Consider the following 64,576-nt stretch of genomic DNA (forward strand, 5'->3'; position numbering starts at 1 on the left):
ATATCATAAGAAATCTAGAATGAAACATGCAAGTATTGTTATAAATCAGCTACAAAGATGAGCACCCATAGGCACTTGAAAAGACCCATCTATCTGACAAAAACAATGTATTTCTTTCACTTGTTTCACTATACAATTACTCATTTTCTTTCATACAGAATAGTTTGACTAACATCTTTTATTTACACAACACTTTTCATAGGCGGCCATGACTCCGGATTCTGTGAAAATTTCTGTTCTAATGAATTTCACGGTACTTGAACCACAACTGAAGTTCATGCTTAAACATTTTCAAATTAAACTGTCAGCAAATCATGTGCGTCTCATTCATGTGAAATAGAGAAAACAAAAATTTGCTACATGTACAAATGCTACAAACAAAAAAGTTTGAAAAAAAGAGGAAACCTACAAAACTGGAATCAATTCTTTGCAAATTCTCCTTTTTTCTATACAAATGCGTTTCCTGTTATGATACAGGTAGGCCCCTATATACTAATTTCCTTTACGTTTTTACTTAGATCAGTTTTAAAGCTGTCACTATTTTTCATACATGTATTTGGGATCCTAAACTTATACTCATTCCCACACTATGCATGAAGCCATTTATGAAAAAAAAAATTGCCAGTGTACATACATGTATATATTGCACACTGTTTAAAAGCAAGGAGGTGGGAGTTAAGATTCCCTGTTAAAAGTTTGTTGACTGAATAAATCTTTGTTATACAAGTGGCACTAGAATGACTTGTGGCTATGCTGAGGGGGATGACACAGCACTTTTGAATTCTTTGTTTGTTAGCCCTTTTCAATGCATGTACACTGTACATGTGTAAACACCCGAGTAGCTAATATCTGGCCATGTGTTTTGAACTCACCCCATTTGTGTTATACCACCTAATTCTATTGAAAGCACACCAGTCAGAATAAAAATTGTCATAATTTCAAAATATTCATTCTATCCATACAAAAGTATGCATTTTCAGAAAAGGAATCTCCTACGCAGCATTCCATAAATGGCATTAAAACTGCGCTCACATCTTGAGTGAAAAATGTTTGACTTTTAGGACACCCAATCCTAATATACTTTTTTGTAACAGGACATTCACGTTTTATTTCTATTTGCCTAAACCATAAACTTCTGATCATATTTGTATTTCTCATCAATTTCTCTTTAAGAGTTCATTCCATCAAGAATATTTTGATATTTGCAAATTTCACGTATGAAACATGACTCTCCAATAGACATTTGTGTTTACTGACCCCCCCCCTCCCTCACAACTTATTTGTTTATGCAGTGTCGCAAATTCATGTGCTAATGCACTCATATCAAAACACATATAGTATATTCAGCTTTGACGTGAGCTTTCAAATGACATCAATTTCATGGCAATACCTAGAGCTCTGTTCAATTGAAATATTGTATGTTGAGCCAAATTAAATTTTTAAGTGTATTAAAGAGAAATTCCAGTACTTGCAGTAAACACCGATTTCATGAGAAAGTCTGTAAAACAAGGCTTAATTGTCTGTATATCAACGAGGATCTCGATCTGGTACAGTTACATAAACTGAACTTTGTGAAATCTTGAAATCTACGCTGAAAACGTTCATGCTGAAGATCACCAACATAGATAGGCGCACGTGGGACAGTGTATCATTATTGTTGGAATAAAGACCCGACGGAAGTGACCGAATCCGCGCTTATTTTGCTTATTTCTCAGCAATTACACAATTTGTCCCAGAATCCTTTGGCACATATTTTTTTATTCATACAGACACTTGGGTGGTCATTATATTAGATTCTGTAAAAAGTCATTTTGAGATCGTTACCAAAAGTGGAATTTATCTTTAAACAAAACCACCCTATCACCAGGCGAGTTCAAAATGCATGGTCATCTGTATCTTAGCATGTCATTTGGATACTTCAATAATGCTTGAATTTCTTAATTCTATTTTTTGCTGTCTCATTATTGAATGTGCTTCATCATCATAGTGTAATAATTTGTTCAACTACGACAAGTCATTAATTCTCTTATTTGCACAAAGGATATAACCATGAAACATTGAACATATACTGTATGTCCTTCCAGAGTTTCAAAGAATATATCATTGGTGTCTAGATATACTTGTAGAAGTGATTAAAGAGGAGTAATTGTAGTTACTTAGAAGTTAAAATAGATAACTAACAACCTACAAGCAAAGCAGTATATTGTTCAATTCATGAATTGTTTGCTTAATGATAATAAATTGCTTCGAAGGATGACAAAGCTTTTTTATTTTGATAAACAAAGAGCAGAAGTATGATCTGACACAAATTTAAAGACCATGTCCAAAGAAAGACAAAGAATGATAAATTTAACAAATTGTATTGGAGAGTTAAATAATAAATTTCATCCATTTTCAGAATAGTAATTGCTTTAGAGTCATGAAACTTGGCATCATTTTTCTCACTCTTTCTGGCCTGACATCTACATAAGTAAAAAAAAAAAAATTAACACCGCACAAATCCCCAATTTAAGAAAGAAATATGTCATAAATGATATTGATAATCATTATAAATGGCCGGAAAGAGTATCTTCTCCCAAATAATTTGATACAATATGTATGCCTTCACACTTGGATAATCAGTACGTATTCTTTGAAGTGATGTAAATTTTCATTTGCGTACACGTATGTAAGGCATGACTGCAATGAATGAACCCCAGATGCCAATGATGTCACAATCCTACAATGTACATGAGTTAGTAAACATACTGTACATTTGCAAATTATCCCTTTTCAATGAAATTGAAAATGAAATTGAGAATTGATACTTAAAAGTGTTCATTAAGCAATTATAATGTAAATTACTAAAAATTGTTTTGAAATGGATTTTAATGCAACCCTTGTAGGATTTTGACATCACTGACATCTGGATTCATTCATTGCAGCCATGCCTTACTTTGGCGCAAATCAAAATTTACATCACTGCAAAGATTACCTCCTGATCATTCAAGCATTAACATACATACCACATAAATATGGTATCAATTTATTTGGGAGAACATACTCTTTCAGGCCATATAATAATTATGTGTAGTGTAGATGACAATTTTCTTCTTTAAATTGGGGATTCGTGAGGTGTCAAGTTTTTTTTTTACCGGTACTCACACACTGATTTTCATGATACTATGTAGTCAATGCAATCAATAGAAAAAAAATGTTCTATGATGATTGCAAAGCTTTGTGTTTCAGACCCCTCAGCTCTGTAGACTCAACGCCGGCCTTGTCCTTGTACTCTGGGAATTGTTTATGTACAGTACAAGTTTTATGATTTGCATGTGTACTGTAAAAAACCTATCTGGAAGAAATTTTTGTGTGGCTCAGAACTCCCGGCTGAAACTTCATTCCTGGACATCACACCATGTGATGCTGCTGATGCACTTGTTGTTTTGCTGGAACAAATTTTTATGATTTGATTCAAAATTACAAGCTTGGCAAATCAATTTTTTCTGTAAATAATGACTTGAAGTGCATGATATAATAACTTGAAAGCGTTGTGAGCTTTGAGAGGTAAAACTTGCAGCATGAGACCACAATTTTGTCTGTCTGTGCATCTTATATAGCATTTTGTTTTAGCAACGAGAGGCAGAACTACACAATCAACAACAGTTATTCTTTAAAACATGTTTGCTTGTAAATTTGGAGGGGCAAATCAGTACTGTATTATCACTCTTAATTTAACATTTGTTATTTTTTAATGCCCTTTATCATCTAGATTGGCAATATATATTGTAGGCCCTATGACAGGGTCTTTAATCAAGAAAAAATCTTTTCAGCAGGCATTTGCCAAAATAAATATGCACAATTTGCATTCATGGTAGATAAATGATGGGCATGTGACTCCCTGCTTTTTTAATTTTTGCACTTTTTTTTCAATTTTTGTTTGTTTGGTTATACTATATCTTGCAAGCAAACATCAAATTTGACCCTTGGAACAATCAAAGTTTATAAGTTTAAAGATAAACTTTGATAAGTCATACTGTCATAAGTTCATAAACCCAAATTGTAGAAAATATAAATGTATACTGAAATCATGACAATGGCATTATTATACAACAGCTTCTATAAAAATGCCCATAAACATTGAAGAGAGAGAGAAAAAAAATGGTTGATTCAGTTTTGGGAAAAAACTTCATACTGAAAATAAAATTACCCCGGTCATACTTTGGTGTTCACTACTATTGTTTTAAAAAATACTGAAAGTGAAAATAAAGTTTTTCATGAAATATATAATTACCCAGGTCAGGCTGATATTTCACTTTTTACTGAATTCCGCTGAATAACATTTCAATAATTTATTCATATATATATATATTGGTTGCACATGCACATGTACATTATATCAACCATGAATGAAATATCCTTTTATAAAGCTCTAAAACAGGTCAACCATTTCATGAATATTCATGAATTCTGATACATGTATTTTTATTTTTGTTCATGGTCTTTCAAAGTGAGGATTGTTAAGAACTGACATTGATGTGTTGCACATAATGATATAAAAATTGTTTAATGAAACATGCATGTAACATGCATACATGACATGTACATACACAAATATTCAACTTTGTCAGATTTATCATCCAACTTTCATCAGAAAATTATGTATGATGAACATATATCTATATTTTTTCTGATTCTACAAATCAATGGGTAATTCACTTTTTTAAATCAGGAGTGTTGAAGGCAAAATATTATTATATACCATAAAATCCCAATCATCTCAATATACTTTGAGGTGAATTATATTTAAAAGAAAAAAACATATTTAAATTTTCAAATTTAGCCATTCAAAGCAGTCAACACAACATTTGCTCAGATCTTAATACGTCAGAGGGCATAGGGTAGAGTTGTAATAAAGTTTTTAGTTCGAAATAATGTAAAGATAAGGGTTAGGGTTTATTTTTTTTTGGAAGTTATGTTCTATGTTTGGCTTAAAGTGCAGATTTTCCATTGGAGCAGTTGTCACCGGAGCAAATTTCATGGAACCTTCAAAGCATTTTGTACCAATGGCAATCATTTTTCATGAGGAAATCAATAATGTATCATTCAAAATTGGAATAAGACACCAGCTATACACATGACTGAAAGCATGAAATGATATATTAATAAAGCAACATGTGCATGATTGGATAAAGATTAATCAAGAAGGAAAAAGAGAGAGCCTGTTGGCAAGAATTGTATGATATATTTTCCAAAGCATGGGAAAGCTTGAAGATGGATTTTTATTCACCTGGATACCGCTAAATAGAAACCTCCAAGTGACATGAGTGAAATGCAGACATGGAACACAACAACAGTAGAGCCATAATCACGCACAGCCATCTTTAGTCTTTGTCTCTGACTAACCTGGCCTTGGTCTGGCTGAGGTTCAGTCTTGTCCTGGCTACTCTCTGTTGAGTATTGGGCCATGGCAAGTGGGCTCTGTGAAGAAGTTGCCTTTCTTGAATGGGCTGAGGGGGACCACAATTGCAGTTTAGCAGCAGAGGATGTGTGGTAGTGGCGTTTTCCATCAGGAAAGCTGTTCACCGTTGTTGCCTGCATGATGTCCTTCAGGTCCATCTTGGTGAACATGGAGAGAGTTCTGCAGTAGCGTGTGCTACCGGGAAGACAACTCCCTTGAAGGATGCAAGCCATGTCGTCCGACCAAGGTTCGTACGCTTCCCCGAAGCGGGACCCGCCTGAAGAATGGCTTTTCCAGCCCGTGTGGATTTGACGCTGGACGCCTTGTGCGACATCGTTGCGGTGGTTATGAATCCGTGTGGTATTGCCTACTGCTGCAGCTGCTGCAGCCCTCTTTTCAGTAAGTTCTTTAAGCGCCTGGATGAGAGATTTCTGTAGGTCATTTTGTTTGAGTTCCAGGATAACTCTCTGATGTCCTTGAATAAAGTGTGTTACACGCTGCATGTTGCTTCAGGTTTCGTCCAACTGCAATGAGCAGATCCTAGATCCTCAATTCTTAATCTGGATTAAGAACAAATAGTAAGAAAAATGTCATTGAAAAAAATGTATAACATTAACAAAAAGAAAATTCAATATGCACATAAAAAAATATCAACAATTCTTCAACAACCCATGCCTTAAATCAATTCCTAAAAGAGGATACTCCAGGCTGAAAATAATTATATTTACATAAATAGAGTAAAATTCACTTTTAAAATGCTGAAAATATTTTCAAAATCCATTGACCAATAAAGTTACTGAATTTTAAAGTTGCGCAATATTTTGTGGAAACAGTTAGGCCTATATGAACATCTTCATGAATACTAATTAGGTGTGCTGATGATGTCACATCCTCACTTTCCCTTTTCTTATGTTATTACATGAAATTGTAATTGTTTCATATCTTAAACAAGTGTGAAAGATATGGCTCCCTATTAATATGTATGCTGCAATGAGTATCTAATGCATATACATGTAGACCAATGCAGTTCTTGGAGGAAAAAATTGAATAAACATAATTTCATGTAAATAAAATCCAAAATAACAAGTGGGGATATATATCATCATCAATTTGCTCATAGATCTAGACCTAGATGAGTGCATTGTATCTCAGTTGTAGGCCTACATGGAAATCATAGACACAAGTTCACACAATGCTCTCACATCGATGGTGGTCAAACTTGATTTAGACCCATCCTAAAGGGGTAAAAAAACATAAAATTATCATATGAATTTGGTCAACACTTAGCGAATACATAATTCAGAGAGATTGTGGGAAGGATTGAAAAAAAATTATTTAAAAAACAACAAAATTTAAAACTTAATTATAAATAATCATTATTGCAATGATAATTATTTATAATATTTATAATCAAGTTTTAAATTTTATTATTTGTTAAATAATAATTTTTATCTATAAATTGTTCTTCAAAACGGCATTCACTGCTTATCGAAGCTACGTACATGTACATAACGAAGCGGTTCAAAGGTCAAGCCTATTGTATGTGCGGTGTATACGAATGGATCGAGAGATCTACACGAGATCATTCTGGTAAAAAACTTCTAATTTTTAACCTTTTCTTTAATATATCTTTTGCACCTCCATACGCATAGGCGTATGAAGGTGTATAAATACAATGATAAAAATTTACGTAATTTCTATCTTCAAAAATGGATTTCCCAGCCTCCTAGAGAAACCCATCTTGGTTTACATTACATGTGTCGCTTTTATATGGGAGGAGGTTCAAGGCTCCGTGATCAAATGACAATATCAAAATCAGAAAAAAATATGATCACGGAGTCCGCAAGGCTAATGGTGAGCGGGGTTTATAGTATAGCATACTAACCTTGCAATCGCGTGAGTGGATCTAAATCTAAGAAGTCCTGTTTCACTAAAATGGAAATGCTTATCTTGTCTATAAGTATAACTTTGTAGCCTACAAATGTAATGTTAGACTTAGGATGTCCTTGTATAGACTATAGTCATGATAGTACATGTATAGTGAGTGATAGACCAAAAGCTTCAGTACGCATCAGAAAGTAATTTCATACACTCAAAACTTTGCAACATCCTTCCAAAGGGAACATGAATAGAAAGATGATGAAAAGTGCTCAAAAACACATTTTCAAAGTCTTAATATTCCAAAAATAATAAAATATGGTCAAAATAGCTCATTAGTGATTTTGTTGATTTCTCAACTTTTCCCATTGAAAACACACATTCGGTAATACAATACCTTTTTCAAGTGACCAAAAATTTTCACATGCGAAGAGGGGTCCGATTGGAAGCTGATATCGTAAAAAAGAAAAACGATTTCTGCAAAATTGTTACATACCGGTATCTTTATTTTGTAGGCAAATGAATATTCATGGTGAAAGTTTGGTGTATTTTTTGAGAATTATGTGTTTGATATGATTGAATTCATGAAGAGTGTTCAGTAATTTATACCAACAGATTCTATACGATCCAAGTGGCACTACCACCAGGCATTAGTTGTAAATTTAGTAGTAGTTTAGTTTAGTTTAGTTTACTCCAACGATGTTGTAGGACGAAGCCTGTTCATCGATCAAAGTAGAAATGTCTATTGCTGCTCTCCTTCAGAAGAAATTAGATGCGCTACTTATGTTGGCATGGAGGGGTGGCAGGGGTATCGTAGACAGTGAAAAATTCCATGGAAACACACTAGAAACGAAAATTACTCAAAGTCATAGATAGGCAATCTTCTCCCAATGCTTATCCAGTCTATTCTTAAGAGCAATCACTGAACAAGCAGTTAACTACATCTTCTGGGAGACTGTTCCACACATCTATCACTCGGTTAGCAAAGAAAAACTTACGCACATCAAGACGCGAATATCTTTTCTCTAGCTTTAAGGAATGACCACATGTTTACTTTTACCACCACGTCTCAGATAGAAAAGCTCAGAACTTGAATCATAGTAACCATGCAGATATTTGTACACTTCAATCATGTCACCTCTTTTACGTCGGTGACTGAGTGATGGCAATTTCAGGAGGCGAAGACGTTCAGAGTATGATAGGTGCTTAATACCTGGGATCAATTTAGTAGCTCTACGTTGGACACTCTCTATTCTCTAACCGCCTCTGCTCACCCAGCTTATAAATAATATAAGGTGACCACGCAGCCTGGCACATGTGCCTGGCCATACTCTAAGATAGGGCGAATAATACCCTTAAACAAAAGCTTAATAGAGGTCTTATCCAAATGTACAATAGTTCTTCTTATAATTAATACCAAGCAGTCTATTAGACTTTGACACCACTTTAGAAATGTGCTCCTTCCTGAACTCCTAAATCTCTCTCACTCTCACCATGCTCACATTCACATAGAACAACCTATTGTGAACCTATACTATAGTACCAGTGCCCTTAGTCGGCCTAATTTGATTTTAAAATATCAGTGTTTGCTTGTCTGATTTTCTCTATCTGATAATACTACTTTCAGCCTGGAGTACGGTACCCATTTAATTTTATTTCAAAAGAGAATCCATCGGATCAAATGTCATCATAGAGATGGAGAACCATTCTGTTCACTCACCCTTGCCTTTGCTTTCCCTCGTCGACTCGGCCCTCGCCCTCGGGCTTGGCTGGCTTGCTGAGCTGTATAAATGCCGCTCTCACTTTCCTATCTAAAGTGAAGGCGAAGCCGTACCCGCCGGGTTCAATCAAGACCTAGTTTCGTTTTTTGTTTTTTTTTTGGCTCTCCCGGCTCTTTATATCGATCTAATTCTAAACTGCTAGTTGCCTGTATTCTGATCTGAAGACTGAATTCTGATTAGGAATGAAGACGTTTTCCGACCACTCTGACGAAAACCGTCCTGATGTAATCCGAACCGGTCGAAGTTCAATGTTCATTTACCGTTCAACGGCCTTATCACCAATAGTTAATACTGGTTTCACGGGATCGCGCGATTGTCACGATCGTCCTAGATCTAAAATAGCGGCTCACATTTTCAGGCACGCACAGCGCGACTTTAGTGAAAGAAATCCGAAGTACTTGTCTTGTGAAAAAAGGTCCAATGCAGAGAGTAGTAACTAGTATGCATGCAGGAGGGACGTGCTCACCATTCCGACTCCCCATACCCCGGGTATATTATACCCGGTCGTTTCGAGAAGTTTGAGGACTCCTGTTTCTGTGATATGCAATAATTGGCAGCCCAAAAATTAGTTGTAAATATTGGGGGCTTTTTTTCATGATTGCTTTTCAATTCAAACAAAATAGTATTTTAAACAAGAAAATTCATCAAATCAACACGATGATCATTATATCATGCCGCGCTAATTTGATGAAGATTTGAGCTTTCAAGGAATAAAATAATTCAATCGAGGAATGAAAACTACATGTATCATAATGAAAACGTTTACTATTTACCTATCTTAATTTTGTTTACTTTTAGGCTTAGGGCATCTTGTTTTTTCATCATTTTGATATTTTCCCTGCTCAGTATTTTTTATCCGAAAGTTGGCATCAGAAAAAAAATCAGATGATTCATGCCTCAATTACCTCATGCAACTTCATCTGGCCATTCCCTTCGATAATAATTAAAAAAATGTCAAAAACGTTATTTTATTCAAGCCTTGAGAATACTTATTATTCTTGATTCTCGATACTTACCGGGGAAGCCTTGCTAGGTCCATGATCCCCTACACTATGATTATATAGTGAACACAAAAAATGACTTAATGTTTCTGTTTTATTTTCTTTTGCATTAATTGATGAATGATACAAAACTTTTCGATTATAGTGAAACAAATCTTCATTCAAAAATTTATACAAATTTATTGCGGTTATAAAGGGAGGAACAAAGGTAAAATCGAATGGAGATGCATATGCATATAAATATTTTTTTTTATAAGAAGGAGAATGATACTGAGGAATGGCGGATCGATGTACTCGGTGGTGGTGATTTAGACCAGTCCATGCATGTAAAATAATAGCTTACTTTATAGGCCGTTCAATCTAGACACATCTGCCAGAGATCAGTGTAGTTTTGCAGATCATGACATGTAGACCTGAGCGTCACCTGAGCTATAGGCCGTGGGGATTAAAAAAAAATATATATATATGTTTTAAGAACCACATTGAACACCGTCTCATCAAGCTCCCATAAGGCCTACATAAAACAATCAAATATGACAAAACTGTAAATTTTCGGTGCTCTTCACGTGCAAAATACTGCAATATGTTACTATGGACATTTTTTCACCCCCATCCGAAATATGGCACCCCTTCATGGCTCGAAAGTATACCTTTTTTAAACAACTTTAGCCTCGCGGTGAGTCATTTTCTCATTTCTCAACAACCAAAAAGATCATCTTAAAGGGGAATGAAACCTTTGGAACAAATAGGCTTGTGTAGAAACAGAAAAATCAAAGAATAAGAATAAAGAAAGTTTGAGAAAAATCGGACAATAAATGAGAAAGTTATGAGCATTTAAATATTGCAATCACTAATTCAATGGAGATCCTCCCATTGGCAATGCGACAAGAATGTGTGATGTCACTGATGAACAACTTTCCTATTGGTGGACTATAAAATACCCCCAAAATGTCTCTTTTTGCTTTTTCTTATGATGATACAAACTCTTTATCCATGATGTATTTAAAAAAAATATGTATTACATGCCCTCATGTAGAAAGAACACATGATCTATCGATAGATGTGATAAAAGAGGCAATTCAAGTGAAATATATACTAAAGTAATGGGGAGAGTTGTTCATCAGTGACATCACACATCCTTCTCGCATTGCCAATGGGAGGATCTCCATAGCATTAGTGATTGCAATATTTAAATGCTCATAACTTTCTCATTTATTGTCCGATTTTTCTCAAACTTTTGTTGATCTGTTTCTCTGATTTTTCTGTTTTCACACAAGCTATCTTGTTCCAATGATTTCATTCTCCTTTAACTAATGCTACAATTAAGAGCGCGCGCTTTTGAAAAAAATAGACAAAAATTAATGTAGAGTTAAAACTTAAATTTTACTGCATAAGTATTAGGGCCTATATATTTCCGCAGTCGGTGACGACACCAAGATTTTGAAAACACAAAAAAATGTATAACAAATGCTATCATAATTAAGTATCCTACTCAAGCTGTAAATTGCTCCAAATCAGCATTTTCACTTTTCAAACTTTGAAAAAATTTTCATCCAGCTTCGCTCTCGCAGTGGCTGTTGATTGAGATAAATAAATTGCCTTGTTTAATAGGATAACTTGGGCTCATGGCCCCAGGGAAGCGGGGGTGCTGCAGTGCTTCAGCACCCCCAACTTTTTGCTATGAGGGTGATGCGTTTATCTCAATAGGCAGCACCCCTTTGGAATTTTTATAGGTGTTAAAAGATAGAGAAATGTCGCCAGAAAACGACCTACATTTTTAGTGAAACACTTTTTTTTGCTTGTCTAATTTCTCAGGGGAACTAGAATAACTTTCATTTTGTAGTGACCCCCCCCCCTCTAGTTTTGCCTTGTCAAATTTACTTCAGCACCCCCAGTATATATATGCAGGGCCCTGTGGGGGCTTAAAATTCATTGTTCAAAGTCAATATGCACAAATAATTCTTTTAGTGAGTTTCGAGTTTTCATTATTTGTTTTACCGAGATCCACATCATGCAAGTTCATAATTTGAATAAAAATGCTGAGTTGTTCAATTTCAATTAATTTTCAGCTCGCGCTACGCGATCGCCTTATAGTATCCTATTCATGGCATGCTTAATAACGTCCTGTTATCATATCAGGATATTAAAAATTTTGTGAGATATCATCTTTACGGGTCACAGCAAATTGTCCCTAATAGGTCCCTTTTTTTGCAGGAGTTTCTGCATTTTATTCAGAAATCAATGATAAATTAACATGTTCACATAATTGAATGAATACAAATTAAATGTGACAATTTAAAAGATACAATGTAAATAATACATACAAGACTGATAATTAAATCATACCTAAGCATGTGATATAGTTCGGTAAAAGTAGTGTCTTTTCGAGACACTAGCTCGCGCTTCGCGCTCGATTTTGTGAAACAGGCAAGAAAAATCGTGTGCGCCTTTGCCCCTCAAAATGTTCTGTTGTCCCCCATTTCAACCCCTATATTCTTGTGCTGCCACTGGAGTAGAGACTTTTACCACCACGAAGCTTATATTATTATTTATTTAGAGCTGACATTGGGGGAACGTTTGAAAGAGACATTGAAATAACCAAATACTTGAAAAAAAAGACATGCATGGACCAAGAAAAATATCAAACTTAGAAAGAAAAATAATTAATCATCTCACTCCAAAGAAATCATCGGGTGAACTGAATCAATTGAAAGCTATTCACATCGAGCCGTTTGGTGGCGTGAATCCATTTTATTAGCCAGCAACTTTGATTTGTATGAATTGTGATTGCAAACTTATTGATTTGAAAGAGGAAAAAAAAAATGAAATATCAAAAAAATGTTGGCAAAATAATCTATCTCTATTCAACCTTTAAAATTCTTTTATCCATTTAAAAATTTTCTTCTTTTACAATTATGTGCAAAGGAGATTATTCATATTCTGTTAAAGAAAAAAGGTCATCTTTAACAAGGTCTGTTTTTATTTGTCGATTGATATATCTCTGTTTTGCACATTGTTAAGTAAGAGAAATTGGGCATTTTTATTTAATTTGTAATAATTCTGAAAATTCGTTTGTAATCTCATTGTTTTATTTACATCTTGCTCTATATGAATTGTGATAGTAAATTTATTGGTTTGTAAGACTCGTGAAGACACACCACATATGGTATCAAATTATTTGGGAGAAAATACTCTTTCTAGCCATATATGATCATGCGTTCATGTCATTTTTTTTCTTAAAGATGGGGATTTGTGAGGTGTCAAGTTATCTTGACTCACATTATGCACCTCTATTATATTCCTACTTCTACACTTTGTTTTGTTTTTTTTCTACATATTTTTAAAATACATCTTATTTTCTATTCCTTCATAGACTACTAGCCTCAGAATCTGAAATGGATATTATATCATGAATATAAGGAGAAGGGTGCGGGAAAAGGGCACTTATACCAGCGATAAAATAAATTATAGGAAGTGACTGAGTGCGGCATACCCTCCCTCGATATACATTTAATTTTTTTTTATATTTATCAAAAATGAAAGAAATATGCATGGCCATACTCATATATTTTCCCAGGGGGGGAGGGTGAAGGGGGGGGGGGGGGCGAGATGCGTACAAATTACTCAAAAGTGAAGGAGCGAAGGCATCCCTGCATGCCCCACCCTGATACCGTTATATATTCGGACATGAGTATATGCACACTAAATTTCACATCATTTTATTGCATGTTGTACACTTCATTATTTTGGTGATTTTAATTCAGATTTAGTGTATGCCATCTTAAAAGAAATATACACCTTTTCTCAAGGTCCCCCATAAGTTGAGAAAATATAAACTTACCCTAAAGTATGTTATATCGCTATTATTTCAGCAATCAACATCTGTTCTTTCCCTATTTCAGATTTCTCCTCCCATTATTTACTGCACACCCTTTCCCATTAACTAATTCTTCTCTTTTCCCGTTATTTTCCTTTTTTTTGTTCTTCTGCCTTCGTTCATCAAAATTATCTCTTCTTCTCTCCTATATCTTTGTTTCGTTCCATTTATCTACTCCTTTAATAATCATCATCTACTAGTATATTAAGCAATCCTCCACCTTTCCTGTATGTTATATCTTTCTTTCTTTCTTTTCCTTCCTTCCTTCCTTCCTTCTCCAACATACCACCCCCTTCCCCAGGTCCCATCCTGGTATAATACACCACTTTTTTACATTCAATCCCCACCTGTCATTGCCCTCTTCACACACACAAAGAAATACAAAGAAAACATAACCAGAATATCAGAAGTATAAAATTAGTTTTTATACATCATGCAAGGAAAATAAATTGAGTTAATTCATTTATAACAACAATCTATGCAGGACACATCACAAAGCATTAGCACAACTTTAATACTAATACATGACTGCTATTTTCAAATCTAGATTTTAAAATCTGGGTCATGTTTCATAAAACTTGTTACAAGAACAAATTTACAATAACAGTTTAAAGCTACTGAAATTACTCAATTTGATTGGCTGACAGTAAAATTGTTATCGAAATTGTGCATTTGCTATAATTACTAGTTTTCATTAAACAGGAATTAGAAGAGGATAAAAACCCCTACTCTCAGTAGATACATGCATATCTAGATAATACATGCTCTTAGACATTTTAAATATCTTGGATGAACAGTGATTTTATTCAATGAACAAGGTATTGAAGGCGAAGAGTACTTAACAATTGATAAAACAAAAGTACCTGCTAGGTCATTTGCAGCCCCCTTCCCTTTTACAAATCTTGCTATTTGTTTGGATAGAATATTCAAAATTATACAGAGGTACTGAAAACCTCAAATAAACTGAAAACATAACACATTAACACTGTCCTTTATCACAATGCGTATAAACATATTACAGATGCGAAGAATGTCACAGCACATAAAAATCATAACTAGGGGAGGGGACTGCTCATTTTCACAGCATCCAAATAAAAGTCAATCGCTTTCTATAAGCGACATCAAATAAGGATCACCAAAAGCTCTAAGAACATCAAACATCCTTGATTTTATTATCAATAATGACCATGTATGGCCATGTCTCCTCTGGACTTTGAAACTTTTACATCCCTTCTCTTTAGTTCATCAAGTTTTGATACCGCTATCCGGATTATCTGCCCAATACTGCAAAATAATCACTTTCATGATTTTCATCCATTTACATGTATGTGGATACTGATGTATCAGTAGGGGAAGGAGGGGTAAGTTGTGACAGTTTTTGCTTTTTGCATGTTAGAATTGATATGATTAATAATCTTGTCGAAATAAGTACCTTGCTTTGAAATTTCATTCTTCTGAAATTTATTCCACCTATATATAAATTTCTACCCCAACACTGAAAGTCATCGTGACCTTTGAAAAAAATGATGTCAAATGGCTCAACTTGCCCCATATATGGGGTAAGTTTGAGCCACCTTCTGGGGTAAGTTGAGCCACAAAAACTATGTACAAAATGTATGGGGGAGAACCAGCATGTCAATTTTTTGTTTAAAGTCTTTTCACTTGCTAATTCTCTATAAATACTAACATCCTGTAAAAGGAAAAGAGCAGTCATGTAAATTTGCTCCTTTCAGCCTGCATTTCAATCGATTTTTATGGTTTGTTTTTTAAGATACATTACCATATGAATTACCATGGCTCAACTTGCCCCATGCTGTTTGGCTCAACTTACCCCAGTCCGAACTTAGTGCGATAATTTTGTATCCACACATTTATTATGCATCCATCATATAAAAGACTATGACAAGAATGAAGATCCATACCTGGACTAATAATGTTGTTATCATGTCGTTATTATATTTAAAGACGTGTGTGTTTATAAAGCACTTATCTATTTCACACTCTTTTTTACTTTTTTGGCTGAAATTCATATTTTTCCCTCTAAAAAACTACTTTTTGTTTCGTTTCAAAGTTGGAAACAATGTGGTGAAGTTAGGGGTTATGCTATGGGTCATCAATACATGACACCACCACAATGTCTGACTCATTCATTATTGGCCTGCGGCTGGTGGCTCAACTTGCCCCTATGCTCAACTTACCCCGCCTTCCCCTACATGTATATTATATTACCATAAGAAAATGGTTATTTTTTTAGCCATGAAATATTATGTTCAATAAAGTGTGTGGAAGAAAAATAAATGAACCCAAGACTTGTTAATGTTGAATCATAACTTAATAACAAATGTTATCATTAAATGACAAATCATTACATGTAGGGTCCCTTTTCCATGTGACAATGGGTCCATGATGTGATGCAATTCAATTGATGCCTATAGTTTATGCATGACCAGGCGAAATCAAATTGCAGTGTAAAAAAAGTTATTTGATAGACGGGTTTCTTTATTCAAAATAAGAAATTGGAAGAAAGAAGTCAACAGAGTAATAGAGACCCTAAGCTTTACAATGATACTAAAACACCACCAATTTGCAAGTATTATTTTTCATTTCTGGTATACACTCATGCACTGCCTACAATGAATCCAGTATCAAGGTAAAATAGTCAGTATTTCTCATAATAATTGACAATATTCAATCTCATACCGATTTAGGATCAAGCAACATCTTATAGGAGTAATAGTATAATGTGTCAGTCACTGGAGATGGAGCTAAAATAACATATTTCAGATACTAAACACTCCCATCAATTTTGTGTAGGTTTCTTTCAGCAATAAATAAGAAAACAGTACCATCATCTCTAAAATCAACTGCATATTTTTTTTTCATGTTAATTATCCACAACCCTACGACATTATATGTAACAAAATCTTGTCACACCATACATTAGTCTACATTTCTTTTACATAGTACAACATTGGCAAATGTGTTAATTTTAATTTAATACATACTTTCTATAGCCATTAAGGAACAAAGTTTACTCTCTACACTCTCTTAGATTACAATTTGCGTAAGTCTATTTTCTATTTGTTTTTAGTGGGGTTCGGGTATTTTCTATATTCCTTATACTAAGTTAAAAACCAAATTAATACATTGTACCATAAATTCATATTTTTTTATTAAAATAATTAGACAAGCTATTGGCTCTCAAACCTGAATAACATAAACATCAATATTTAATTTCCTTTAAATACACATGCCTTGCTTATACACAAAGTTCATGATCAGCCTCATTATACTGAATCTAATCCAACTGATATTTAAAAATATATACACCATATAAGTAAACATCTAATCACAATTGTTGGGGGGGGAGGAGAGGGACAAATATGAATGATTAAATAATCTAGAAAAGGGTAAAGTTGAAAACTAAATGGTTTGAATTTCAAAAGGAACGACTCAAAAGAAGCATCACAACTTCATTTTGATCGATAACTCTGTTGTATGATTTAGACTGTAAAAACTTGACAGACATATTTCCGTTTCATGTGCAACTTGCAACACTGCAACCTACAAAAGATTTGAAATAAAGTACATTTCAGACATCGCCATCTTGTAAGGAATTTGAATATACAATTTTTGAAAAAATATGTGACATGAAGTAATGTATCTTGTAATATATTTCATGATATGAAAAAAATAAACAAAAGAATCCACTGATTTCAGAATATGTTGTGACATATATATATGCATAATAGATCCTAAATACATTTTTAAGTGTATAGTACTGTGAGAGAGTATGACAAATATCTACAGAAATAGTGAAAGATATATTATAGACAGAGGGGAGAGGGGCAGTCGGGTAGAAAACAAATAAAAAAATAAAATAAAACACTTAGTCCAAAGCAAAATAACAAAATAAATGCAGACTACAAACTAATAATCTAAAAGCTATTTCTATAAGAACTGCAAACAAATGCATGCAATGTAAAAACATAATCTCGACTGCAAATTGAATCACAAAATAAATGTAAATGCTTATATATCTATGACAAATTCTTGATTCTTGAGCCTGTATTTCATTACATGACGAAGCTCCTCAGAATACATGCATACAATATATCAACTTGTCAATCACTTGTGTCTTAATGGCATGAACCATCTCAAGTACTTGTTTCTAAAATAATATGATTGCGACCATAACAAATCTGTTCCCGCACAATGACAAGATTACTCTGCAAATGTAACCCTTGGTTACACCAATGTTAATTTCCCATTTTTTTCATAAACATTTAGATGGCAAAGGGTTTAAAGGGGGAGCGAACCAAGCAACGCTCGAGTGTGGTCCCTCATTAACTGTGTGCTATAAATAGCTAGTCTTAAAATATACCTTTTGAGATGACATTTAGCAATGCAGAAAATATATTAGCAGATGATTTAATTTGTGAAGAAAAACTGTGTTTCTGAGAAGGAAATTACCTGTTTTGCTACTATTGCGATATGAATGTATCGAGTAGTGAATTAATGTTTTATCATTCAAATTGGCCTGTATTACAAGACTACACAGCTTGGAATGTTGCATTATTGGTAATAATGCAACACCTAGTCAGATATGAGTAGTTAATCGCTTGAGGTGGCGCTATAAAGGCTGATGGTTCGTAAGCCCTTTAAATAGAGTACACCAATACAACTTCTATGATTTAAAAATCGCCCAATATTTTCGCTACTGTACTGAAATAGACAGTCTGTGGAATATCTGAAGTGAATCCACCAAAGTTCTTTGGCACGAACATCATTTAACATTTGCCTCTCTCTACCCAAGAGAGAAATTAGAATCTGTAGGTTAAGAAAAATCAAATGGTTTGCAATGATCTTTGGTTTTGAAGAAAACATCCCGTAATTTTCCACTTGATACCAAGGAGAAAGTGTGTTCTTTGGATTTGGAATGCATAAAGCCTATGAATTTCATCGTCCCATCTGGTATGAATATGACTAAGATATCATTGTTATTGTCTTTAAAATTGTATGGTGCATAAAGGGAATCAAAAGTGAAACTATTTGGCTTATCAATAATCCCAACATTGGTTTCAGATATCTATCAGTAATCGTATACCATGCTACACTTTGAAGTCTTTAGAACAAATGATTTCACATGAACGATTGGATACCAACACAATCCATGAGAGCTTTCACCACTGAACATATAATAAAATCAGTATAGAGTGTTGGCATCGTTCATTTTGCTTGCGATTGCTGTAAAATCTATGTATGTAACTGCCACATATTAGAATAAAAATGGATTGTATCTACCATTGACCTCTACCTTGCCCCATAAAAGAAAGGTTTGTGATGGATTGCTAATAAGAAGGGACAATTCTGATTGGTTCTGAGTCAGCATTTGAACAAAATGTGCAACTAACAGCGATATTGATTGGACATTGCCATTGAGTGATTGATTGCAAGCATTTGTGATATGGAGCCCCAATCTGAAATGATCTGGGCCCTTTGACACAAAGATTAGAAATCAATCACTAAACTGTAATAGCCAATCAACATCACCGTGGAATGTGAACATAAGACAACCACACCCACTGTCGCCCAACCCAAATGGTACTTTCAAATTTGCAATTAATCACAAAAAATAACACAAATCTCTGTGTTATGGACCCCAAGACATTGAAAGAACTTTCTTTTAATGCAAGTATTTTCAAGGAATCATGAATCTCTTTCCATGTTATTGAATTGTGAATGAGCTTTTGTGTGATTTTTAAATCTCTGTACTCTTTTATGAATTTTATGATAATACAGTGGTAGTATAACAGATAGAGGGGGAAGGGCCCAAATACATTGAAAGAACTTTCTTTTTAATACAAGTATTTTCAATGAACCATAAATCACTTTCTTTGTCATTATTTAAGCAGACAAGGACACCAGCCCATTATTAGTTCTGATAAATATTCCAAACTCATCACAGCACTTCATATTTATTGCTATTCAAAACAAAATACTTACATACTCATTATTGAATTGCGAATGAGCTTTTGTGTGATTTTTAAATCTCTGTACTCTTTATGAATTTTATGATAATACAGTAAAAGGGCCTTAAAAACATTGAAAGAACTTTCTTTTGATACAAGTATTTTCAATGAACAATAAATTTCTTTTAACTTGTCACTATTCAAGCAAACCGGACACCAACCATTTATTAGTTCTGATAAATATTCTAAACTCATCACAGCACTTCATATTATTGCTATTCAAAACAAAAGTTCTTACATATTCATTATTGAATTACAAATGAGCTATTGAGTGACTTTTAGATCTCTGTACTCTATTATAAATTTTATGAAAATACAATAGTAGAATATTTAGAGGGGAAGGGGAATTAGGGTAGTTTACTTGGCAATAAAATGTGAAATTGTGAATATATAAAATAAAGCATACATCATCTAATATAAAGCAAAGCAAAGCAAAAAAAAAAAACATTCACAACTAAATATATGTCTATAGTCTAAAGCATACAGATCAAGCCTAGTATCAAAATATTCACCTTAAAGCCAAATGTGATATTGAATAAAGAACAATCGTCATTTTGCAATGTCTTTTTTTTTGCTATAACATGTCCTTCAAATATGTTCATCACAATTGTGTCATATTGAGGAAGAGGAAACACAATGAGTATTCCCCATTGCTTTTAACATGTGATCATATTACCATGATTCCCCTCTTCAATAGAAATTTAGAAATAGCAGGTACTTAGTTATTAAGAGCATATGCCATGAAACTCGGCATGACAAAAACTGAGCTCATACAGAACAAGTTTGATATAATGATACTTGATGATTTAGATCCTGTAAGATGATTGGGTACTCAGCAGGATCCTTGGATGTTCAATGGAAACATAACAAGCCTAGGGCCAAAGCTGCAGTAATATTCAGTGTGCCGCTAAATAGGCAGCATGTAGTCAACACAATCTAAATGCTCTATATTATTATATATATTACATGATTCTCTTCTACTCCGAAAAAATTTAATTGCAATGTACATATTACCAGAAGTAAAAACTTTGGTATAAAATCGAATTTGAGTACTTGATACAACTCACCGTCAACAACTGGAGATTTAAATCTGGTGATGTCAATTTCAATTCATGTCACTCTATAAGAGCAGAACATTTTTTTTAACACACTGTACAATAAATGATACCCCCCCCGAATAATCCTGTTGACGAACACCACTTTCATAAAGCCACATGTGATGTGATGTAGACATATATTATGTTTGGAATAGATTTCAGGAACACTACATAACTTCAGGCGCGTAGCCAGGGGGGGGGCGGTGGGGGCGGTCGCCCCCCCCCAAAACGTCCCCAAAAAGAAAAAAAGAAGGGAAAAAAGAGAGGAGAAAAGAAAAAGGGAAGGGAGGAAAGGGAAGAAAGGTAGCTTTGTGTTTTTTTCTTTTTATTCTTTTTTTTCTTAAAAGAGAAACTCCATCACTCTTGCTCTAAATTTATATATAAATTTTTCTTCCGCGCTGCGCACGGTTAAATGACAATATTGCAATTCTCCATTGTTTCCCCCACCCTTTCTCTAACCCTGTTTTTCCACCTCAGGTATATGTGTTTCTTACCGGTTAAAGTTCAAATGTATCCATTAGGGCATGGAATTAGAGTAAGGCTACGCCAAAGTATATGAAGTTATCTTTTTTTAAAATTGATCGCGCAACTTCTGGTCGGGTCGGCTCCGGGCGGGTAAAATTTTATATCAATTTCTGCCGCCACCTCCATAAAGTCAACTTCTCCTGCTTTTCAGCTCATTACTAAACAACCATAATTCTGGGGCAAACAGGTTCCTAAAATTCGCGTCGTATTAAATAAAGAAGTACAATATTTTTTTTATCAAATTCTATTAAACTTCATGTCATTTCCCTTCACATTCATCTCCTGCCCTGTTTTGCGCCCTCAGTTTGAAATTTTGAATGACACTTAAGTTTCTTTATTATTCAAAATGAAGCACTTCAGGATAAGTCAAAGAAATTAGGAATCCTCTTTTTTTAAATTTAATTTCAATAAATCACAGAAGTTTCAACTTTTTGCGCACTATTTCCTCATAAAGAAGTTCAATAATCTTAGAAAATCATTTTAATTAGAGCCGATGGTGGTATAAGACGTATCTGCATTATTTTGATGAAACGTCCGCCCTTTGAAATTTCAGAGTTTCATTGCTCTGCGCGGGGCTGAATATCTTTCTCCCGGCATATATACACTTCTCCTCTGTTTTGCGAATTAAAGATATGCACTGTCGCTAAATTGTTTGTAATCAAATCTGATCTTTCCAAGGGAAGTATTCAATATATCTTTGAGAAGACCCTTTAGTCGGGACCCTTTTCATGGCAAAAAAATAATAAAACGCTTTAGCTTCCGCGCTTAGCGCGAGGGTATTATTTTAATTTCCTCCAATGTATTCCTTTTTTTGTGCGTTCACAATCACTTTTTGAAAACAAATTAAGGTTCATGAAAACAATGTTCAAAATCACAATGAGTCAACTGAATTGGAGCTGAAATAGGCACTAGAGACAAGAGAGACGGCTCCTTTTCATTTTAATTTATGAAACACCAAAAGCTTCGCGCGGGAGGGGGAAACTCCCCCTCCCTGCACCCACCCCCTAGGGAGCGCGCTTCGCGCGCTCTGTAAGTGTTGGCACGCTTCGCGTGCATTTACCGCCCCCTCCAAAATGAAATTCTGGCTACGCGGTTGCATAACTTTAGATCTTTGCTATGTCTGGACCGTTTCAAGAAAAACCATCAAACAGTGGCTTCCAACTCGGAATCAAAGTGAGCCACACGGCAGAATGCATGTCTTTATCCTTTAAAGGGGAAGTTCACCCTGACAAAAAGTTTATTGCAAAAATAGCAGAAAAAATAATAAAAAATATTGCCGAAGGTTTGAGAAAAATTTGTCAAATAATTAAAAAGTTATTAGAATTTCAATTATTTGATTTGTGACATCATATGCGAGCAGCATTCCTACATAGCGAATGGTAAAAAATCAATGAAATGTCATTTTCTCAGAAAATTTATAATGGTTTTCACTGTAATTTTTGTATATCAATAGACAAATTATTTCACACCCGATCATGAATAGAAAACAAAATTAAGTCGTCAGGAACCATACAAAATTTAAACTTCATGCATTTTATATTACATAACACATGGGGCAACTGCTCGTTTATGACGTCACAAATCCAAAATTTTGAACTCTAATAACCTTCTTACTCTTCAATGGATTTTCCTCAAACCTGCACCAATATTTTTTACTATTTTTACAACAAAGTTTTCTTCAGGGTGAACTTCCCCTTTAAGTGGTGCTCTCTTTATTTTCTCATGAGTGATTTCTTTTCATAATACTACCACAACACAGTTAACAAAGGTGACCCTCACATATCCTAGTCTATTCACAAAAAAGGTATGTACATAGATAGTACTTAGGCAATAACAAATGCATGCACCACAAGTCCACAAGGCCAGATGAGTTTTTTTTTTTGCATCCTGATATTTTGAAAAGACATTTACCTATGCTGTTGGTACAATCAAGTATGTGTACGCCAATCATTTCAATTTCTGTTGGATTTACAACATATTTTTACACCTCAAGGGCTTTCAGTACACACACTAGAGAAGATCTAATTTGATCATCAAGTCTTGTTATATGGGAGGAAAATAATGCCATGTACTTTTTTAAAGGTGAGGAAAAAACATTTTAACTGCCCAAATGTAAATCCCATATTTTATCTGAGTAGAGCACATAATTTCAAACATTTTACCTTTTACCAGTCTTTACTCTTACTTTACCTCATTATTTCATCTTAAGATGTCTTTTTATTAATGTGTTAAATTTTAGGATTTGTAATTTTTAATAAATATATGCAATTTGATTAATGAATTAATTTGATTTTTAGAATTTATAATGAAATTTATTTTCCTCATAATGTTTGTATTTATATAATGGTATCATGCTATAATTATTATCTGTATACTGTCTTTTAACTAGAAATGTAATATGTTGGACAATTATTGTATTTGTAAGCATGCTAAAATTTCAGCATTTTTGCTGCCATGTATGCAATTAAACTTGTCAAATAAATACCATTATTGAGTTGAATTGAATTGAATAATATACGCCTAGTAGAAATCCAATCCTTTGATTCCCTCCTCATACCTGGGGAGCGTTTCATCAATATTTCATCCGACAAGTTGTCAGAGCTGACATCTTTCCTTTATTTTGAATGGCTGAGAGGCACTGTTCCTATGGTAACTGTCGGATAAAACGTCAGAGAAGTCCTTTCATGAAACGCCCCCCTGGAGGATGTTTCATGAAAGGACTTGTCGGACGTTTTATCCGGCAAGTCCCATTTTATCCGACAGTTACCATAGGAACAGTGCCTCTCAGCCAATCAAAATCATGGAAAGATGTTAGATCTGACAACTTGTCAGATGAAAATATTGATGAAACGCTCCCCAGAACATGATATCATCATGCTTTATAAATATAAACTTGATAGAACTTGATTTGATGAGAATCAATATATATCATTCTACAGTATTTCATGGAATCTACAGGAAAATATATATATACACATTTCCAACATGTCACCTGACACCAGAAAGTCCGAAAACCCTGAAATACAGGTAATAATAGCAAAGATAAATGACACAGTGAGGGATTTCAAGTTTGGTGTTGCAGACAAAAGCTGGTGTCAGGATAACACCTTAAAAACTGAAATGAAACTAGTCACTGACACCATTCAGTGCTAACTATCAACAACATGACATCAAAAGCATTTTAACCCAGGATCAAATTTGGTGCCTGTTTTACAGCACCTTGATCAACGGCCTCTTCACTAACACCAACACCTTCATTAACACCAAAACCATATTGTAGGATCTTTTGTACACCCTCAAAACATTTTTATCTTCGTGCCATTCACAACGCCAAAAACATTTTTGCCATCAACTTACAAAAGGAACCAACTCTGAGGAATTGAGTTTTTTTAGTATATGAGAAAAAATGTGGCACTGTTTAATGTGGAAATATATAGTTACTTGCTTTTAAAATGTCTATATAAATAGAGACTTCAATTCCTTTAGCATCATGAAGAGAAAACAGAACATACCCCCCCCCACAAAAAAAAAGAATCAATTTTGAATAAAAAATCAGTTGCTTTCCTTAGTGGACGGCAGATCGCCTGATTACCATGAATAATACAAGCATAAAAATCGTAGCCCATATCAACCTACAAGGCCCCCTGAATTGAAAGAAAAATCGTAGCCCAATCGACCATATGTTGACTGTAGTAAACATAAACTGTGGCAAAGTGGTCTAAACCATCCTCTCAAAACCCAAACCAAAACAATTCTTGATGATTATTTAATATCAATCTTTGATTGAACTTCAACAAATTTGATTTTTTTTATAGCTTTCAAAAAGATTACTTTTGTGCATGATTTACCATTACAATGTCTTTTCACTTGAATATATCACATACATACAACATTTCCCTGACCTTCAACTAGTTGACTACCAAATTCTTTGCTTCCCATAGGTTTTGTGCAGGGATCACCCAGTTCCAGTAGGAAATGGGTTAACACAGTACCGCTGAATTCTGCATTACTATGCAATGAACAGCTGCATTGGTGAGCCTTCACAATGGCAATATGACTAAATTAAATTCACCTTATCACCCCCCCTCCCCTCCCCAAATGACCACTTCTGCTTCTCCACAGATGATGTGACAGTTGTACATCTAGAATGGGCCCCCGGGGTACGGGGGAGGGTCCTGGACCTTCTCGTCTGCAGGTTCAGTGCTTTGTTGTTGAACCACAGTGGTTGTGGTGGTCGTGGTAGTGGCCATGGTGGTCTGCTGGCCAGGGAAACGCAGGCTGCTTGTTCCACCCATGGCTTGGAAGTCACGGAAGTTGAAGAATGTACTGAGGCCATAGAGGACGACAAGGGTCCATCCACAAAGCTTGAAATGGTAACAAGAGAAAAGCAAGGAGTTATATTACAATAATCAATAATAATCATAAAGATGATGTTAGTAATAAAGTGTGATTTAATGACCAAAACAGCAATAATATTAGTAATGATAAATATATTTGAAAACTTAAAGAGGTACTCCGGCCTGAAAATATTTATATTTAATAAATAAAAGTAAAATTCACAGAACAAAATGTTGAAAATGTCATCAAAATAGGATGAACAATGTTATTTAATTTTAAAGTTTAGCAATATTTTGTGAAAAAAGTATGAACATCATCATGAATATTCATTGGGTGGGCTGGTGATGTCACATCCCCAATTTTATTTTTCTAATGTTATTATAAGAAATAATATTAATAATTGTTTAATTTTTTCATACAGGTGTGAATAATTTGCCTCCTTTATAATTGAATAAGTTGCAGCAATGAATATCTAATGCACTACATGTATAATCAGTTGTCAATGCAATTTTTTCAGTTCTTGGTAGTAAAAATTTGAAATTCAAACCTAATTTCATACGATGAAATACAAAAGAACAAGTGGGGACATGATAATCTATTTACATCATACTATTTTCAGCCCGGAGCATCACTTTAATGTACCATACAACTACGACCCTACTTCTTCTACTGCTGCTGAACTACTCCCTACAAGACTAATAACTTGATGGATTCTCAATTGCATTCCTTTCAAATTGCTTATCTATCTGAAATATTTTTTTTTATAATTATTATCATTTGTTTGGTTTCACCTGAGCCTGGAATGGAACAAGTAAAATGAATCAATGTGATCTGCCAGTCCATCCTCCCAATATAACTGATTGGCAGTATGCAGGAGGACCACTACATCAGAGTTTTCCACTACTCTTATGTAGTATGAATATAACTTACTGTTCTCCTTTCAGTCATTCACCCTCACTTGTTTACAAACTCCCCAAATGTCATCTAAGAATTCCCAAACCCCCAATACCATTTAACTGAGCTAAGCCTTGACCATAAAAAGACCAACCCTCAGTGACGTCAGCTAACTTCATGGAAGAAGTATGACTCACATTCCAGCCCCAGTCACTTGCACAGAGCATCACCACACCCCTTATACTAGAGAAAGTTTGATAGACAGTTATTTGTAGACCAATCAGAACAAGTTTAGATCACTCCCATCTTAAAATAGTTACACCCCAAAACAAATGATATAAATAAGACTTCTTGATTATTAGAGAATAGAGAATACCAATCATAGAATACTAGACCCACACTCAACCAGATAGACTAATTGACTTCAAGACTTAGACGTTCATTCAGAATTAATTTAACTTTACTTCGAAGCTCAATCTGATACGTCTAAATTATTTTATATTCATTGTCTCCTGATACATGTATACTCTGAATCTTCATGTACTTCAACTGTAGCTGAATATTGATGATTAAATACCTAGTGATTTGAACTGTATAACTTTCTGCAAAGTTTCCTTATTACGCTTCCCTCCAATAATCACCGATCCCATCCCCAACACAACAAAACAATGCAATTGGTTCTTAATAGGCAAAGGTGGTGACTTTCCTTTAAATGGTGCCTCCATATAAAATCTTATCCCAGAGACAGTGTTTTAAATGGCTTTCTTCTATAAAACTGGGTAGGGGCAAGTCAATATACAACACAGGCTTCATTCATTCACCTGAGATGGACTTGAACCTACGATTTTGAGTTGACAGGCAGACGCTTATAAACCAACTCACTCCCTTTAAAATATACAAAAAAAAATCATCATCTATTGCAAATCTATTGGAAAAAGAAAAAGAAAGGACCCTGGCTGGATGGAGGACATGGACAGAACTTCACAGAAGCTAGAGCTGTGCCCTCTGATAGGCAAAGGTGGAGACATTCAGTGGAGGCCCTATGTGCCACTACCGCGGTAGGCATCTGGAAGATAGGTAACAGGTATTGCAAATACCAACTTCCTCCATGTAGAGTATCTATCATCTCAGAGGCTCAGCCCCAGAAAAAATATCAAATTATTTCAAGATCTCTTTGATTATATTATCTGAATTATGCAGGCATGATGCATGATGTACACAGACCATGAGTTAGACCACAAATTCAAAACCACCTTTGTAAAATTCAGGCCAGTGACTCTTGGCCCGTATTCTATAAACGAGACAAGCATGCTTAAGTAAAAAATCAAAGCATTTTGTCTGATTTTCTATCTCAGACAAAATTCATATTCCATAAAAGATTGGCTAAGAATTTTGTCTTAGAATTTGCCTAAGAGTTTTTGCGCTACTAAGAAAGATATAGGATGAATGGCTAAGTAACTTTTCTTAAAACTGTAGTCTGTATGACTTCCATAGATACAACATGGCTAAGAATTTTACCCTAACTTGAAGAAAATTTTGAGTTGGTCTTAATTGTTTGAGTTTCAAGGCAATTTCCACCCGTACTTTTCCTTTATCCTGAAACGTGATACATGAAATAAGCTTTGGTCTCAAGATCTCTTCCTTCTTCTTATTTCTGCTATTAGCATAATTTATCATTATTAATTATTTTGCTATTAGCGTAGAGGATGAACATTCTGAATGGGTCAGTGTAGATTCTAGTGTGTCACAGGATACAGTATCAGGCCCGTTAGACTTTCTGCTTTATATCAACGACCTCCCTGAAGGCTTAGAATCTCGCTGTCGTCTGTTCGCAGATGATTGTATATTATACAAAACAGTAACCTGCCCAAAAGATTCTGAGAGGTTACAGAGTGACCTTGATAAACTAACATCTTGGCAAAACAAGTGGCAGATGGACTTTAATGCTCAAAAATGCTATGTCATGTGAATCTCTCATGCTAGAACCCCTCTGAAGTATAATTACACCTTGAATAACACTGCACTAGAAGAAACCAAAACCCATAAGTACCTGGGTGTAGATATAAGTAATGATCTTTCATGGAATTCTCATGTAGACAGAGTCTGCTCCAAGGCAAACAGAATACTTGGTTTCCTGAGAAGGAACTTGCATTCGTGTCCATCACATGTCAAGGAAATGTCGTACAAGACAATGGTCAGACCAATACTTGACTATTGTTCATCAGTATGGGATCCACATACTCAAACACTCATCAATAAATTAGAGCAAATCCAGAATAGGGCAGTTCGTTTTATCACCGGAAAGTATGAAAGAAAGTGTAGTGTAACTGATATGAAGAAGACACTCAAAATAGAGTCCCTTCAACAGAGATGGAAAACAAACCGAATGTCAATCTTCCAGCAGGCATTGTCGGGCCAGCTTGCTGTGCCGGTGCGATTCACCCTGCGCCCAGCCCAAAGGAACCTGCGTAATACCTAAACAACAAATAGCTTTCTTCCGATTGCAACTAACAAGTGGAATGCCTCTGGCCGTCTCACCTGCATCGCGCGATTCAACATAGCAGCAGTGCTTACTTTGAAAACTACTATAACTCGCACAAGATGTTCAGTGATACTTGGTTACTCTTACTTCCACGTTTTATGAACTAGACCAATACACTTCCAGAGATAGGATGGTAATTCAACAAATACCCCCAATGTGGCCAAAATTCATTGACCTTTGACCTTAATCATGTGACCTGAAACTTGCACAGGATATTCAGTGATACTTGATTACTCTTATGTCCAAGTTTCAAAAGTCAGATCAATAAACTTGCAAAGTTATGATGGTAATTCAACAGATACCCCCACTATGGCCAAAGTTCATTGACCTTGGTCACATGACCTAAAATGCACACAGGATGTTCAGTGATACTTGAATACTCTTACGTCCCAGTTTTATGAACTAGACCATCATACTTTCAAAGTTATGATGGTAATTCAACAAATACCCCCAATTCGGCCAAAGTTCATTGACCCTAAATGACCTTTGACCTTGATCATGTGACCTGAAACTTGCACAGGATGTTCAGTGATACTTGATTACTATTATGTCCAAGTTTCATGAATCAGATCCAAAAACTTTTTAAGTTTTGATTGTAATTCAACAGATATCCCCAAATTGGCCAAAGTTCATTGACCCTAAATGACCTTTGACCTTGGTCATGTGACGTGAAACTCATGCAGGATGTTTGGTGATACTAAATTAACCTTATGTCCAAGTTTAATGAACTATGTCCATATATTTTCTAAGTTATGATGACATTTCAAACCTCAGGTTAAGATTTTGATGTTGATTCCCCCAACATGGCCTAAGTTCATTGACCCTAAATGACCTTTGACCTTGGTGATGTGACATGAAACTCTCATAGGATGTTCAGTAATACTTGATTAACCTTATGGCCAAGTTTCATGAACTGGGTCCATATGCTTTCCAAGTTCTGATGTCATTTCAAAAACTTAACCTTAGGTAAGATTTGATGTTGATGCCGCCGCCGTCGGAAAAGCGGCGCCTATAGTCTCACTCTGCTATGCAGGTGAGACAAAAACTGCTATAAGTTTTCGTTTATACCACGTTCTGTTGTTGACTGGAACAACTTGCCAAACTCAATCAAATCAATTCTCAACAAAGACAAATTCAAAGTAACAATCCAGACGTACTTAAACAAAAATCAATACTAAGCATCGCCTCTCACCTCCGCGTAACGACCATCAGCGCACCCTAACCCTGCCCGTTTGACCCCTTTTCGGGAAGTTGGGCAGTATCCTGGAAGTAAGTAACTTTCTCTCCTTTCATAAAATTGGCATTCCTTTTTTTCTCAGTCTCAATCTTGATATTTGTTATGATGCGATTATTGCTTTAACACATAAAACACATAGACTTTACCGCAGAGCGGCTGTTACATTTGCGACAATAGTTGCGTGACATTACAATTTTCTTATGACGTCATAGAATTTGAGACTTTGGCTTAGCCATATCGTCTGACTTGTGACAAATGTCTTAAAGTTTATAGAATACTGTTAGGGAAGATTTCTTAGACAAACAAAATGCTAAGACAAATTGCTCAAACTTAAGCAAATAGCTTATCTTGCTTACGGAATACGGGCCCTGGTGACCACCTTTGGTGAGCAGAAATATGAATAAAATTAGCAGCAATCACATAACCATTAATTAAACTAGGGCAACAGAAATAACTCAAGCTGATACTTACACAGCCCCATACTAGCTTCCCATGTTCAACTAATATATTCAGCTGACCAGCACGTACACTGATAATTATAGCAGCTATAAAATGTAGCAAGCAATCTGCGGCATTGTTGATCAGCTCCTATAACATTTGAAGAAAAAAAGATTTGCATCAAATTTATTTTATTATTCAGAATAAAAAAATGTGTAAAAAGACCCAAAATAAGAAGACTTTGATAAAGGCCAGATTAAAGGAAATCAAAACCCAAGAAGAGAAGTAATCTTATTGGAAAGAGTAAAATGAGAGGAACAATTAAAAAAAAGTTTCATCAAAATCGGTTATGAAATAAGCAAGTTATGGGAGTTTGAAAACTCTTGTTGTACTTTCTATGGGCATCCTCGAATTGGCAAACATGCTTCAAAATGGCTGATTTTGTGGACAACTCTCCTTTTGTTTTGTACACAAATTTTCAGATTTTGCTCATTATCTTTCAAATTGCATCTTGCCTCCTTCTGAGCACAACATATGTCATTGGAAAATATAATCCACACCATATTGTCAAGGTCAGGAGGAGATAATGTGAAATACGTAAAATAAAACTTTCTCAAGCCAATTGATCAGTCACAATGTTTGCTGCCTTTGGCAGTCTGTACCTCCGTGTTTCTTGATCACTGGACCAAAGATTGGCGACAATATATATCCAAAGTCTCTATTCAGTACAGGATTAATCCTTTTTTCCACAAAAGCTCACCCCAAATAATCATCAAGGTTGGTTGAAGGCTTGAAGCTTAAAAATCATTGAATTTATCATCCCCAACTGATGAAAGTTTACTGTATTATTCAAAATAGCTGTTTGAGCGTTATTTTGTACATACAAATTCTATGAGAGATACACATATTTCATGCATGAGCATAGGGAAAAAGATTGATGCTGGTATCATTTTTACAACATGATATGACAGGTATGGTAATCCAAATCAAAACATTTTCCAACTTATTCATCATCATTCATAATTCATTAAAATGTATAAAATTTGTATCGTCATGCCTAAAGAGAGAGGTATTGTCATAAAATTGGTTTTATTTAAAGCTGAATGTAAAGATTTGTCTTGTCTGAAAGTATGATTTCAAAACGCAGTTGAGGCCAGAAGTTTTCATACACCCAGGAAATGCAAAAAAGTTGACATTTGCCAAAAAGCATAAAATTTCCTGTATCTTATAACGTGTTTGTGCAATCATAACAAATTTGATATCAAACAAATGAATATATTATACCCCTTCATTACATTGCTTTGTCATCAGGAGCTGAAAAATATTTAGGTGTCATTTTCCCCAAATCTTCATATTTTAGACAAATTAAAAATAAAAACTTGACAAAAACATTTCATATCTGTGCTAATTACTTCTCAACACAAACATGTCAGATTTTGTGTTCAGTGGTGACATATGATATGAAATGTAATACAAAATCATAGATTTGACATTAATGTATTTCTATAAAATGATGTTTGAAAATATAATATCAAACAATAGAATACATTTGGCATGAATACTACTTAATGTCTTCAAAAAAATTCCACCTGAAACATACTTTAATCCCAATAGCATCCCAATCAAGTGAAAGAGCTTAATACACTCTTTCATTTCATATCAAATTCGTCACATTTGTGGTATTTCTGATGATATAGTAAATTTTACGATGTTTGGCAAGTGAACAAATTTCACTGGATTCCATGGTTGTACATGTACATGTATGTAAACTTTTGGCCTCAAATGTATATGCATTACAACTTGGTAACACTTGGCGTGATAGTCGATTCAATGAAAATAACAAGGATGCTCCACTCATTCAAATCAACTTACCGTGAGCACCCAGTTGATAATGGTCACACGTTGGGCAAGTTTAAAGAGGAATAAGAGAAATAGTATGAGTGTGAAGACCCAGGCAGTCACTGCAACAAAGATTATCCAGCTAAAGCCACTGAAGTAGTAAGCATACGTGTAACTGGCCACAACTGTCCAGTAGAGGAATCCAACAATCTGCAAAAATAAATACAATAAATCTTTATGGAATGCTGAATACTATCATCTACAGATTATTCATTTTATCTAATTTTGGTGTCAATTTTGTAAAGGAAATTCCACCATGACATGAACGGAGAGAAAGGGGCGGGCATATTTCAATAAAAGTTATTTTTGTAGACGATCTGATGCATATGGCAAAAGCTGGTGAATTATCATCACCTTTCCTTGTAACTTTAAATTCTTATGAATTGTATTTTCCCCTTCGTTTGCAAAAAAATGAGCTTTTATAAATTGGAAGAAAATGCATTTAAGTTTACCATTCTTATACTACTACCCCAATAGATTTAAAAAAATAGTATTAAAGGGGTACTCCAGGCTGAAAATAATATGGTTTGAACAAATAAAGAAAAATCAGACAAAAAATCACTGAAAATTCAATAAAAAACTGACAAGGAATAAAAGAGATGAGACATTTTTGACAAGACTTGCACTATTTGCGGTAAAATGTACTTCATGAATATTCAATTTGGAAATTGATGAGGTCATATCCTAACTAATTGTTCTTCAATTTTTATATAAAATTATGCTCATTCAATTTTTTTCCTCCAAGAATTAAAAATATTGGATTGACTGCAGATCTAATGAATCAAGATTTTTATTGCTGCAAGCTACTTTATTACAAGAGAGACATAACGTACACACATGTGTGAAAATATGTAATAATTATGATTTCTTGTAAAATCATAAGAAAAAAGAAAGTGGAGATCTATGTGACATTATCAACTAACCTAATAAATATTCATGACTATGTGCATATTACTGTTTTCACAAAATATTGCTAAATTCTAAAATTCAATAGCATTTTGTTCAGTGAGTTTTTAGTATATAATTTTCAGCCCTGTGTATATCCCTTTAAGTAAGCAAATAAACAAGACATAAATTAGAATAAGAATGAGTTAATTGATCAACGTGTAAGTAAATGATTACCTCTGTAACATTTTTTCTTACCTTGATACCCCCCCCCCACAAAATCAAGGCAAAAGCGATTTTGTGTCTCTCCCACTTATGAAAATAACCAGAAATATTGTGATTTGCGAGGGCACGCAACAGAATTGTATTGAAACTTCATTGTGGAATAACTGGGATGGAATAACACTTGTCATAAGAGCCTTGCACGTAAACTTTTATGTTGACCTAATGACCTTTGACCTTACCATGTGACCTCTGACTGCAGCATAACATGCAGGTCCCCTAAGAACATCTACCATCCAAGTTTGGTTGAAAAGTGACTTACGGTTGCGGAGTTAGGTGTCATAAGAGAGTCTTGCATGTAAACTTTAACGTTGACCTGAAAATGACCTTTGACCTTACCATGTGACCTCCGACTGCAGCATAACATGCAGGTCCCCCAAGTCCATCTACCACCTAAGTTTGGTTGAAAAGCAACATACGGTTGTGGAGTTATGTGTCATTAGATTTGTGACGGATGGACGACAGACGACGGACGACATTTGGATCCCCAAGTCTCGCCTTCACCTCTGGAGGGCGAGACAAAAAATCAGATCATCATCATTCCTAGAGTCCTACATGAATAAATACTTTGATCAAGTTTGAAGCTGATCTGAAGTTATTGCAAGAACTAAAGATCTATAGACAACCCAAAAATCACATTAATGCTATTGGCAATGTGACACCTATGGTGGCATTTCTACTTATTTAACTCAAGATAATTCCAGACCAGAGTCTCCCTGTAATGAATCAAACTATTACCCATCATCATTACATTCTGTGAAATATTATTATAAAAAGTAAAACTCATTTGGACAAATGGATGTCATGCTCATGTACATATATGTTTCTGTCACGTGGTCATACATTTGAACTTGTATGTGACTGATACATACATGTATACTCCACAAAAAATCTCAAACTTCGATATTCCTAGAATACTTGGTTTTATTCTGCTTCATCAGTTGAAACCAACTTATTTTCAGGTTAGTGTCATCCCTTTAATTTACGTACTTGGGCAATGTGAGAGATAGTCCTACATTGCTCCTAAACAAACATAGGCCCTAACATAACAATAGTTATGAACAAGAGGAAATACCACTTTGCTTTCTTTTCCTCTAAAAAAAGGTCATGGGATCAATGGACCGGACCAGCAATGCCAACTTACAGTGTATTCATACAAGTGTTAATTTATATTTAATTTGATTGCAAATGATAAAAATTTCAGAACTTAAAAAAAAAATCTACCAGCAGGGGCAGATCCAAGATTTTCCAAAAAGGGGGGCAAACTTTCCATAGGAAAAAACTGACAAGCAAGCAAAAAAATAGAAGAAACAAGGTTTTAACCAAAAATTAATTACATTTCGTCCACAAAAAAATTTGACAAGCAAAAATATAAATAAAAAAAGGTCTTCACTTTCAAAGAGCGGGGGGGGGGGGGGGTTAACTTCTGATTTAACAGCATTGTTATGTTACAAATTTTAATTGTAACTCTCAAAACGGGGGGGGGGGGGGGGGGGGCAGCTTTAAACCACCCTGGATCCGTCAGTGTCTACCATTATCATGATTGGAGAGCTATAAATCGATTTAATAATAATATATTTGACATTCATATAGCGCCATCTATCTAGAAATCATCTATTCTGAGGCAAATTGTTATTATCGTTACATTATTACCCCAGCTTTAGCTCGAGCTGCCTTCTACCACTCAGTGCAGCATCCTGCTGGGTACCCATTCACTTCACATTGTTTGAGTGCAGCACTTTCTTACTGAAGAAAAACATGCCACGGCTGTGAATCGAACCCAAATTCCTCTAATTAAAATAAAAGAGTAGTAAGTCCACTGTACCACAGCACCCCCTACAATTTGATTTGTTTCATACTGATCAAATATTTGAGATGAACTCAGATTGTCTTGCTTGCTGTTATGTCAAATATCCTGAAATCTATGAAAAGTGTCTTCAAATCTGCCCTGCCCTAGTTAGATACATGTACATTGTATGTCACCGATACATTGCTTAATGACATGAATGAAACTGAAAGAAAAGAAAATAAACCTTTTTTTTGGTGTAAATTGATTTCATCTCCAACTTTTTGCGAAACTCATGTTTATTTCAAATCCTTGAATAAAAAAAAAACAATTCTGACAACAATGTCCAAAGACTTTTTCCTTTTCTGAAAGCTAGCTGTAAGCCATTTCAGTTTTTATTGGCTAAGTATATGTACAACCTGAAATAGGATGCCAAAGAAAAAATATGGCTACTGGACATGACCAATGACAGGATATCCTGGACTCTATTAAGCAAAACTGAAAATGACTATAAATCATCAAAAATGAATGTTTGTAAAATAACATAAGTGCTCTTTATACCGATCAATGTGTATTTTTGTCAGTGATGCAGTAAAACTAAGAAAATTTTCTACAAGCACATGCACATGTACCAAAGTATTATAATTGAATAAATGTCTTATGATTTTTTTCAAGAATTGGTCTTATATAAAAGGTTTGCTATGGCTACATAATATTTTATGGATAGGTTAGTTACAGCCTGTTTCAGGTTTGAGTAAAGTATCCCATATTTGTGTCTATGACAGTTCCAGTTCATGTCATGTACTGTACATGTATGCGATATGAACACGAATATTAGATGTTCTATAACCTAAATTACAAAATCACTACTAAACTATGGAATTGGACTGGTCTGAAAATTTCAGGATATGATCTTTATATGTACTGTAGCTTTCTGAAATCACAATTTACTTTGCAATTTTTTGCAGTAATAATAATGATGCTCCTTGGGACAGATTTCTTGATAGATGGCACTATCTAAATGCCTACATTATTATCAATTATTATTATAACTGTTTTCCCGTCTAATTTCATCACAGTTGCATTTAAATTAATGAATGGACGTTCAAATTAAAAAAATATTTATTCATCATCTGCACACATGGTTCAGTTTCATTTATCCAGCACTCAATTCCATTCTATATCATTCCTTAAAATTTTGTAAAAATTCAATTTTGAAATTCATTGAAGCTAATGGCCAAAAGTCATATAATTTTGTGACGATGGACTGACCATTCAATTTCTCTTTAAATACATTTTTCAATGTAATTTATCGGCACACACATTTGCACTATGAACATCAAAATTCGGATGAAATGTTTCTGTTTCAGCATCGGGAATGTGACATCGAACACAATTTAAAAAAAAATTTGCTCTCGTAGTGGAAGCCTAGATGGTCAAACAGCAAAGTGCACACTACATATAAACCTCGCTAACGAAAGCGGTAAATTTACAGAAGAACAACGAATATTCAGCTTTATATTTTCAAAACTGCAAACAGTACACCACTAATCGTGTTTGTGTTCTGTGTTGTTTTCAATCATGACTCATGTTGCTATTTAAATTTGAAAATCAACATTGAACACACAGCCTTTTTGAGATGAAAGTAGTGTTCAACCCAACATAAAACAAAATGTTAAGGCTCATCATTACACAACTGAAAAGACAGCATGAAAAACAATGTTCATGATCCATCAAATTCAACAAACACCCTGTAACTTCAGGGCATATAGCAATCAGAAAACATTAGAATCTTAAACCCCCACAGAGTCAACTTTCAATAGCATCACTTGTTCAAAGTTCAATCCATGTGCTTGAAATGATGCATGGGATTGATAAATGTATCCCAATGCAAACAAAAGAAAAGGGTGGTGGTGGTGGGGATGGTGGCACGTTCAAGCAACAAAATTCTCTTGACGAAAAGAAGCATCAAAGCCTCTGCCAGACCATTGTTTGAAATAAACATTAACATGATACTCAACACTACCTGCCTTCATTTTCTAATTCATTTGTTGATTTTGGTTTTAAAAAATAGCAATATCAAAATCAAGTACGGTGTTTTGCATGCTGAATCAAAATACTGTAGGCAAACAAGATCAGAGATTTACTTCAGGGTGCATATAATAGGATTCTCAAACTTCTTTATTTCGTATGAGCCAGGTTGTAAAGCATCCTTGTACAGTATATAATTATGAGCTCATCTGCAATTCAAAGACTGTTTCACAGAAACATATTCCTGTTGAATATTCTAAGTTTCATTAATTGCAGAACATGATTTCGAAGAGCATGTGCTTTTTCCTATTCTCTCTCCAAACCGTTTGCTTCAGGACATTCACAAGAGAAATACTTCGTTGTTTGAATACTTCATATATGAAGGTGTATGAGGGAATGTAGAGTTTTGTAGTTGTTTAGTACTGAATTCACAAAAATAACATCAAGACATGATATTCAACCCGCTCTAGCCTGCCAAATGCCAATTATTTAGGACTAAACAGGAGGCCTGCTAATGGAATTCTAATTATAAGATTCTAAACAAGCAGAGAGTGAATTATGGCTCTCTGTATGGGGCTACATGTATATCGTGTCACACTATTGAATACATGTACACAGCCTAACACGAATATTGTAATAAATACAGGCAATTAAACATGAAAACGTAGAGTTTTCTTCAGAAATACCAGGGCCCAGCAGTGCCCCATCTTACAAAGAGTTACAATTGATCAGATCAATCCATGGAAATCCATCAGCATCATAATTTTTTCCTAAGAAAATTTGCACAATGTCCTTTGTATGCAAAGAGAAGCGCAGTGAATTTTCAAGAAAACAATGAATGCATGATCATGGCTAGAAAATATTTTGAACAAACATGCAACATAGATGTTGACGTTGCTGGTCTTCCATAGTTGCGATTGATCAGATCACTCTTTGTAAGACGGGGCCCAAATCTGTAGGCCGATATTTTCCAATCTATCAAGTTCTCTGCTTTCCCTCTTATTAAAAGTTCTTTATTGCAACCAAGATATGGTTTGGGGTTCTCCTCTATCACTCTGTCTATAATAATCTTTTGTTTCTAAATGTTTCTAGATTTTGTAGGTCTACGTCATACATGTAGACCTGTACATTTGCAATCTTATGGTATTTATGATTGCATATCATTGTTCTATTTTGTCATATATTTCATGAATTGCAATGTATACATCATCTGTAAAAAAAGTCAGATTTTAAAGTACATTGTTGTACCACCATTCCACCAACTTTGCACATGATTACTTTAACATTAAATAAATTTCATTTTCAATTAAAAATTTGCATGGTCAAATGAACAGTTTAGCTGCTCCCCCCCCCCAAACATGGGACATACTAACTAAGCATACAGTGTACATGTAGGCCTAAAGCATACCGGCACTATTTCCTTTCTGGTGAATGGCATTCACATGAACCCAATATACATCAGCAGTGAGATCAGCCCATATCATTCATTGGAGAGGGTAAAAACAGTGGGAGGACTAGTGTTGTTAATATATGTGACAAATGAGTGTCAAGTTTTCCAAATAAAATTAGTATTATCTTTATTATTATTTGTTTGGCATCACCTGTGCCTGGGAGGCGAAAAGCGCACTGAATCACTATGACCTGCAGGTCAACGTCCAGATCTACATGTACATACTACCAAAGCCATAAATGGGATAAATGACAACAGTGGCAGAACTACCAATATAAATTGACTACCAGTATACAAGAGAAGAGATTGTCCATTCCCCCCCCCCCTCTGGATTTTTAAACATTTTTTTAAGTTAATCTTTGTTACTGTATTGATTTTGTTTGCATTCTGAATGTAGAGACATCACCCCCCCCCCCTTTGCATTATATGTCTTTTTTTATCTGCAACAATATTTATAGTAATTTCTTTCCAACATGTAGCTTTATATTGGGCTGCCCCCACCCCCACCCACCCCCCAAAAAAACAGTGCTAACAAAATGAAAATATGTACGTCTGCCCCATATCAAATCCTGGATCCAACACTGGATTATAAAACATCAACATAGAGAAAATGCTTCATACATCTATATGTACATGTATACAAACACGACTGTGTCACCGAGGAGAACTTGATTTACTCTAATTGTAATTGAAAGCTCACTGCCAACTGGGCTATCCTAACCTAACCACCAATTTCTCATCACCTATTCAAGCAACAGTGCATTGAGTTTGACAAGTAATTAATGGCTATAATCTCACTCTATGTAGATGTAGGTTCCTTATTCTTCTACTCGCTCTCTTCACAAATTCTGCAGACTATCCATCCAAAATACCAAGCCTCTTTTCCCTTACCCTTATTGCCGTTTCCACGATCATGTAGGTCTACATTTAGTACTATTCTAAATTTGAGGTGATATAGAAGCTTCAACTAATATTGATGCATGCAGCATATGTAAGTAGCAGGAAAATGTAGAATAAACAGATTTCAAGTGGAACATATCAGCATACATGTAACTGATATTGCACATCCATGTTGCATGCATCCACTGGAAATCACACTGTGATGATTGCATCAATCTGCTATGATAATAAGCTTGTAACTTCTTGAAATTTTGGACAATCATTACTTTAGCTGGAATCTGTGACCTGAGCATTACAGTGACTGATCACAGAGCCCCTTTTTGTGAATACATGCGGCACAACATGTCTTGTCAAAGGGGAAGTTCACCCTGACAAAAAGTTTGTTGTAAAAATAGCAGAACAAATAAGAAAAATATTGGTGAAGGTTTGAGGAAAATCCATTAAAGATTGAGAAAGTTATTAGAATTTTCAGATATGTGTCATAAATGAGCAGCTGCCCCATGAGTTATGTTATATAAAATGCACAACTTTCAATTTTTTAATGGTTCGTGCTGACTTACTTTGTTTAAGGAACAGGTGTGAAATGATTTGTGTATAGATTGATATACTGAAGGTACAGTAAACATCATTTTAAATTTTCTGAGAAACTGACATTTCATTGCTTCAAAGCTGCTCACATATGGCGTCACAAATCAAATTATTAGAATTCTATTAACTTTTTCATTCATTGATGGATTTTCTCAAACCTTTTAATAGCATTTAGCAATATTTTGTATTATTTTTTCTGCTATTTTTACAAAAAACTTTTTGTCAGGGTGAAGTGGTGAACTTCCCCTTTAATCGCGGCCACCTGTCTATAAAGTGAAATCCTGTTCCATGGCCAACAAAATTGTCTCTCATTTTGAAAGTCCCCAATTTGAATACCCCTCTTGGTCTTATAAAACGTATAAAGACTCTCTGTCCCCATGGCCACTTTCTGTGTTTCCACAAGATTGCCCTAATAGGCAGGTTCGACTGTAGTTGCAGATACATGTATACAGGGTGCTACATAACTTTTTAGAAGCACTTGCCCAGTCGGGCAAGTAAATTTTCAAATAGTTTGAATATACTTGCCCAAAAAGCTATTTCACTTGCCCAAAAATATCCTTGAAAAAAAAATTTTTACCTCTTCAAGAGAATTATTTGCGGTTTTATAAAGCATTGACCTTTTCTCTTATTAATCATGAACTGATCTACCTGCCATGACCAAAATTAGGGTCAATATCATGTCATATCGACCCTAACTTTGGTCATTCTACTGAATTTTACTTCAAAACACTTGCCCGACTCTAACTTTTACTTGCCCCGGGCAATTGGGCAAGTGCTTATGTAGCACCCTGTGTATATATAGCAATCATCAATCAATGACACAAATCTATGATATGATAAAACACTATTAAAGTTTTGTGTTGCGAGGTCCAAGTCACCTTGTGAAGGAGGGAGCTGAATAAAGCCAAATGGCCAATTATTTGCCCACTGCTCAGAAAAAAAATCAAATCATGTTTTCTTTTCAGAAATGAATTCCTTTTATCCATCCTTCCTGGAATCCTGTTGAGCATGTGTCTGGTAAGTATTTGTGTACTTAACAACAAATTAAATCATGTAGCTATTTATTACTAGCTCCATGATTAAAATGTCACAACATACTCCACAACCTATTTTATGATTCCACATTTCCCAGGCCATGACCCACTTATAAACTTATTCTATGACAGCTACATGCAGGGTTCCATATATTTTCTCTGGCAACAACCACAGCTTTGATGGCAATATACATGTATTTCAAGCAAAACTTAAACTCAAACCTACCTTTATCACCCCAACACAAACCTCTTTCTCTTTTCACAATATAAAATCATTTGAGCCAATTTCAGACTGCCATGACAAGACATCTACTCCATCCCCCTCAAACAATAAATTAATTATATTCATAATAAAAACTAAAAAAATCAACTGAATTTACTAATTGAATGATATATAGAAAATAATAGAATTAAATGAATAAATACATGTAAATAAATACAAAATTATAAGAAAAAAAAACACCCTCAAACCAACAATGACAAGCTATTAAAAAAAAGAGCATTCTGATAAGAGTGACATTTGGTTACCAAAATATTTGCTAACTCTTGGCATTTATCTCGCTACATGTAGTTCTAGTAGTACATAGCATGTATCTATCATTGAATTATTAAAAGAGATATTCCAAGTTACATTTCCATACCTTCAAAGAGAAGGGATCAGTGTTGAACTCAAATTGAGATTTGTACCAGAGGCCAGCTAAGCTCTTGCTTCCTCTCTCAGTCACCCTATATCCTAATACACTCTCAGGAGTTTATGGATATCAACCAATACAAATTAGAGCCAAATACACTGACAGCAGTATAATTTAGGTTGTTAAGACCATTGCTATGGTAACTGATGGAAAAACAGACATTATCAGATGAAATAACCAATATTTTCACATTGTCCATACAGATGCACTGCACATTATCCATTTTTTTTTAATAGAAGACTTGCCAAGTGCCCCGAGTTGTCTATTTGCAAGAAAGATGTTTATTATAAATTATGTATCATAAATATGTCTTTTATCTACACTGTAACATCAGTTTTTCTTAAGCTCTTCTGAACATGAATTATCATACACTTAAAATTTGTTTTGATTTCTAGATTATTTTTGAAAAGGATGTCGCTTTCAGTTCATATCTTGTGTGGCAGCCAACAAATAACAGGGGTCAAATCGTGTACAATTAAAAAGACACTGGCAACTTAAAGAAAAAAAGGCTAACATGATCTGTTTACAAATGTTCAGAAAAAGGAAGGTCTTTTTAGTCAGAACTCAGAACTGGTAATCTGGTATTATAGGAAAAGTAAGATTTACCAATGAAAGCAGTCCTGCTTTTAAAGTCCATATGAAGTTTAACAAAAAAATCAGGAATTTTCTTTCAATGACAAAAATCACTTGCAGGCTGCAATTCGAATTGCTGGATCAGCATTTAGTAAAAAAAAATATTTGATCCAAACTAGTTTTGATTTTTCATATTTATTTTTCTTGACCAAAAATTATAAATTGGTAGCGTGATACAAGGCAGATATAAATCATCAATTTCCCTAACACATGTAGATTTTTTTTTGCTTTTACATATTAACAACAATACTCACAATCTCTACAATCTTCAAGATACCAGGTAGGGATTTGACATAACCTGTGTCGACAGTAAACTGGTAGCTTGCTGGTGCTGCTTGCTGAGTTGTTGTAGTTGTGTACGTCGAGGTAGTATGGCTGTCTGGAAATGCTCCTGGATCTGCCATGCTTGAATTTGTACCTAAAGAAAATGAGAGATAAATGAGGTATTAAATAGCGAGTTCCATCCCTCATACATTATCAATTAGTCTCCAGTCACAGACCCTTCTTGGATTTCACATAATGCATAATGAAGAGTCTGAAGTAGGAGACTAGTATCACACGTGAAGTATGCAGGGGTGGATCCAGGATTTTCCAAAGGGGGGGCAGATTTTTCCGAGGAAAAACTTGACAGCCCAAAAAAAAGGTCTTCACTTTCAAAGGGGGGGGGGGGGGGCTCATGGGCCAGCTTGACTGGCCTTGAGGGGAAACTATCTGTAGCACATACTGTGTCTGCTTCTTCCAGTCAAGTCTCTACCCCGCCTAGAAATGATATTATTTGTTAAATGTCAAATTTGTGTCCATTCAGTGTCTGCAAGAGAAATTTCATCAACAATGTTGAATGACAAGTAAGTCGTCAGATGGGACAACTTTCCAAGACTTTGATTGGCTGACGAGTTAGAAGTATGTACTATTGAGAGACCTACAAGTCTGACTGCTACTCTTTTTAGTGTCAGATAAAACAGACTTTGTCAGACTCAGATAAAATATTTGATTTTGCATATCATGTATGCATCGGCATACAAGTGCGACTTCTTTTTAAAGTCATACTTAAATCTTTGTGAAACACTCCTAAGATCTCCTAAAAAAACTAGACATGTGTGACATTTCGCAATATGACTCGTGAGATCTTGAGCACCAGCCAAATCTCTGTCTCTGTAATTACATAATTTGGTGTGGGCACATTTTTTCCATGAAAATGTAAATGGATTTTGCTGAATTCTTTCATTTACCGGTATTGTTTGGAATTCAAACTTAAAATGATCATTTGAATAAATATTAGAAAGATCAAACAACTACTACTTATATATATATATATATCCATGAAACTTCTATAAAAATTTAATGTTAAATTTATAATATTACGAGTAAAATATTTACATGTATATGCACAATTGCACATCCTAGATGGTCTGCAAATGAGGGTAACCAATTGATGCATGTCACACACTGATAATTTCTTTTGTATTTTATTATAATATGAAATATGAAATAATTTTCCCCTCATTGCTGTACAGTGTATAACATGAAAATAGGTTTGAGTCTTTGAGTCCTCCTTGAATAGGTGGGATAGCTGTTTTCTTCTTCTTCTGTGTAGTCTGCTTCCTTCAATCCTGAACATTCTTGCAGAACTTGGTGAAGTGTGTCACAAGGGTAAAGTGCATATGCCAAACATATACATGGTGCAAGTAAAAACAGGTATTGATCTAGCTGTTGTTGCCTTTCGTCAGTTGCAGACGAAAGGCTTCGGTTGATGGTGCTGTCACATTTACTGGGAGAGTGTTCCACATCTTGATGGTTCTAGGGAAGAAGGATCATTGATGTTGTTGGGTCTGTGACTGTGGCATGATCCTTGCAACCCCTTCTTGAGACTCATACAGAAAATGTATGCTTCCTTATTGTCAAGTCAGCAAAAATGTAAATAGGTCTATTTCAATATTTTCAAAAAATTACAAATAAATAATAGTGCAGGAAATAATTGACTCCCATTGCATAAATTTTTTTTTGTTGTGCATACGTTTTTTGAAAAATAAGCGAACCCCCTAAATGTCATGACTTTCATATTTTACATACAATTTTTAATAAATTTAAGTATTATACATGTACATGTACGGTCATGACAGTATGTACAGTAAATTATTTTTCTGCATTTGTTTAAATAGGCTACACTTTTTGTTGGAGTGGACTTTCCTTTTTAAAGGAATAGCCTAGATCCCAACTGTTTTAACAAGATTATCTATGACAGGAATCCTAACAAACTTCTTGCTCCCAAATCCCAGCTGTAGGCATCAGCTTGGTAGGCATGTTAGAGGTAACAATTAGGCCATAACAGTGCGCAAGCACACAAAGGTAGGTTAAGTGACACAGGTTTAATTTCTGAGCATAAATAAATGTCGAGAGGCAAGACGAAAAAAATAAAAACACTCATGACATTTTATTTGTCTGACTCAAGTATTATTCATATCATAAATTAGACAGGAATAACCGTCGTTTCTGGGGATTTATTCAACAATTTCTGACATTTTACTATCATCCCCATCCGTGAGTGGAGCCAACGTAGTTCAGCGGAACAACCAAAATACACAGAGACTGAAGCTTTTGGTCTAATCATAACCCAGTTCTCTCCTTCTACCCCAGTCTCGATCGGCCATTTTGTTACAATTCATAACAAAAATGGCCGATCGAGACGGGGGTAGAAAGAGAGAACTTTTCGGTTTTTTTTAGGTTCCAGTTTGTGCCCAGATGTCAAACTGCCACTCGTTAGACCTTCATCCATATAATCGTGGAAAGTGCTTGATTTCTGTTTTAACTATTTATTCGGAGAATTATTTTGACCATACTTCACGCAAGTCAGATGAGTATGGTCCATTACACGTAAGGTCCTGGGCTCCCGCGCCTGGGTTAGTCTAATCTTAAATCTCCTCCAGCATGTCCAGATAAAAAAAACGAAGACAAATTTCAAATAAATCTACCCTTAGATCTAGAGGAATTTGGATGTTCTAGCAGGTCTAGATCCTAGGTCGAGCTTTTATTGTTTAGGCTATTAATTCATGAATTAAGAAAATCTCTCTCTGGCATGTCTGGTACTGGAGCTGGCGCTGGCCTGGGTTGGCTCTGTCCCCCTCTGAAATTAAGAAAAAAAAATGAAAAATTTCGAATTTGCTTAACACTATGCACTAACAGTCAATTCACTTGGGCCTCAACTTCACTTCAGTACCGTACCAGTAATTTAGTAATAAAAAAAAATCGATCGACTACAATCACAAAATTGTGAACCTAGCCTTGTCATCAATTATTGGAATTGTGTGCGCTGTATAAATCACATGATACGGTACCGGTACGGAGCTGTAGCGGCCCTCGCGTCCCGGCGCAGCCCTAGCCTAGCCTAGGCCCTAGCTGACGCTTGCTCCTGGTGGAGGGGCATAAAAAGTTCATTGAAAATCAAATACCGGTATTAAACCAACCAGATAAACCTGATATGGTATGACGATCAAGATGAGATAAATGAATTCAACTCACTATACAACTTTTAAAACGCTAATAACGTTAGGTATTTGTTGATGATTCCACGACCCACACGCAGCGGCTAGTTCGTGATAACACTAGCAAATACCGATACCGTATTGGTCCGTATATACCTTAACCGTGGCCGCGCCGCTCGCGCTATCGCTAGCTAGCTAGCTAGCTCGCCCGCGTGGGCGTGTCGCGCGTGCCGCCAAGCCAAGCCAGAGCCTGATTGGCATAACTTGAGTTGAAATCAAAAGAAAACAGCTTGACACTGAAACCCGAATTTGGGTATTAATTATGGCATCATCCGGAAAAGAAGCTGATCCATCTTCCAGCGCCGATCATGGGGAACGAAAGTGTGGTCTCGATATGACTTACGTCAAGTCAATAAATGGAATTTTGAAAGCTAAACAGATTGTAAGTCTCATTTTATTTTAGTTTCACCTAGTTACGGTACATTTAAAACAACGTATGGGACTGAGCTGAAATATGGGCTGGATAATAAGGTCATAATACAATAAAGTCATATACTCTACGTACCTACTGACGCCTGGGACCCCAACCTATATTCCCCCACGTACTGGCACAAAACCAGAAACTTTTGCCCCCGAGAATTCTACTTTCCCTCTAAAAGATCTAGCCCTAAAAAGGCTAAAACATGTAAAGTCAGTTCTCCCAGACCCAAGACTCCCATGTCTGCGCTGTCTCCCAAGTCTGCGCACCCACGTATCTGCGCGATTCTAGTAAAAGAATATGCGCAACGAGCACGAACTTTGCACATTCAATGCATAGACAGGTATTCATAAAAAAATCTGACTCAAAATGGTGGAAAAATAATGAATTCAGGGCATTTCATGTGACGGTCTCAAAATGCAGCCTAGTTTTGTCATCAAAATCCCCGAATCGTGTGCAAAGTGAATGAGTGCGCAGACATGGGGTACCATTTTTTTTTCAATCTGAAAATGACTGCCCGAGGTTTTTTCCAAGAAAATCATATATTTATTTCAAATTTTTATGAGACATTTGGCACACTAACTCATTATGATGTAAGGAACAAAACTGAAAGATTTTGTGAAATAAGAAGAAATTCATGTTAAATCTTAGCTCAAATTGTTAGGTGCGCAGACTTGAGGCCCACCATCATACATGGGGTCCAACTTAATTTCCAACATTTCTGCGATATTGATTTTATTTTTAAAGAAGAATTCATTAAAAAAACAAATTTGTTATGAAAAGATGGGAAGAGCTTACGGCCGTGTTTACGTCGCCATCTTGATTTCCTTGTCTTCCGCTTGGCGACAGCACGCAAATCGCGCGATTTGCGTGCTGTCGCCAAGCGTGACTCTACGTAAGTGACCATACGTAGAGTATATGACTTTCACTCCCCAGACGCCTCCAGGCAAGCCGGTAGCACTCATTCAATGAACAAGGTTATAATATAACCTTGTTCTCAGTTATATCTCCATGTGTGGCAAAATAAGGGTGGCAATGTTTGGCTTATTTTCTCTTTTTGTTTGGGGCAAATGCCTGATTTTTTTACACTGACAGTTTCCATTACACCTATTATTCATACAACTTGGCTCTTATTTAAATTTGACACTTTAAATAATTTTTTTCTTAATTAAAAATAGAGATCAAAAAATGAAAAATTTCTTGCCATATTACTTTCCACCAATAGAGGGCGTACACAAAAATATGCCCAAAATTCAAGTTTTTGAGCACTCTAGTGAATACAAAAATTATTCCCAAGTTACTAATGTAAAATAAATTGCAACTGTATGGAAATTAGTAATTTTGGTCACAAAAGTGATATTTTAATGATTTTTTTAAAGTGTGTGCTCTGTACAACATTGGCATACCATAGTCCTACCTGAAGATTCCCCACAGGCAGGATGGTAGCAGTGAACAAGTGGCCGGGAGTGGTGCCAGTGGCATGTACAGATGTATATTTGTAGTCTGTATGATGGGATGACCATAACTTGAGCACATTTTAGAAATTATCCTTTTAGTTGTTTTACCGTTTTCAATCAACAATTTCTCACAGTTCACAGAAAAATTAATCAAAATCATGTAGAACAATACCAAACAGAATTCGGAATGCGAGAAGAAGTGAAGAACTAAAATAAAAATAAGTAAACTTTGCTTGACAGAATTAATTATAAAAAAAGGTAAAGACCATCACTCATTACAAGGTTATGATATGTGCCAGCGGATACGGATACGTGCCAGCTGTAGCTGCGCTGATGGCGGAAGAGCGATCAAAGAAGAACCTTTGCTGATCAGTAGAGGCGCACGGCCAATTAAATATGGGGGACTCTCCAATATGGAAGAAAATCTCCCATAATTAGAGACTTGCTTTGCATAAGAACAAAAGTCACAAAAAGAAACACCACCAACAAAAGCGTAATGGCACCGTCACGATGATACAAACAAAGCCCTTAATAGTTCCACTGATTTTTTATCTGACTTGCATTCTTATAATAATAGTCCTCATGGACAATGAAATGTAATGTTAAAGCAGGGCTATACACAAACCCTTTATTTCTACTGGTCTGACCTGTTAATGTCGGACCAGTAGGTACCTACATTAGTTTTTCAATTGTTTACTGGTCCGAACGTAAAATTTACTGGTCCCCCAAAATTGTGAAAAAATGTTAAAAGGAATTGTTTATTTTGCTGTCTGTTATTGCACCCCCCCCCCAAAAAAAAAAACACAAAACAAACAGAAAATACACACAACCTAATTCATGAGAACCATGCTGGATAAAGGTTTGCTGGGGAAGTTTCATTATATGCAATTTATGGCTTTCAAGCTCAACCCAGTAAATACATGTAAGATCACAGTTGTCAGTAAGCTCCCATTCCATTATTAAAAGGCTTGCTGGGGGAGTTTCATTACATGCAACTTATGGCTTTCAAGTTCAACCCAGTAAATAAGATCATGGCATTCCTCAGCAAGCTTCTCCCATTCCATTAATGCTACATGTTGCCTGAAACTTGGGGGATAAATTCATTAGACCTTGGATTATTAAAGAGAGTAAATCTTGGTGAAAATTCAGCTTAATTTGGTTTTAAGTTAACTGGTTCGATAAAATGTGCAAAAAGAAGCATTTTGGCTGCCTGAGCTACAAAAGATAGTGTGCTGGATCGGGATCGATGAGATTTGTTGGGTACTAGGATTTCCAGATAGTTATAAGTTAAAAAATAGTGGGGAACTGGCATTACCGTCATAAGCCCTCTTGGTTTTACCTCTTGGGTTAAACCATGACTAGTTATCCTGTGCACACAATTCCTACCAACTCATTCTGACGTTTGTAATATTATCAATTTCACCCTTTAATTTTTCTGGCAATTATTAAAAGATGTTGGTGCAACTATAACATTCCTTTAGCTCTATTTTCACCTCTTGTTTATACTTAGGTTCTAATTCACAAGAAAATGTAGGTTGATAGGGTAAAATAGATAATAATTTAGGGGTGGTTTTGTAAACCTGTGGTTGAAAATTGATAATTTTTAATTGATGATTACAAGACAAGTGTACCTCAAGAAAAAGCTGATTTAAATAGAGAAAAATCCAACAAGCGTGACACTGAAAATTTCATCAAAATTGGATGTAAAATAAGAAAGTTATGACATTTTAAAATTTTGCTTTATTTCACAAAACAGATATGCACATCCTGGTCTGTATACAAAAGGGGGCTGATGATATCACCCACTCACTATTTCTTCTGTATTTTATTATATGAAGTATTATAATTTTCTCCTCATTGTAATGTGAAAGAAGTTTAAGTTTTCCCTGAATATGTGGAATTTATAATTTACATTTTATGGTCAAGTTCACTTGGTTCTTATTGTCAAATTAGTAAAAAATTGAAATATTTTATAATTAAAATAATAAAATACAAAATAAATAAATAGTAAGGGACATCATCAACACTAAAATATGCATGTCACTGAGTTCTGCATATAACTATTTTGTGAAAAATAAGCAAAACTAAAGTGTTGTAACTTATTTTACATCCGATTTTGATGAAATTTTCAACATCACGCGGGATTTTTCTCTATTGATTCAAATCAACAATTTTCTTGGGTGTCAGGGTGGACTTGACCTTTAATAATGTCATGAATGAATTAATGATATCATGCATTAATCAAGCAATCAGACAACCTAAATCTATTCATTAGTATAGAACAGCCAATCAATAAAATGAACGATCACAATAACTATTGTTTAAATGTTTTGAAAATGTTTATGATATGACATTTTTTTCCTTTATCTTCCCTTCAGGGCTGGTCATTGTTGGCCTTCACATTGGCTTGCATTGTCGGGAATGGTGTAGCCATCGTATTCTTTATCATAGCCACATTATGCGGCTGGACCATGACATTCGTCATTTGGTTCATGTTTGCCAGTCACACCTATAAAAAAGTTACAAGAGTCAATTGGTTCATTGCGGTGAGTTTTGTGATCTTCATTTTCATCATCATTTTTCTTGCCTTCCTGCTACATGTATACTTCTGAGTTCTCTTTTTGATGTTTTATTCTCAACTTTTGTTTGACATCTTCTAATTTATGTTTATGAGTACTAACATTGTTTTATATTGTAAAAGTATATACATGTATATGACAAATTTACAGGCATTTGAAGGTATTAGCCACCCCACAACAGAATGATGATGATGATGAAATGATAGTGATAATGGTAATGATAATTATGATGATATGAACATTCTGGTAAAATTGCAGAATGAAAAAAAAGCGTTGAAAAAATGTCTGTGAAATTAGAGAATGGAGCTTGTTGCACAGAAACCTATGTTTAATCACAACTCCTTGTGGCACACTTTTTATTGGTTAAATGACAAGGTGTGTTTGTTTTTCTTAAGTTGCGATGAAACTGGGTCCACTTTACTTGTTCAATCAAATTTAGACTTAATAAAGAGGGGGTTCTTAAAAACCTTGAAGCAAATAGAAGGCTTACCTAACATAAAATGCAAATTGATTTTCATTTACTTTTGAAATACTAGTACCTTAGTAATAGTAAACACAGTATTCATTATGTGTCATCTATCTAGTAAACTATTCGGTAGCACAGAGTGATGGGGGGGGATTACAGATAAAACAATGTTTGCTTACAAGTGTGAGTGTATGGACAGATCAAATTACCTTTTATTCAACAAAAGTAAGAAGAAAAGAGGTAGGATTTTACGAACTTTTTCAGGCGATTCTGCTGATTCTTTCTTCAGGCAATTCTGCTGATCGGGTCCACAGTGGAGCTGATCACGTTATCACTGGTTCCCCATGAAACACCCATTACAAATTTTAATCTGTAATGCTCTATTAAGAAATATATATGACAAAAATTCACTCACTGCATTTTATTAAACCATTCCATCTTGAAATGTAATTTACAAAACTTATGTTTCTCTTCCAGGATTTGCTTGTAAGTTTAGGTGCTTGTGTCCTGTATGTTGCTATTGGTATTCCAGTTTTGATCAGTCCATTCAGCCCAGTGTCAATTGCAGCAGGGGTGAGTATAGTCATTATCTTTTTAAACCCCCATTCCACAGAGAGCAAGACCTCTCAAAGACAGCTGTAACACCATGAAACTTGCTTTATCTTTCAAAGGTCCTGCAATGAACTTTCAAAGATCTCTGAGGTCTTTCACAATTCCTGATTGATATTTCAGTGATCTTTGTGGTCTCCATGATCTCTGAATTTTTTGAAACAGTTCAAAACAGTCTTTCAGCGGTCTCTCAGGAAAATGGTCTTTCAGCAGACTTTCTGTGGTCTCTTGAACTTTCAAAATTCTTGTCAATCTTCCTATGATTTTTTTTAACGGTCTCTCAAGATTTTTGCGGAGATCACTGAATGACTCATGAGAGATCATTGAAAGACCAGGAAAAGTCTAAGGAAAGAATTCTGAAAGATTACTTGTTGCATAAAAGATTTCTCAAAGACCATTGAAAGATCTCTACAGGACTAGTCTATGCCCCGTAAGACAAAAAGTATAAATCAGTTTTTCAGAGTTCTTTAAGAAGTCTTTCTGAACCATTAGATGGCAAATTTCAGTGATCTTGGAGACTGCTGTAAGACCTTGCCAATTTTTTTGTCGTCCAAAGGCCCTTCAAAGGTCTCCTTTCTGTGGAATGGGGGTCGTAGGAAAGATGTTCATCTGTCAAATACTGTTCAGGCTTTGTATTATTACAGGCTAAACATGTGGTTTTGTAGCGCTGCTTACTTTTACAACTAACAAAAGTTAATATGCATTCATGATATTTCATTCATTGACTAACACATTTGGTGTTTTGAGGCATGGTGTTGAAATTTGGTATTGCCATTGCCCTTTGATTGGGCTTGGTTTTTTAATGAATTGAGCTGTTTCTAAAAAAAATCTCCAAGGTTCACGCTCCTTTCTCCAATTTAGCATTTCTGTGTGACACTTTAGCATACATGCATACCATACCTAATATGCATGCATGCTGTGCATTGCATGTAATGAAAGCATATAAACCAGAAATAATAGGAGATGAAGAAGGAGAAGGAAGAGGAGAAGGAGGAGAAGAAGAAGGAGAAGAAGAAGGAGGATTTTGTGATAACATTAACAATTATACATTTGGTAGGCTGATTACATCACATCCCCACTTTCCTTTTCTTATAAATGTTATTAAATAAATCATAATTATTTGATATTTCATACATCTGTTTCGTATGATAAAAGAAGTTACAATAACGAATATCCAATGCACTAAATCAGATGTCAATCCAATTTTGTTAGTTCTTGGAAGACAAAATTTGAATGAAAATAATTTCATTAAAAAAAAAAAGAACAAGAGGGGATGTGACATAGTTTGCTCAATGAATATTCAGGAAGATATGCATAAAATTGTTTCTCCAAAATAATATGAATCTTTAAAATGTCATAGCTTTGTTATCCTTTCACTGATTTTGATGAAATTTTTAATGTTTTGTTTGTCTGATTTTTCTTTATCTGTTTAAATCATTTTCACCTTGGATTACCCCTTTAAGAAAGGGATTAGAACTTTAGAAGTACATAGTAGGTACATGTAGTATAAGTAAAAATGTACAACTTAAAAAAGAAAACAACATTTAAGAAAAAAAAAATGTTTTAATAAAGCTCACCTACTGAATAAGAGTTTAATTTGAAACATTATGGAACTACGGTACATGTATCATGCATTACTTTATTCTTTTAAGAAATAATGATAAGTCTTCCTCAGTATTGCATTCAATTGACAAGTATTATAACTCATTTTGATTGCATTTGAAAACAAATTTTAAGTAGGAAATTAATCCTTGCTGCTTACATATATGTTCAGGTTTTTGGAATCATTGCTGCCCTCTCTTATGCGGTTGGATCTTGGTCTGCCTTCCGAGCCTATCGTAGCCAAACTTATGTTGAAGTCTGATCACACCTGATAGATTCCCCTTCACCATAGTTTTGTTATTGGGGATACCATTAGAACATGTGCAATGATTTGAGATCAAATCTGGGGGTTTTATACGTGTTTATCTATAGGATATTTATATCAGCTAGCCATTCTGTATTCTTCGTGATGTAGAGGTAGAGGTCTCAGTGTTAGACAGGATTGGGGAATTTTCATAACCCAATTTTTTTTCATAGAAATGAGAGACCAAAGCTTCACTTTGTATAAATTGTGGATCCAAGTATTTATTTGTTTTTTATAGTATTTACTGTTATGATGGAAATGGAATAAATTATATGTTTCATTCACCTGCATTTATAAATAATCTGTACTAACACCTTTTGTTATTCTTGTGTACTGTATGTTAAACATTTTTATTTTTTTCAAACATACATGTACTATTTGTCTTCACCTGAGAAATAAACCTTAACCTTAATAAACATTAACCATAATTCATTGGACACTAAGAGGCTGTTCTCACTACGTTCATAAAACTATTTTACTGGAAACTAGTTTAACGCGTAGTGAGAACGGTTGAAGCGGTCTTGGAAGCGATCTTCTAAACCAGTTTGGAAAACCACCTCGCGATGTAGTTTTCAAGATCGCTTTGCCTTGTTAAACTGGTTTTAGCATAAGTGAGGACACAACCGTTCTTTGGGAAGCGATCTTCGCACATTTTGAGCGCGCTACTCCACACAACAGGTGTAGAATGACCATGCTGCGGTTTCGAATTTCGCGCGAAATGTGTCACCCCACTGAGAGCGTTTCTATAGCAACAAGAGCGCTTTACGTGAAGTGATTTTGAAAACCACTTTCGTGTGATCAACTGGGAACGCTAGCAAAGCGACCTTCCAAACTGGTTTCCTGAATCGGCTTCCAGTAAACTAGTTTTAGAAAGCATAATGAGAAAGGCCTCTAATACATCTATTCTCATGGGAATGCCCTTTTCATGTTTATACATTGTAATGACATACATATTTGTCTTTTGTAATACACTTTGTCAAGTTTACTTGCCTAAGTATATACTCCATTTTCTGCCCTGTAAAAAAAATAGCTTAGCAATTATTGTAGGACAAATTATTTATGATGGATTGCAATCATTGCATTGATCATAATGTATAAACCAATGTGAAAATCAATCGTTTTATTAATCACCAAGCTTTGTGATAAGTACTGGACCGTTACGGTTGTCTTTGCATGCTGGGAAAGTCTTATGTCAAAGGGGGGGGCTTGGAACAAATTATGAAGAGGGAGTGCTGGTTTTGAAAAAAATAACCACAAAAAAAGGAACAAGTTTTCGCTCCAAAGAGAAGATGATTTTGGTCATGGTCAAAGTTCTATATTTTGTCATACCGCCCTGATTTTGAGGGGGGGGGGAGGTGCTTCAGCAATCAGCACCCCTATTTTAAGGTTATTTTCTTTTTTCTTCAAAGTGACATTGGTGCAAGCACATCATCTACGTTACAGTTATGCCCAATGGATATATCCGAACAGGCACTGCTCTGTCAATAGATACACAAGTTGAAATTTTATTGCAGAGAAAATTATCAATTTTTTTTCTGAGAGATGAAAATGTCATCTCATTACCAATTACCAATTTCATTTTAAGAGATAAAATAAAATATTACAAAGATGACATTGCCTCAGAATACCACCTCTTGGTCCAGTAACACAAAGGTTAGCAATTAATGAAATGGGTTATCAAGACCACTGTTGACTAGGATCCAGTCTGAATTGTTCTTTCCAATTAGCGATTAATGGCTAACCTTTGTGTTACGGGCCCAGGTCGATTGTATATTGTAAGAATTATGAAATGTTAAATGTCATGCCACAGTGACAAAAGCACTCTCCCAACATAGTTGAATGTTGTTTTTCATTGCTTGCATATAATTTTCACATATGTAAACATGATGTATCGCTTTTATACTAACCAATAACTTATTCATAACTTCTTTATTGACTGTCTTGTCGCATGTTAAATATGTGTTGGAGAACTGGAAGATAATTTTTTTAAAGCATTCATAGCGATTCTTTGGGTTGAAGAGTAAAAGATTTCTTACTTTTTATACATTTGATTTTAGTTGATTTGCTAAAGTATGGGGGTTAAATATCTTTTGGTACTGAAACTTCTATGATGCAGTATATTGCTGGTGTATTTTTTATATTGGTTATCTTTTTATATATTAGACAGTGTTTTAGTTATATACAAATTCAATAAATTTGCAATCTAATAATAAGTAAAGAAGAGATTTTTTAATGAGAGAATCTCTGTGGTCAGATTGCAAATTGCTTCAAATTTCTCCATCAAGATTTAATATCACATTATATATGATTATTTCTATAATGATTCATAGCACATAACAAACCCCATACTAGCCATTAACAGTTTACTTTGGAAACAAATATGTAGTCTGCTGGGCAAACTCTGCAGCCAACTCATGCCTTGGCTTGTGTTCTGAAGGCATTGGAACAGCAAGTTTTGTATGTGCTAGTCTTTGCATGGAGACACACTTGTTGATCAAAATTCAAATCAGGGTCTGCACCTGCAGACTAACATATATGCACCTTGTACTGTGAACATTTCATTTGCCTACCTATTCCGTTGTATAATATCAAGAAATGATTTTTAGACTTAGTCATTATCATATAAAACATTGTGTTGTTTACATTATATCATGATTTGGTTATTGCTAATTTTCATGTTACTAATCAAGAAATATTCATGATACTCATTCCATTAACACTGCAGTTAAGTTTGTAAGCAAACATGCACCTTTGAACTAAAAATATTTTGTTTGCTTTGGTATTCATTTGTATCTCAATTATATTTATTAATGATCATTCCATATGGTTTTAATTTTATTGTTTGCATCATGTAACCTGTGCTGCTAATTTTCACATTACTGATCATGAAATATTGTAATGAATAAAGCATGTCAATAGCAATTCCACTGATCAAATGTTTTAAGGTTGACAGTTATTATGTTATTCACTAAATTTTTCAAATTGGCAACGCAATGTTAATTGCTTTTAAGGTCAGGTTCAAGGGTATGGTGTCTGTGAATGGTGTCATGTTATCTTGTCATGCCTTGGCACAGAGATAGACAGATCGTAGAGTGTTGTTTGAACTTATTGGAGTGTTTGTCGTTGAATTCTATTTTAGAGTGTTAATTATAGGGTATTTAGAGTCCCCAGCACAGCTTTCTGCTAATTGTGCAAATTGTGCAATACAGAAAATGAAAAATATTCACAGAATCAAGGAATAAAAACGCAATGCACAGAATTTCACAGAAAAACACAATTTTCACCCCAAAGATGTGAATACATGGAATTAATATTTGATTGTGAAAAAGATCATGAAAATCAATCATGAAAATCATGAAAATCAATCCAAAGTCCATTAAAAAAAATGCATTAGTGATAAATCTGCCCATCAAATAATGTTTGCCAATCTATTTATCTGTTTGAAAATTACATTTTTCTAAGATTTTCAGTGCCATGCTTTGAACATGTCACCAAAGAACACAGAATGAGAGCAGTATTTGGAGAACACAGAAGAATGCCTTTTGCATTGGCATTTAATAGCAAAACTAAAACTGTGGCCTCTACAGTATAAATTGTACTCAAAGATTTTTCCACGATTTGGGGCTTGGTGAGATGATTACTGTCTGAAGTCTGGGGTCTACCAAAAAGGCTAAGTAAGGAATGGGTAGGGGTGGGTCCACCTCCCAACTTCATTTACACACGCTCACTACATACTTGGGTCGATATCTCACCACGTACTACTTGGGCTGATGTATCTTCAGTGATTTTATGAACCGGTTCAAAACTTGGCTTGTCTCCAAAACATGATCTCGAGATAATCACGTTTGAAGTTTGGATGTTTTTCAGATGCTCATAACTTTGCGCTTTGAAAGAAACCAGATCAATTATTTATACCACTTTAAAGCATACATTCTATTCATTTATAATGTACAAAATTTTGTTCTCAATTTGAATTAAGTTTTTCAATATATGAAATGAAGTGCAGGTATGCATTTCAGAAACTGCTGCTTTTTACAAAAAATCGGGGTTTGAATCAGTACACAAAGAATGGTTTAAGCCAGTTTGTAAAATCAAAGGAGGGGGTTGAGCCGGTTTGTAAAAAAATTAGATATGCTCTTATTCTTTATTAATGATACAAATTTTGATTTGAATCTTGGCAAATCAGAATGAATCACAAGCTTTCAGAAAAATATTTGAAAATTTGACTGAAAATGAGATTTGAGCAGATTCATAAAATCACTGACCGTATGTGAAGTTGTGAAAATTTGACCCATGGAATTTGTGCAAATCTATCAATTTATCAACCATGTATACAGAACACCGAACACCATTGATGAAAACATTCATAATTAAATAATTTTACACTACACGTAGGTGTATGTTAAGTGTTAACCCCAACTGTATGTCATCATAGGTGTAGCAGATGTATTTTAAGTCGAGATAAAATTTTACTCAGGTGTAGTCTTTTTGAAGAAAAACAGGAATAAATTTCTTCCAATATATTTTTGAAACCAATTCAGAATTGTGAAATACATGTAAATCATTCTTTCTTAGCCAAATAAAGTCCTGAAATTAATCTAAGAATTTGTGGTAATTTGTAATTTCTATTTGTTTGGTTGGTTTGAGATTGTGTTGAGATTGTTATGTATTGAAATTGGATAGTAAAATTCTGAAATAAAAGACTGAAGGAAATAAATCATTTAATTCATTATGCCTTTTTTCATTGCATGCTTGCATTTCTTTACATATTTATTTCATCTTTTTGTGCACAGTAACCCATTCAGCTGGCATGCATCCCTTAATCATTTATTCCTAATTGATGTTACCCAAAATGTTTCCATTCATGAAAACCCAGTGATTAAACTTATTTCATTTGGGGAAAAATGACAAGATTTTAAATCTCTTTACATTCTTGCATGAAATTATGTATACTATTGTTCATATCTCATCGCACGTTTTACTTGTATACATAGCATATAAAATACATTGGGAGACATTAGAGCAATGAATATGATAAACTTATACTGAGTTTGTTTATTTCACTTTTTTCTTGGGATAAAGGAGCTCTCAGCCCAGTGTAATATACTGTATATACTCTGGTCTATCTCTTTGATCATTACAATATAACATAAAAGTTACAACTGATTTTGTGCTTAATTTCAACTGTAAGACTGTAAAACTATAAAACAAAAGATTAATTGTCTCTTTGGACAAAAAACTCATGGATTTGTCAAAAAATGTTTTGTAATTCAATGCTCTCCTGTTTCTTTGCCTTTGCATTGAATAAATTTTCATTTTCATATTTCAATATTTTTTTCTTTAGTTTAGCTATGGAGTTGTGCTCTCATTTAGTACTAAACATGGTTGCAAATATGCCAGTGAATGAGACTCCTGTACTTGGTATGAAAAATCATAAACCATCATTTTAGTCTTTTGTTATCAGATTTTGAAATTTTTTTTATATATCCAGTAGACGAAGTTCTGAAACTTATCTCAAGATATTGGCAGCCATGATTTTTGTTTAGAATAGAAGAAAATGAAATCACCTCGTTTCATTTAGCTATCTGCTTTCTCTCTCCCTTTTCCCCATCATTTTGTTCTTGGTTTCTGTAGGTGTTTGGATTTATAGCGGTGGCGAGCTATGGGGCAGGTTGTTTCTATTCATTCAAGAGGTGGAGGGAGAGCAAGAAGCGACAGAGTTCAGACAATCAGTATGCCGTCGATTACTGATCACCGATGGTGCGATGGAGGCTCAATTATATGTCCAGCGGTTGTATTTCTATCCATTAATACCGCGGTCACATTTGCTTTACGGAGGCCGTATGGCGAGTCGGAAACGACCATTTTAACAATTTTTGTACCAACTACCTATACGTGGTTTGAATAAAAGTGAATTAAACTGCCGTTTTTAACTCGCCGTGCTGCCGTCGTAGAGCGAATGGACCGAGGTATTGAGCAGATGGTGCATAGGAAACATGGTATAAAATCACTTTAATTGTATGGTGCAGAGACCTCAAATGCCTTATAAAGACCACCACATACTTTGAAACGGAACTCAGACCACATCGACGTGGAGAAAGATATCTTGAATCAAGGTATATAGATCAAATATATTCGTAAACAAGGTATTATGTTATCATATATTGGAAGGAAAAAAGAAACTTTTGAGCATTTCATTTTCACTACAGAGTAAATATGCCTTATAAAATCTAGCTCTTTATGGCATCACCATACAGTATCAGTGCGAGTTGAATTGCATTGTTTATTGTGTGTCGTGCATGAAATTGTGTTTTACTTATGAACAACTTTATGAAACTATTTGTGAAACTAGCAGCAAAACGAGACACACTTCAGGAACATAAACATTTAAATTCTCAAAACTTGAAAAAATACCTCACATGCTTCCATTTGATGGTTTGCATTTTACATTTTTTAACAATATCAGGCAATGATGCAAGCAGATTTGCTTAATTTCACTATATATTTTAGCACTTAATGCCAGTTTAGTTTAGCCATTGTATTTATTACTGACAAATGATTCGTTTGTGGTGGGGGGGGGGGCACATGTCCTTTTTTATGGACCATTTTCTTGCTTGTATTTTTTAAAAGGGATATGGCTTTTCTTGTGTGGTGATATTTTTGGGGTTTGCTTGTCCCCCCCCCACTTCCTTTATTAAATCCTGGATACATCCCTGAATTTTTGATTTGGTTCATTCACTACCATTTTGAACATTTAATACTTTGCAATTTCTCTACTCCAGTGAGTGAAGTCTGAGTCTGTTGGAAGTTGTATGATGGTCTTCTTATACCCACCATTTAAACCAGAAATCATGTTGTGATTCAACTGGAAGGACAAGACCTTGTATCTCAAAAGACTGAAATGTTGGACGCTCTTAAAACAAAGTAATTAAAACGACCACATGTAGGTCGTTAGTCAGCTTGATCCAAATGATCACGTGTCTTATATTCTAGTCAGAAATGACTATGTTATAGTTAGATATGACTAGAAATTAATCAAATAAAACAGTTGCACAAAGCTGACCCTTCTTTCAGGTCACTTTGACTCGTTTTTTTAATCACAGAGAATCAAAACACATTGCTGCTTGAAAACTGTATGCTATTGGACAGTCATCTGTTCCCAGAAGTGGTATTGTTCTTTAATCTTCTGAGAGAAAAAGCTTGGATCCAAGCAGGCTATCTCTGGATAAATGATATAGTCACTAAATCAGTAAAGTTTATTTCCTAAAGATTTGAGGTACAAGGTTTTGCCTTCCCCTTGTCACTATTTGTATTGTAATGCCTCTACATGTCAAGCCTGCCATTTGTACTTCTTTGCACATGTTTTGTCATGGTTGATGTATTTGAGATGACTATTTAAAGGACAAGTCCACCCCAACAAAAAGTTGATTTGAATAAAAAGAGAAAAATTCAACAAGCATAACACTGAACAACACTGAAAATTTCATCAAAATCGGATGTAAAATAAGAAAGTTATGGCATTTCAAAGTTTCGCTTATTTTCAACAAAATAGTTATATGAACGAGCCAGTTACATCCAAATGAGAGAGTTGATGACATCACTCACTCACTATTTCTTTTGTATTTTATTATATAAAATATGAAATATTTTCATTTTCTCGTCATTGTCATGTGAAATGAAGTTTCATTCCTCCCTGAACACGTGGAATTCCATTATTTTAACATTTTGTATTTCAGGCAATGAGGTCCTAATCATCAAATTCGTAAAAATTGAAATATTGTATAATTCAAACAATAAAAAACAAAAGAAATAGTGAGTGAGTGACGTCATCGACTCTCTCATTTGGATGTAACTGGCTCGTTCATATAACTATTTTGTTGAAAATAAGCGAAACTTTGAAATGTTATAACTTTCTTATTTTACATCCGATTTTGATGAAATTTTCAGCATTGTGCTTGTCTGATTTTTCTCTGTTGATTTAAATCAACATTTTTCTGAGGTGGACTTGACCTTTAATCATAATATATAACTTTGTACATGAATGTGAGGAATCATTTCTATGAAGTTTTATGTGATGTGTAGTTTCAATTTCAAACATTTGTACATTATTGAGATGGATTTTTAAGAATCATTGATATTGACTAAATAATGAAATTAATTGGATTGAATAATTCTTTTATAAATATATTGTTTAATGTTAAATGTAGAATAATGCAATGTTATTTGATTTTACATGTAAATTATTAAACGATTATGCAAAGACTTTTTTAGCCCTTCCCAATGAAAAAAATAAGTGTTAACTTTGAGGTTCACAAATTTTACATCTAAAATAATAAATGACATCTAAAAAAAAAAACCCTGCCAAAATGCTCACTCTTTTTATTGTTTTCTTAAAACAATATCATATAAACAAAAATCAGATTGTTTCGGTAATAATGATTCACCATCTGGGAAGATATTCATGACTTCCAACCTAAATTTATTTCTTACACAACTCTTAATTTTGTTTCATATGTAGTTTTATTCAAAATTGAAGAACACTTTGTTCACTTTCAATAGCAGTCAATGTACACTGAATATTTATAAAGTAAAAGTGATATGTGCGACTATTGGATTGTTATTTTATGGTGATGTATTTATGGTGAGTGACAATGAGAAATTTGCCACAGAATATATTTGTCGTAAACTATAAATGTAGAAAACGTGATGGTGTTTTGTGACATCCACATTATTGGTGCATGTGTACAGAAAAGAAATATATTTTGTAATTTTGCACAATTGTATGCGGTTTTCTTTCAGATGTCATACATACCTCATGTTGCAATTATCATAGAACTGCATCTAGAAGTGCAAAAGTAATCAGTTAACAACTTATATGCTCATAGAAAATGTCAAACTATATTAATAAGTTGTATGCATTAAAAAATATACAACAATAACCAGTTTCACTAAATGCTTTATTAATAAGAAGAAGCTTATAAAGTTATTGGCATTATTAAAAGTGATTGCAGTATGATCAAGTTCAGATCAACTATCCAAAATGTTCTAGTATCAATTGTACCCTACCACCCTAAAACCACCAATAAGTCGCCAGGTAAGGTTCTCCGTAAATAGCCAAAATAGTAATTTAGTCTCCAAAAATGTGGTCATGTGGTCCAGTGGTTAGAGCATTGGACTCATAAGCACAAGGTCGTGAGTTCGAATCCCAACTCTGCCATTGTCTCCACTTTGATAAAAAGGCCTGAGAGTAATATCTGTCGTCTATAAGGCCAGCCACTATGACTGATTAACCTAGAGGTAAAAATTTTTCATAGGTAATTGGTTATATACCAGCTTTGCATTTACCAGCTAAATGCTGTCCTGCCAAGTTCCTATGGGAGTTACCATAACAGAAACACAAACAGAAATAGATTTCCATTTTATCATCAAGCATGCAGTAAGAACATAACCGAGTCGGCATAGTATTGTGTTTTTTTTAGTTTACTCATTGAAACTGTTGATGACTTGTGGTGATATAATTGGACAGTAATCAATTCAGAAATGAAATAACTGAATTACATCTCTTTTCTAATGAGGTATTATGGTGCAATTATTTAATCAATCGTTATTTAATTCTAACCAACTATAACAGATGCACCATCCTGCCTTAGATTCATGGAATTATTTTATTTATGATAGAAAGTATTTTGATAATAACATGCATAATTAGAACATTTTTTAAAGGAAATGATTGAAGAAATGTGTGCTAGGGCATTTTATTATGACTTTTGATATTATCCCATTTGTCAAAGTAATAAGGACAGGTTAGATATATTGTTTCTATATTCAATTTTTTGTGAATTATATTCTAAAGTATAATATACATGTTTCGATTTTCCTTTCTGAACTAGATAGATATGAATTTTTTTTTCATTCAATGGCGTCAAAGGAGAAAATTATTTGTGTGGGGGGGGGGCACAACAATACAAGTCCCCCCCACAACAATGGATAATCTTCTGCACTGACGCCCATAATTGCATTTACAATAAGTTAGTGTAGAGTAGGCAATATCCCCAATTTTTGACATTTTGAATTAACTAGTGGTTTGAACAGTCAGCTGCTAAAAGCTTTCTGTAGCAGCTATTCAGAATTCAATGGGATTCTGATTCCCAGCCACCCCCTCCCCCAAAAAAGACAAAAAGCTGTTTTATCTCATATTTATTAACATCATAAGAGTGTACAATGTACAGGCTCTCCTGATAAAGTGATGGAATTTTGTTTCATAGGACGAGAGAGTTATATGAATTACAAAATTCAAAAGGCAGCCAAGAGGTGTTTTCCCAGCATGCAATCCTTAACTTAT

At 34.7% G+C, this 64,576-nt stretch overlaps 3 protein-coding genes across 4 annotated transcripts in view; 1 reads left to right on the forward strand and 2 right to left on the reverse strand.

The window, feature by feature from the left end:
- LOC121407644 (uncharacterized protein C18orf19 homolog A-like) overlaps window positions 1-6,013 on the reverse strand; it is a 7,541-nt gene extending 1,528 nt beyond the window's left edge. Inside the window, exon 1 of the mRNA XM_041598816.1 lies at window positions 5,270-6,013. Coding sequence (XP_041454750.1) covers window positions 5,270-5,943 — 674 coding nt within the window. The 5' untranslated portion in view covers window positions 5,944-6,013. The remainder of the gene's footprint in view (window positions 1-5,269) is intronic.
- Window positions 6,014-25,457: 19,444 nt separating this feature from the next.
- On the reverse strand, window positions 25,458-46,886 carry LOC121407645 (MARVEL domain-containing protein 1-like). The gene is made up of 5 exons (XM_041598817.1): window positions 46,777-46,886; window positions 43,515-43,678; window positions 32,953-33,129; window positions 31,114-31,230; window positions 25,458-25,995 (listed from the first exon to the last, which is right to left on the reverse strand). The coding sequence occupies exons 2-5, from the start codon at window positions 43,662-43,664 to the stop codon at window positions 25,774-25,776; spliced, it is 666 nt and encodes a 221-aa protein (XP_041454751.1). The 5' UTR covers window positions 43,665-43,678; window positions 46,777-46,886; the 3' UTR covers window positions 25,458-25,773.
- A 79-nt stretch (window positions 46,887-46,965) lies between these two features.
- Window positions 46,966-60,630, forward strand: LOC121407646 (CKLF-like MARVEL transmembrane domain-containing protein 4). Of its 2 annotated transcripts, none has more exons than XM_041598819.1 (4): window positions 46,966-47,181; window positions 51,053-51,220; window positions 52,197-52,292; window positions 54,103-54,387. In XM_041598819.1, exons 1-4 carry the CDS (start codon window positions 47,062-47,064, stop codon window positions 54,190-54,192), a joined length of 474 nt encoding a protein of 157 aa, XP_041454753.1. In that variant the 5' UTR covers window positions 46,966-47,061; the 3' UTR covers window positions 54,193-54,387. The 2 variants fall into 2 exon arrangements, with proteins under 2 accessions (XP_041454753.1, XP_041454752.1); XM_041598818.1 differs by lacking the exon at window positions 54,103-54,387 and adding an exon at window positions 59,869-60,630 and having other exon boundaries at window positions 46,973-47,181.
- Window positions 60,631-64,576: the final 3,946 nt, after the last annotated feature.

This window comes from Lytechinus variegatus, chromosome 2 (assembly GCF_018143015.1).
Source record: "Lytechinus variegatus isolate NC3 chromosome 2, Lvar_3.0, whole genome shotgun sequence".
NCBI classification, from domain to species: domain Eukaryota; kingdom Metazoa; phylum Echinodermata; class Echinoidea; order Temnopleuroida; family Toxopneustidae; genus Lytechinus; species Lytechinus variegatus.

Coding starts and splice junctions, on each gene's coding strand:
- LOC121407645 (XM_041598817.1), bottom strand. CDS start 43,664: ATGGCAGATCCAGGAGCATTTCCAGACAGCCATACTACCTCGACGTAC. Junction 33,130..43,514: donor TCTTGAAGATTGTAGAGATT/GTGAGTATTGTT, acceptor TTATTTTTGCAG/ATTGTTGGATTCCTCTACTG. Junction 25,996..31,113: donor GGAAGCTAGTATGGGGCTGT/GTAAGTATCAGC, acceptor TACCATTTCAAG/CTTTGTGGATGGACCCTTGT.
- LOC121407646 (XM_041598818.1), top strand. CDS start 47,062: ATGGCATCATCCGGAAAAGAAGCTGATCCATCTTCCAGCGCCGATCAT. Junction 47,182..51,052: donor TTTTGAAAGCTAAACAGATT/GTAAGTCTCATT, acceptor TCTTCCCTTCAG/GGCTGGTCATTGTTGGCCTT. Junction 52,293..59,868: donor CAGTGTCAATTGCAGCAGGG/GTGAGTATAGTC, acceptor TGGTTTCTGTAG/GTGTTTGGATTTATAGCGGT.